The sequence below is a fragment of the Aegilops tauschii genome, chromosome 7 (assembly GCF_002575655.3).
Source record: "Aegilops tauschii subsp. strangulata cultivar AL8/78 chromosome 7, Aet v6.0, whole genome shotgun sequence".
NCBI classification, from domain to species: Eukaryota; Viridiplantae; Streptophyta; class Magnoliopsida; order Poales; family Poaceae; genus Aegilops; species Aegilops tauschii.
In genome coordinates this window covers 99,686,776-99,758,864 of record NC_053041.3, presented here as the reverse complement: position 1 = coordinate 99,758,864, position 72,089 = coordinate 99,686,776, and the positions used below count along the sequence as shown (strand labels likewise).

The following is a 72,089-nucleotide window of genomic DNA, read 5'->3' as shown; positions in this document are numbered from 1 at the left end:
ACTACCACAATTCGTGAAACCGTGCCTACAAACTACCATTTTATAAATTTGTGCAAAAAACTATCATTTTTTCATTAATCATTGACTAAAAACTACCATGTATGAAAAGTGCCCGATTCGACTCGTTTAAACTCGTTTCTGACTAGTTGGGCCCACACATAAGCGGGCTAAAAATGCAATTAGGTCCCTAGTTTTTTTAAAAGCAATACACTCTAAACCACGTCTATACACATCCTTATGTAGTTTATATTGAAATCCCTAGAAAAACTTATATTTAGAAACGGAGGGAGTAGTAGTTTAAATGTATCTATTCAAAGCTCAAGGTTAACTACAAGGTAGCCAAACTTCCAGGGGATACATGGTTAGTAGTTTAACTGTAACTTGCATACTTATTTCAGGAGTAAAAACACGTTTATGTAAATAGCTTATGTTCCAGCAAGATCGAACTAGCATATATAAGCACACACATTCCTGGCTCGGTAGCTATTTCATACCATAAATCATAATAGAGCACTGCTATAGGGACACACTAGTAGAAAAAGGGCCTTTAGTCCCGGTTCGTGTAAGAACCGGGACTAAAGGGGGAGGCTTTAGTAACGACCCTTTAGTCCCGGTTTCAAAACCGGGACTAAAGACCCTCCACGTGGCCGCTGCCTGGAGGTCCACCTTTAGTCCCGGTTGGTGAAATTTTATGATTTTTTTTTCTGAAATTTTTTTAATTTTTTTTTGATTTTCAAATTTCTGAATTATTTTAACCTCTAATCTCTAATCACCCCTCATCACTGCTCAATTAAACCTCTAATCTCTAATCACCCCTCATCATTCCAAATCATCTAACTTTCCGGACGGTCACCCATCCTCTCACTTATACCTGGCCATACCTCGGGCCGGGCCGGGCTTCGGGCCGGGCCTAGCTTCGGGCCGGGCCTAGCCAAGCCCGACGAAAAAAACCCAGGCCTGAGCCCGGCCCGGCCCGGTCATCGGGCCTGTTTCCTGGGCCCGAGCCCGGCCCGAACACGTAAAAGCCCGTCGGGCTTCGGGCCGGCCCGGCCCGACCTTCAGAGAAATGCAAAAATGACGGGCCCAGGCCCGGCCCGGCCTTCGGGCTCAAGATCTAGGCCCGAGCCCGGCCCGGGGGCAGCGTCGGGCCGGGCCGGCCGGCCGGGCTTCCCATGGCCAGGTATACTCTCACTACTCCAGCCTGAGCACACTTAACTTCCGGGTTCTATTCTCCCTCGTTTCTAGGTCTGCACTTGTTGTTTTCCTGACAATAGTAAGATGTCAATCCTATTAACCCTCAGGAATTTAGCTTGAGCATGAAGTCACACATTTCACTGTTTGAGTTTGAAACTATTGTTCTAAAAAACAATAATTATTTAGTAACACTAATATTTCTTGAATAAGTAGTTTGCGCATAGTTTGACCACAGTTTGACCAGATTTGACCAAAATTCAAAAAAACTAAAATAATTATTTAGTAACACTAATATTTCTTGAATAATTAGTTTGACCATTGTTTGACCACAGTTTGACCAGATTTGACCAAAATTCAAAAAAACTGAAATAATTATTTAGTAACACTAATATTCTTGAATAATTATTTAGTAACATTAATACTTCTTGAATAAGTAGTTTGACCAGATTAAACAAAAATTCAAAAAAACTGAAATTTGAGCATAACTTTTTTTCTTTTAGAATTTGAGGATTCTAAAAATTTGCAAACAGGCCGTAGGCTGTCAAAATCGGATGCGGATTTTCGTGCTGAACATTGTGATATATTATACGTTTTTTTCTGACATCGTATGCAAAAGTTATAGCCCTTTTACATTTTCCCTACACTTTTTGCAAAACATGTCCAAATTTAAGTTTTTAAATTTTCCTAACTAGTACATGTTGCAACATAACTACATCTGGAAGGATTTTAATTTTTGAAGTTTTGATCATTTTCTTTTGCTTTTTACAAAACTAAAAAGGCGATCCACAGGGGGGTGCAGAGTTTGAAGATGGGACCTTTAGTACCGGTTCGTGCCATGAACCGGTAATAATGCCTCAAACCCCATTAGTACCGGTTGGTGGCTCGAACCGGGACTAAAGGTCTAACCTTTAGTACCGGTTGGTGCCACAAACCTGTACTAATGGGCATCGCACCCTTTAGTCCCGGTTCGTGGCACCAACCGGGACTAAAGGTCCCATTTGAACCGGGACTAATGCATGTACGATGCCCTAGCCGCTCGAACCGGGACTAATGCTCACATTAGTCCCGGTTCGTAATGCAACCGGGATTAATGCTCTTTTCTGGCCGAACCAAAGCCCTGTTTTCTACTAGTGACAGCAACCTTTTGCCCGATCTCGCACGATGGGTGGAATATTGAAATCACCCATTAGATTGCATCATTTTGCTAATCCCCGTCATTCAAATTAGGCATCGTGTCTGAATCATCCGTGGACGATCATTTGCAAAGCACTTTCAATCATAATATAGGAAGCATTTTGCTTGGCAAGGGAAGTTGGAGGGACCAGTCCGACAGGCTAACAAAATGACTGAACGAACAAGAACTTGGCTATCCTACGGCCATATCTTAACCAAGTTACTGAAAGTTCAGTGTGATACGCCACAGAGAAAATATGTTTGGGTAACCAACTTAGAACTGACGCTTAACAAGATTATACCAAAGCGAAGACTCTCATATATTCATAGCAAACATAGGACAAGACTCTCATAGCAAACATAAGTGAAGATAACAAGACTCTCATATCAGAGTAGGATAACACTCCGAATAAGAAGAAGCACCAAAAGATGAAATTAAACTCCCATGCTTCACTGCCTTGCCAGGGATTAATTCAGACTTCGGCTTTTTAAACACCTCCTCCCTCACCAGCTCTTTGGTCGTCCACAACACCAGCCAGTGCTAAACGAAGCAAAGAATGCCAATCAGTAGTGTACTCAGTAAAATTTCTTGGCACCGCTTAAGCGATCTTGTTAAGGCAAACTTAGCATGTGTTGGTGAACTGAACACATCAAACAATTGTACACATGGGAATCATATATGAAGTGTCAAGGTAAACATACCTGGTATGGTGTTGAAGCTCGTGTAGAGAAAGATGTGCTCAACTAAATCCCAACCATATATGTACTTCTTACTCGAAAGCTTCTTAAACTTCAGGGACTTGCCATCAAATGTGAAGACACCAAGATCAGTGACGATAATGCTCACGTCAGTGCCCTCCAAAGATCCAGCCAACACTGGCGGATGTGAGCTCATCGGATGGCCAATGGGGCGAAGCATATTGAGGTCAATTGCTCTGCTATAGAGCCAACAATACTCACCATCAATGCTCCACCTCGAGTACACGACGCATAAGCCGTGCTGGTCCTGGTGGACGACCCCCAGCCTACCGCCGGGCCCCGAAATAAGGAGAGGGTTGTGCTCAACCAGCTTTTCTGGCAGATCATAACTGACAGGCGATGCCGACTCAAGTCATACCGGAGAATGCCCAAACCATGATCAAGGAGGAAGTAGAGTTGTTTTCCGATAAGGAGACTAGGCCTTCCCATGAAGCAGTTGTCCGATACAAATCCTATGTGAATACAGGCCGGAAAAGTGCACTTCTGGGTGTATGATGAGTACACAGACGCCCGCAGGAGAGAATGTTCGTCATCATCCACACATCCCTCGTCCTCGATACAAGCCACAGAAAAACGGGCCCGATTTGCAGGCTGCATGGTCGCAGCCGTCCACGGAGCAGAGCACCGCGGCTGTGCAGAAGTAGTCAGACTCTCGCAGTTCGGTCCGCCTCCCGGACACGGGATCCCAGACGACAGCTTCATCACGCTGTTCCGAGCATCCAAGAAGAACGTGGCCATGGCGTCAGTCGAGCACGAAAGTGCTTTCCCGTTTGGGAATGGGACTGCGGGGGCAGAACTATTTTGTGGGGACGAAGCGCTCGGGGTCGCCGGCCACCCAGCTCTGCAGGAAGCCCAGGACCGGAGCTGTTCCATGCAAGGCGAGGTAGCGGCTTCGGAACGCGTTGCCGGAGAGGAGGCGGCACCAAGGTTTGCAGGCGAGGGAGGCGCGGATGAGGATCTCCGGCTCCTCCGGCGGAATGCTGAGCAGGATCTTTTCCACGAGCTCCTCCACCATGCTCCGTACTAGTGGACGGTGCGGATCCGGATTTTCGTGCTGAACATTTTGATATATTATACGTTTTCATTCTGACATCGTATGCAAAAGTTATAGTCGTTTTACATTTTCCCTACACTTTTTGCAAAACATGTCCAAATTTAAGTTTTTAAATTTTCCTAACTAGTACATGTAGTAACAAAACTACATCTGGAAGGATTTTAATTTTTGAAGTTTTTATCATTTTCTTTTGCTTTTTACAAAACTGAAAAGGCGATCCAAGGGGGGGTGTAGAGTTTGAAAATGGGACCTTTAGTACCGGTTCGTGCCATGAACCGGTACTAATGCCTCAAACCCCATTAGTACCGGTTGGTGGCTCGAACCGGGACTAAAGGTCTAACCTTTAGTACCGGTTGGTGCCACGAACCGGTACTAATGGGCATCGCACCCTTTAGTCCCGGTTCGTGGCACCAACCGGGACTAAAGGTCCCATTTGAACCGGGACTAATGCATGTACGGTGCCCTAGCCGCTCGAACCGGGACTAGAGCTCACATTAGTCCCGGTTCGTAATGCAACCGGGATTAACGCTCTTTTCTGGCCGAACCAAAGCCCTATTTTCTACTAGTGACAACAACCTTTTGCCCGATCTCGCACGATGGGTGGAATACTGAAATCACCCATTAGATTGCATCATTTGCTAATCCCCGTCATTCAAATTAGGCATCGTGTCTGGATGATCCATGGACGATCGTTTGCAGAGATCTTTCAATCATAATATAGGAAGCATTTTGCTTGGCAAGGGAAGTTGGAGGGACCAGTCCGACAAGCTAACAAAATGACTGAAGGAACAAGAACTTGGCTATCCTACGGCCATATCTTAACCAAGTTACTGAAAGTTCAGTATGATACGCCACAGAGAAAATATGTCTGGGTAACCAACTTAGAACTGACGCTTAACAAGATTATACCAAAGCGAAGACTCTCATATATTCATAGCAAACATAGGACAAGACTCTCATAGCAAACATAAGTGAAGATAACAAGACTCTCATATCAGAGTAGGATAACACTCCGAATAAGAAGAAGCACCAAAAGATGAAATTAAACTCCCATGCTTCACTGCCTTGCCAGGGATTAATTCAGACTTCGGCATGATAAACACCTCCTCCCTCACCAGCTCTTTGGTCGTCCACAACAGCAGCCAGTGCTAAACGAAGCAAAGAGTGCCAATCAGTAGTGTACTCAGTAAAATTTCTTGGCACCGCTTAAGCGATTTTGTTAAGGCAAACTTAGCATGTGTTGGTGAACTAAACACATCAAACAATCGTACACATGGGAATCATATATGAAGTGTCAAGGTAAACATACCTGGTATGGTGTTGAAGCTCGTGTAGAGAAAGATGTGCTCAGCTAAATCCCAACCATATATGTACTTCTTACTCGAAAGCTTCTTAAACTTCAGGGACTTGCGATCAAATGTGAAGACACCAAGATCTGTGACGACAATGCTCACGTCGGTGCCCTCCAAAGATCCGAACACTGGCGGATGTGAACTCATCGGATGGCCAATGGGGCGAAGCATATTGAGGTCAATTGCTCTCCTATAGAGCCAACGATACTCACCATCAATGCTCCACCTGGAGTACACGACGCATAAGCCGTGCTGGTCCTGGTGGACGACCCCCAGCCTACCGCCGGGCCCCGAAATAAGGAGAGGGTTGTGCTCAACCAGCTTTTCTGGCAGATCATAACTGACAGGCGATGCCGACTCAAGTCATACCGGAGAATGCCCAAAACATGATCAAGGAGGAAGTAGAGTTGTTTTCCAATGAGGAGACTAGGCCTTCCCATGAAGCAGTTGTCCGATACAAATCCTATGTGAATACAGGCCGGAGAAGTCCACTTCTGGGTGTATGATGAGTACACAGACGCCCGCAGGGGAGAATGTTCGTCATCATCCACACATCCCTCATCCTCGATACAAGCCACGAAAAACGGGCCCGAGTTGCAGGCTGCATGGTCGCAGCCGTCCACGGAGCAGAGCACCGCGGCTGCGCAGAAGTAGTCAGACTCTCGCAGTTCGGTCCGCCTCCCGGACACGGGATCCCAGACGACAGCTTCATCACGCTGTTCCGAGCACCCAAGAAGAACGCGGCCATGGCGTCAGTCGAGCACGAAAGTGCTTTCCCGTTTGGGAATGGGACTGCGGGGGCAGAACTTTTTTGTGGGGACGAAGCGCTCGGGGTCACCGGCCACCCAGCTCTGAAGGAAGCCCAGGACCGGAGCTGTTCCATGCAAGGCGAGGTAGCGGCTTCGGAACGCGTTGCCGGAGAGGAGGCGGCACCAAGGTTTGTAGGCGAGGGAGGCGCGGATGAGGATCTCCGGCTCCTCCGGCGGAATGCTGAGCAGGATCTTTTCCACGAGCTCCTCCACCATGCTCCGTGCTAGTGGACGGTGCGGATGCGGATTTTCGTGCTGAACATTTTGATATATTATACGTTTTTTTTTTCTGACATCGTATGCAAAAGTTATAGTCGTTTTACATTTTCCCTACACTTTTTGCAAAACATGTCCAAATTTATGTTTTTAAATTTTCCTAACTAGTACATGTAGTAACATAACTACATCTGGAAGGATTTTAATTTTTCAAGTTTTTATCATTTTCTTTTGCTTTTTACAAAACAGAAAAGGCGATCCAAGGGGTGGGGGTGTAGTGTTTGAAAATGGGACCTTTAGTACCAGTTCGTGCCATGAACCGGTACTAATGCCTCAAACCCCATTAGTACAGGTTGGTGGCTCGAACCGGGACTAAAGGTCTAACCTTTAGTACCGGTTGGTGCCACGAACCGGTACTAATGGGCATCGCACCCTTTAGTCCCGGTTCGTGGCACCAACTGGGACTAAATGTCCCATTTGAACCGGGACTAATGCAAGTACGGTGCCCTAGCCGCTCGAACCGGGACTAATGCTCACATTAGTCCCGGTTCGTAATGCAACCGGGATTAACGCTCTTTTCTGGCCGAACCAAAGCCCTGTTTTCTACCAGTGACAGCAACCTTTTGCCCGATCTCGCACGATGGGTGGAATACTGAAATCACCCATTAGATTGCATCATTTTGCTAATCCCCGTTATTCAAATTAGGCATCGTGTCTGAATCATCCGTGGACGATCGTTTGCAGAGCACTTTCAATCATAATGTAGGAAGCATTTTGCTTGGCAAGGGAAGTTGGAGGGACTAGTCCTACAGGCTAACAAAATGACTGAAGGAACAAGAACTTGGCTATCCTACGGCCATATCTTAACCAAGTTACTGAAAGTTCAGTGTGATACGCAACAGAGAAAATATGTTTGGGTAACCAACTTAGAACTGACGCTTAACAAGAATATACCAATGCAAAGACTCTCATATATTCATAGCAAACATAGGACAAGACTCTCATAGCAAACATAAGTGAAGATAACAAGACTCTCATATCAGAGTAGGATAACACTCCAAATAAGAAGAAGCACCAAAAGATGAAATTAAACCCCCATGATTCACTGCCTTGCCAGGGATTAATTCAGACTTCGGCATGATAAACACCTCCTCCCTCACCAGCTCTTTGGTCGTCCACAACACCAGCCAGTGCTAAACGAAGCAAAGAACGCCAATCAGTAGTGTACTCAGTAAAATTTCTTGGCACCGCTTAAGCGATTTTGTTAAGGCAAACTTAGCATGTGTTGGTGAACTGAACACATCAAACAATCGTACACATGGGAATCTTATATGAAGTGTCAAGGTAAACATACCTGGTATGGTGTTGAAGCTCGTGTATAGAAAGATGTGCTCAGCTAAATCCCAACCATGTATGTACTTCTTACTCGAAAGCTTCTTAAACTTCAGGGACTTGCGATCAAATGTGAAGACACAATATCTGTGACGACAATGCTCACGTTGGTGCCCTCCAAAGATCCGGCCAACACTGGTGGATGTGAGCTCATCGGATGGCCAATGAGGCTAAGCATATTGAGGTCAATTGCTCTGCTATAGAGCCAACGATACTCACCATCAATGCTCCACCTCGAGTACACGACACATAAGCCGTGCTGGTCCTGGTGGACGACCCCCAGCCTACCGCCGGGCCCCGAAATAAGGAGAGGGTTGTGCTCAACCAGCTTTTCTGGCAGATCATAACTGACAGGAGATGCCGACTCAAGTCATACCGGAGAATGCCCAAACCATGATCAAGGAGGAAGTAGAGTTGTTTTCCGATGAGGAGACTAGGCCTTCCCATGAAGCAGTTGTCCGATACAAATCCTATGTGAATACATTCGGAGAAGTCCACTTCTGGGTGTATGATGAGTACACAGACGCCCGCTAGAGAGAATGTTCGTCATCATCCACACATCCCTCGTCCTCGATACAAGCCACGGAAAACGGGCCTGAGTTGCAGGCTGCATGGTCGCAGCCGTCCACGGAGCAGAGCACCGCGACTGCGCAGAAGTAGTCAGACTCTTGCAGTTCGGTCCGCTTCCCGGACACGGGATCCCAGACGACAGCTTCATCAAGCTGTTCCGAGCACCCAAGAAGAACGCGGCCATGGCGTCAGTCGAGCACGAAAATGCTTTCCCGTTTGGGAATGGGACTGCAGGGGCAGAACTTTTTTGTGGGGACGAAGCGCTCGGGGTCGCCGGCCACCCAGCTCTGCAGGAAGTCCAGGACCGGAGCTGTTCCATGCAAGGCGAGGTAGCGGCTTCGGAATGCATTGCCGGAGAGGAGGCGGCACCAAGGTTTGCGGGCGAGGGAGGCGCGGACAAGGATCTCCGGCTCCTCCGGCGGAATGCTGAGCAGGATCTTTTCCACGAGCTCCTCCACCATGCTCCGTGCTAGTGGACGGTGCGGATGCGGATTTTCGTGCTGAACATTTTGATATATTATACATTTTTTTCTGACATCGTATGCAAAAGTTATAGCCGTTTTACATTTTCCCTACACTTTTTGCAAAACATGCCAAATTTAAGTTTTTAAATTTTCCTAACTAGTACATGTTGCAACATAACTACATCTAGAAGGATTTTAATTTTTGAAGTTTTTATCATTTTCTTTTGCTTTTTACAAAACTGAAAAGGCGATCCACAGGGGGGTGCAGAGTTTGAAGATGGGACCTTTAGTACCGGTTCGTGCCATGAACCGGTAATAATGCCTCAAACCCCATTAGTACCGGTTGGTGGCTCGAACCGGGACTAAAGGTCTAACCTTTAGTACCGGTTGGTGCCACAAACCTGTACTAATGGGCATCGCACCCTTTAGTCCCGGTTCGTGGCACCAACCGGGACTAAAGGTCCCATTTGAACCGGGACTAATGCATGTACGATGCCCTAGCCGCTCGAACCGGGACTAATGCTCACATTAGTCCCGGTTCGTAATGCAACCGGGATTAATGCTCTTTTCTGGCCGAACCAAAGCCCTGTTTTCTACTAGTGACAGCAACCTTTTGCCCGATCTCGCACGATGGGTGGAATATTGAAATCACCCATTAGATTGCATCATTTTGCTAATCCCCGTCACTCAAATTAGGCATCGTGTCTGAATCATCCGTGGACGATCATTTGCAAAGCACTTGCAATCATAATATAGGAAGCATTTTGCTTGGTAAGGGAAGTTGGAGGGACCAGTCCGACAGGCTAACAAAATGACTGAAGGAACAAGAACTTGGCTATCCTACGACCATATCTTAACCAAGTTACTGAAAGTTCAGTGTGATACGCCACAGAGAAAATATGTTTGGGTAACCAACTTAGAACTGACGCTTAACAAGATTATACCAAAGCGAAGACTCTGATATATTCATAGCAAACATAGGACAAGACTCTCATAGAAAACATAAGTGAAGATAACAAGACTCTCATATCAGAGTAGATAACACTCCGAATAAGAAGAAGCTCCAAAAGATGAAATTAAACTCCCATTCTTCACTGCCTTGCCAGGGATTAATTCAGACTTCGGCATGATAAACACCTCCTCCCTCACCAGCTCTTTGGTCGTGCACAACACCAGCCAGTGCTAAACGAAGCAAAGAACGCCAATCAGTAGTGTACTCAGTAAAATTTCTTGGCACCGCTTAAGCGATTTTGTTAAGGCAAACTTAGCATGTGTTGGTGAACTGAACACATCAAACAATCGTACACATGGGAATCATATATGAAGTGTCAAGGTAAACATACCTGGTATGGTGTTGAAGCTCGTGTAGAGAAAGATGTGCTCAGCTAAATCCCAACCATATATGTACTTCTTACTCGGAAGCTTCTTAAACTTCAGGAACTTGCGATCAAATGTGAAGACACCAAGATCTGTGACGACAATGCTCACGTCGGTGCCCTCCAAAGATCCAGCCAACACTTGCGGATGTGAGCTCATCGGATGGCCAATGGGGCGAAGCATATTGAGGTCGATTGCTCTGCTATAGAGCCAACGATACTCACCATCAATGCTCCACCTCGAGTACACAACGCATAAGCCGTGCTGGTCCTGGTGGACGACTCCCAGCCTACCGCCGGGCCCCGAAATAAGGAGAGGGTTGTGCTCAACCAGCTTTTCTGGCAGATCATAACTGGCAGGCGATGCCGACTCAAGTCATACCGGAGAATGCCCAAACCATGATCAAGGAGGAAGTAGAGTTGTTTTCCGATGAGGAGACTAGGCCTTCCCATGAAGCAGTTGTCCGATACAAATCCTATGTGAATACAGGCCGGAGAAGTCCACTTCTGGGTGTATGATGAGTACACGTACGCCCGCAGGAGAGAATGTTCGTCATCATCCACACATCCCTCGTCCTTGATACAAGCCATGGAAAACGGGCCCGAGTTGCAGGCTGCATGGTCGCAGCCGTCCACGGAGCAGAGCACCGCGGCTGTGCAGAAGTAGCCAGACTCTCGCAGTTCGGTCCGCCTCCCAGACACGGGATCCCAGACGACAGCTTCATCACCCTGTTCCGAGCACCCAAGAAGAATGCGGGCATGGCGTCAGTCGAGCACGAAAGTGCTTTCCCGTTTGGGAATGGGACTGCGGGGGCAGAACTTTTTTGTGGGGACGAAGCGCTCGGGGTCGCCGGCCACCCAGCTCTGCAGGAAGCCCAGGACCGGAGCTGTTCCATGCAAGGCGAGGCAGCGGCTTCGGAACGCGTTGCCGGAGAGGAGGCGGCACCAAGGTTTGCAGGAGAGGGAGGCGCGGACGAGGATCTCCGGCTCCTCCGGCAGAATGCTGAGCAGGATCTTTTCCACGAGCTCCTCCACCATGCTCCGTGCTAGTGGACGGTGCGGATGCGGATTTTCGTGCAGAACATTTTGATATATTATACGTTTTTCTGACATCGTGTGCAAATGTTATAGCCGTTTTACATTTCCCCTACACTTTTTGCAAAACATGTCCAAATTTAAGTTTTTAAATTTTCCTAAGTAGTACATGTAGTAACATAACTACATCTGGAAGGATTTTAATTTTTGAAGTTTTTATCATTTTCTTTTGCTTTTTACAAAAATGAAAAGGCGATCCTAGGGGGAGTGTAGAGTTTGAAAATGGGACCTTTAGTACCGGTTCGTGCCATGAACTGGTACTAATGCCTCAAACCCCATTAGTACCGGTTGGTGGCTCGAACCGGGACTAAAGGTCTAACCTTTAGTACCGGTTGGTGCCACGAACCGGTACTAATGGGCATCGCACCCTTTAGTCCCGGTTCGTGGCACCAACCGGGACTAAAGGTCCCATTTCAACCGGGACTAATGCATGTACGGTGCCCTAGCCGCTCGAACCGGGACTAATGCTCACATTAGTCCCGGTTCGTAATGCAACCGGGATTAATGCTCTTTTCTAGCCGAACCAAAGCCCTGTTTTCTACTAGTGACAGCAACCTTTTGGCCGATCTCGCACGATGGGTGGAATACTGAAATCACCCATTAGATTGCATCATTTTGCTCATCCCCGTCATTCAAATTAGGCATCGTCTCTGAATCATCCATGGACGATCGTTTGCAGAGCACTTTCAATCATAATATAGGAAGCATTTTGCTTGGCAAGGGTAGTTGGAGGGACCAGTCCGACAGGCTAACAAAATGACTGAAGGAACAAGAACTTGGCTATCCTACGGCCATATCTTAACCAAGTTACTGAAAGTTCAGTGTGATACGCCACAGAGACAATATGTTTGGGTAACCAACTTAGAACTGACGCTTAACAAGATTATACCAAAGCGAAGACTCTCATATATTCATAGCAAACATAGGACAAGACTCTCATAGCAAACATAAGTGAAGATAACAAGACTCTCATATCAGAGTAGGATAACACTCCGAATAAGAAGAAGCGCCAAAAGATGAAATTAAACTCCCATGCTTCACTGCCTTTCCAGGGATTAATTCAGACTTCGGCATTTTAAACACCTCCTCCCTCACCAGCTCTTTGGTCGTCCACAACACCAGCCAGTGCTAAACGAAGCAAAGAATGCCAATCAGTAGTGTACTCAGTAAAATTTCTTGGCACCGCTTAAGCGATTTTGTTAAGGCAAACTTAGCATGTGTTGGTGAACTGAACACATCAAACAATCATACACATGGGAATCATATATGAAGTGTCAAGGTAAACATACCTGGTATGGTGTTGAAGCTCGTGTAGAGAAAGATGTGCTCAGCTAAATCCCAAACATATATGTACTTCTTACTTGAAAGGTTCTTACACTTCAGGGACTTGCGATCAAATGTGAAGACACCAAGATCTGTGACGACAATGCTCACGTCGGTGCCCTCCAAAGATCCAGCCAACACTGGCGGATGTGAGCTCATCGGATGGCCAATGGGACGAAGCATATTGAGGTTAATTGCTCTGCTATAGAGCCAACGATACTCACCATCAATGCTCCACCTCGAGTACACAACACATAAGCCGTGCTGGTCCTGGTGGACGACCCCCAGCCTACCGCCGGGCCCCGAAATAAGGAGAGGGTTGTGCTCAACCAGCTTTTCTGGCAGATCATAACTGACAGGCGATGCCGACTCAAGTCATACCGGAGGATGCCCAAACCATGATCAAGGAGGAAGTAGAGTTGTTTTCCAATGAGGAGACTAGGCCTTCCCATGAAGCAGTTGTCCGATACAAATCCTATGTGAATACCGGCCGGAGAAGTCCACTTCTGGGTGTATGATGAGTACACAAACGCCCGCAGGAGAGAATGTTCGTCATCATCCACACATCCCTCGTCCTCGATACAAGCCACGGAAAACGGGCCCGAGTTGCAGGCTGCATGGTCGCAGCCGTCCATGGAGCAGAGCACCGCGGCTGCGCAGATGTAGTCAGACTCTCGCAGGTCGGTCCGCCTCCCGGACACGGGATCCCAGACGACAGCTTCATCACACTGTTCCGAGCACCCAAGAAGAACGTGGCCCTGGCGTCAGTCGAGCACGAAAGTGCTTTCCCGTTTGGGAATGGGACTGCGGGGAAGAAATTTTTTGTGGGGATGAAGTGCTCGGGGCCGCCGTCCACCCAGCTCTGCAGGAAGCCCAGGACCGGAGCTGTTCCATGCAAGGCGAGGTAGCGGCTTCGGAACGGATTGCCGGAGAGGAGGCGGCACCAAGGTGTGCAGGCGAGGGAGGCGCGGACGAGGATCTCTGGCTCCTCCAGCGGAATGCTGAGCAGGATCTTTTCCACGAGCTCCTCCACCATGCTCCGTGCTAGTGGACGGTGCAGATGCGGATTTTCGTGCTGAACATTTTGATATATTATACATTTTTTCTGACATCGTATGCAAAAGTTATGGCCGTTTTACATTTTCCCTACACTTTTTGCAAAACATGTCCAAATTTAAGTTTTTAAATTTTCCTAACTAATACATGTAGTAACATAACTACATCTGGAAGGATTTTAATTTTTGAACTTTTTATCATTTTCTTTTGCTTTTTACAAAACCGAAAAGGCGATCCACAGGGGGAGGTGGTGTAGAGTTTGAAAATGGGACCTTTAGTACCGGTTCGTGCCATGAACCGGTACTAATGCCTCAAACCCCATTAGTACCGGTTGGTGGCTCGAACCGGGACTAAAGGTCTAACCTTTAGTACCGGTTGGTGCCACGAACCAATACTAATGGGCATCGCAGCCTTTAGTCCCGGTTCGTGGCACCAACCGGGACTAAAGGTCCCATTTGAACCGGGACTAATGCATGTACGGTGCCCTAGCCGCTCGAACCGGGACTAATGCTCACATTAGTCCCGGTTCGTAATGCAACCGGGATTAATGCTCTTTTCTCGCCGAACCAAAGCCCTGTTTTCTACTAGTGACAACAACCTTTTGCCCGATCTCGCACGATGGGTGGCATACTGAAATCACCCATTAGATTGCATCATTTTGCTAATCCTCGTCATTCAAATTAGGCATCGTGTCTGGATCATCCGTGGACGATCGTTTGCAGAGCACTTTCAATCATAATATAGGAAGCATTTTGCTTGGCAAGGGTAGTTGGAGGGACCAGTCCGACAGGCTAACAAAATGACTAAAGGAACAAGAACTTGGCTATGCTACGGCCATATCTTAACCAAGTTACTGAAAGTTCAGTGTGATACGCCACAAAGAAAATATGTTTGGGTAACCAACTTAGAACTGACGCTTAACAAGATTATACCAAAGCGAAGACTCTCATATATTCATAGCAAACATAGGACAAGACCCTCATAGCAAACATAAGTGAAGATAACAAGACTCTCATATCAGAGTAGGATAACACTCCGAATAAGAAGAAGCACCAAAAGATGAAATTAAACTCCCATGCTTCACTGCCTTGCCAGGGATTAATTCAGACTTCGGCATGATAAACACCTCCTCCCTCACCAGCTCTTTGGTCGTCGACAACACCAGCCGGTGCTAAACAAAGCAAAGAACGCCAATCAATAGTGTACTCAGTAAAATTTCCTGGCACCGCTTAAGCGATTTTGTTAAGGCAAACTTAGCATGTGTTTGTGAACTGAACACATCAAACAATCGTATGGAATCATATATGAAGTGTCAAGGTAAACATACCTGGTATGGTGTTGAAGCTCGTGTAGAGAAAGATGTGCTCAGCTAAATCCCAACCATATATGTACTTCTTACTCGAAAGCTTCTTACACTTCAGGGACTTGCGATCAAATGTGAAGACACCAAGATCTGTGACGACAATGCTGACGTCGGTGCCCTCCAAAGATCCAGCGAACACTGGCGGATGTGAGCTCATCGGATGGCCAATGGGGTGAAGCATATTGAGGTCAATTGCTCTGCTATAGAGCCAACGATACTCACCATCAATGCTCCACCTCGAGTACACGACGCATAAGCCGTGCTGATCCTGGTGGACGTCCCCCAGCCTACTGCCGGGCCCCGAAATAAGGAGAGGGTTTTGCTCAACCAGCTTTTCTGGCAGATCATAACTGACAGGCGATGCCGACTCAAGTCATACCGGAGAATGCCCAAACCATGATCAAGGAGGAAGTAGAGTTGTTTTCCGATGTGGAGACTAGGCCTTCCCATGAAGCAGTTGTCCGATACAAATCCTATGTGAATACAGGCCGGAGAAGTCCACTTCTGGGTGTATGATGAGTACACAGATGCCCGCAGGAGAGAATGTTCGTCATCATCCACACATCCCTCGTCCTCGATACAAGCCACGGAAAATGGGTCCGAGTTGCAGGCTGCGTGGTCGCAGCCGTCCACGGAGCAAAGCACTGCGGCTGTGCAGAAGTAGTCAGACTCTCGCAGTTTGGTCCGCCTCCTGGACATGGGATCCCAGACGACAGCTTCATCACGCTGTTCCGAGCACCCAAGAAGAACATGGCCATGGCGTTAGTAGAGCACGAAAGTGCTTTCCTGTTTGGGAATGGGACTGCGGCGGCAGAACTTTTTTGTGGGGACGAAGTGCTCGGGGTCGGTGGCCACCCAGCTCTGCAGGAAGCCCAGGACCGGAGCTGTTCCATGCAAGGCGAGGTAGCGGCTTCGGAACGCGTTGCCGGAGAGGAGGCGGCACCAAGGTTTGCAGGCGAGGTAGGCGCGGATGAGGATCTCCGGCTCCTCCGGCGGAATGCTGAGCAGGATCTTTTCCACGAGCTCCTCCACCATGCTCCGTGCTAGTGGACGGTGCGGATGCGGATTTTCGTGCTGAACATTTTGATATATTATACGTTTTTTCTGACATCGTATGCAAAAGTTATAGCCGTTTTGCATTTTCCCTAAACTTTTTGCAAAACATGTCCAAATTTAAGTTTTTAAATTTTCCTAACTAGTACATGTAGTAACATAACTACATCCGGAAGGATTTTAATTTTTGAAGTTTTTATCATTTTCTTTTGCTTTTTACAAAACTGAAAAGGCGATCCACAGGGGGGGTGTAGAGTTTGAAAATGGGACCTTTAGTACCGGTTTGTGCCATGAACCGGTACTAATGCCTCAAACCCCATTAGTACCGGTTGGTGGCTCGAACCGGGACTAAAGGTCTAACCTTTAGTACCGGTTGGTGCCATGAACCAGTACTAATGGGCATCGCACCCTTTAGTCCCGGTTCGTGGCACCAACCGGGACTAAAGGTCCCATTTGAACCGGGACTAATGCATGTAGGGTGCCCTAGCCACTCGAACCGGGACTAATGCTCACATTAGTCCCGGTTCGTAATGCAACCGGGATTAATGCTCTTTTCTGGCCGAACCAAAGCCCTGTTTTCTACTAGTGACAGCAACCTTTCGCCCGATCTCGCACGATGGGTGGAATACTGAAATCACCCATTAGATTGCATCATTTTGCTAATCCCCATCATTTAAATTAGGCATCGTGTCTGAATGATCCGTGGACGATCGTTTGCAGAGCACTTTCAATCATAATGTAGGAAGCATTTTGCTTGGCAAGGGAAGTTGGAGGGACTAGTCCTACAGGCTAACAAAATGACTGAAAGAACAAGAACTTGGCTATCCTACGGCCATATCTTAACCAAGTTACTGAAAGTTCAGTGTGATACGCCACAGAGAAAATATGTTTGGGTAACCAACTTAGAACTGACGCTTAACAAGATTATACCAATGCAAAGACTCTCATATATTCATAGCAAACATAGGACAAGACTCTCATAGCAAACATAAGTGAAGATAACAAGACTCTCATATCAGAGTAGGATAACACTCCGAATAAGAAGCACCAAAAGATGAAATTAAACTCCCATGCTTCACTGCCTTGCCAGGGATTAATTCAGACTTCGGCATGATAAACACCTCCTCCCTCACCAGCTCTTTGGTCGTCCACAACACCAGCCAGTGCTAAACGGAGCAAAGAACACCAATCAGTAGTGTACCCAGTAAAATTTCTTGGCACCGCTTAAGCGATTTTGTTAAGGCAAACTTAGCATGTGTTGGTGAACTGAACACATCAAACAATCGTACACATGGGAATCATATATGAAGTGTCCAGGTAAACATAGCTGGTATGGTGTTGAAGCTCGTGTAGAGAAAGATGTGCTCAGCTAAATCCCAACCATATATGTACTTCTTACTCGAAAGCTTCTTAAACTTCAGGGACTTGCGATCAAATGTGAAGACACCAAGATCTGTGACGACAATGCTCATGTCGGTGCCCTCCAAAGATCCAGCCAACACTGGCGGATGTGAGCTCATCGGATGGCTAATGGGGCGAAGCATATTCAGGTCAGTTGCTCTGCTATAGAGCCAACGATACTCACCATCAATGCTCCACCTCGAGTACACGACGCATAAGCCATGCTGATCCTGGTGGACGACCCCCAGCCTATCGCCGGGCCCCGAAATAAGGAGAGGGTTGTGAAGGAAATATGCCCTAGAGGCAATAATAAAGTTATTATTTTTTTTCTTATATCATCATAAATGTTTATTATTCATGCTAGAATTGTATTAACCAGAAACATAATACATGTGTGAATACATAGACAAACAGAGTGTCCCTAGTATGCCTCTACTTGACTAGCTCGTTAATCAAAGATGGTTATGTTTCCTAGCCATAGACATAAGTTGTCATTTGATTAACGAGATCACCTCATTAGGAGAATGCCGTGATTGACTTGACCCATTCCGTTAGCTTAGCACTCGATCGTTTAGTATGTTGCTATTGCTTTCTTCATGACTTATACATGTTCCTATGACTATGAGATTATGCAACTCCCGTTTACCGGAGGAACACTTTGTGTGCTACCAAACGTCACAACGTAAATGGGTGATTATAAAGGTGCTCTACAGGTGTCTCCAAAGGTACTTGTTGGGTTGGTGTATTTCGAGATTAGGATTTGTCACTCCGATTGTCGGAGAGGTATCTCTGGGCCCACTCGGTAATGCACATCACTATAAGCCTTGCAAGCATTGTGACTAATGAGTTAGTTGCGGGATGATGTGTTACGGAACGAGTAAAGAGACTTGCCGGTAACGAGATTTTACTAGGTATCGAGATACCGACGATCAAATCTCGGGCAAGTAACATACCGGTGACAAAGGGAACAACGTATGTTGTTATGCGGTCTGACCGATAAAGATCTTCGTAGAATATGTGGGAGCCAATCTGGGCATCCAGGTCCCGCTATTGGTTATTGACCGGAGACGTGTCTCGGTCATGTCTACATAGTTCTCGAACCCGTAGGGTCCGCACGCTTAAAGTTACGATGACAGTTTTATTATGAGTTTATGTATGTTGATGTACCGAAGGAGTTCGGAGTCCCGGATGAGATCGGGGACATGACGAGGAGTCTCGAAATGGTCGAGACGTAAAGATCGATATATTGGACGACTATATTCGGACTTCGGAAAGGTTCCGAGTAATTCGGGTATTTTTCGGAGTACCGGAGAGTTACGGGAATACGTATTGGGCCTTATTGGGCCATACGGGAAAGAAGAAAAAGGGCCTCAAGGGTTGCCGCACCCCTCCCCTTGGTTTGGTCCGAATTGGACTAGGGAAGGGTTGCGCCCCCTTCCTTCCTTCTGTTTTCCCCTTCCTCTTTTCCTATTCCATATGGGAGGTGGAATCCTACTAGGACTAGGGAGTCCTAGTAGGACTCCACACTTGGTGCGCCCCCTCCTAGGGCCGGCCTCCTCCTCCCTTGCTCCTTTATATACGGGGGCAGGGGGGCACCCCAGAGACACAACAATAGATCCTTGAGATCTCTTAGCCGTGTGCGGTGCCCCCCTCCACCAAATTACACCTCGATAATACCGTTGCGGAGCTTAGGCGAAGCCCTGCGTCGGTGGAACATCATCATCGTCACCACGCCGTCGTGCTGACGAAACTCTCCCTCAACACTCGGCTGGATCGGAGTTCGAGGGACGTCATTGAGCTGAACGTGTGTAGAACTCGGAGGTGCCGTGCGTTCGGTACTTGATCAGTCGGATCGTGAAGACGTTCGACTACATCAACCGCGTTGTGATAACGCTTCCGCTGTCGGTCTACGAGGGTACGTGGACAACACTCTCCCCTCTCGTTGCTATGCATCACCATGATCTTGCGTGTGCGTAGGAATTTTTTTGAAATTACTACGTTCCCCAACAGCGGCATCCGAGCCAGGTTTTATGCGTTGATGCTATGCACGCGTAGAACACAAGTGAGTTGTGGGCGATATAAGTAATACTGCTTACCAGCATGTCATACTTTGGTTCAGCGGTATTGTGAGATGAAGCGGCCCGGACCGACATTACGCGTACGCTTACGCGAGACTGGTTTCACCGTTCGGAGCACTCGTTGCTTAAAGGTGACTGGCGGGTGTCTGTCTCTCTCACTTTAGTTGAACCGAGTGTGGCTACGCCCGGTCCTTGCAAAGGTTTAAACAGCACCAACTTGACAAACTATCGTTGTGGTTTTGATGCGTAGGTAAGAACGGTTCTTGCTAAGCCCGTAGCAGCCATGTAAAACTTGCAACAACAAAGTAGAGGACGTCTAACTTGTTTTTGCAGGGCATGTTGTGATGTGATATGGTCAAGACATGATGTGATATAATGTGTTGTATGAGATGATCATGTTTTGTAACTGAGTTATCGGCAACTGGCAGGAGCCATATGGTTGTCGCTTTATTGTTTGAGATGCAATCGCCATGTAATAGTTTTACTTTATCACTAAGCGGTAGCGATAGTCGTAAAAGCAATAAGTTGGCGAGACGACAACGATGCTACGATGGAGATCAAGGTGTCGCGCCGGTGACGATGGTGATGATGACGGTGCTTCGGAGATGGAGATCGCAAGCACAAGATGATGATGGCCATATCATATCACTTATATTGATTGCATGTGATGTTAATCCTTTATGCATCTTATCTTGCTTTGATTGACGGTAGCATTATAAGATGATCTCTCACTAAAATTTCAAGATAAAAGTGTTCTCCCTGAGTATGCGCCGTTGCAAAAGTTCTTCGTGCTGAGACACCACGTGTTAATCGGGTGTGATAGGCTCTACGTTCAAATACAACGGGTGCAAAACAGTTGCACACGCGGAATACTCAGGTTAAACTTGACGAGCCTAGCATATACAGATATGGCCTCGGAACACAGAGACCGAAAGGTCGAGCGTGAATCATATAGTAGATATGATCAACATAGTGATGTTCACCATTGAAACTACTCCATCTCACGTGTTAATCGGACATGGTTTAGTTGCTTTGGATCATGTAATCACTTAGATGATTAGAGGGATGTCTATCTAAGTGGGAGTTCTTAAGTAATATGATTAATTGAACTTAAATTTATCATGAACTTAGTCCTGATAGTATTTTGCAAATTATGTTGTAGATCAATAGCTCGCGTTGTTGCTTCCCTGTGTTTATTTTTGATATGTTCCTAGAGAAAAATTATGTTGAAAGATGTTAGTAGCAAAGATGCGGATTGGATCCGTGATCTGAGGATTATCCTCATTGCTGCACAGAAGAATTATGTCCTTAATGCACCGCTAGGTGACAGACCTATTGCAGGAGCAGATGCAGACGTTATGAACGTTTGGCTAGCTCAATATGATGACTACTTGATAGTTTAGTGCACCATGCTTAACGGCTTAGAATCGGGACTTCAAAGACGTTTTGAACGTCATGGACCATATGAGATGTTCCAGGAGTTGAAGTTAATATTTCAAGCAAATACCCGAGTTGAGAGATATGAAATCTCCAACAAGTTCTATAGCTAAAAGATGGAGGAGAATCGCTCAACTAGTGAGCATGTGCTCAGATTGTCTGGGTACTACAATCGCTTGAATCAAGTGGGAGTTTATCTTCCAGATAAAATAGTGATTGACAGAATTCTCTAGTCACCAGCACCAAGTTAGTAGAACTTCGTGATGAACTATAGTATGCAAGGGATGACGAAAGTAATTCCTGAGCTCTTCGTGATGCTGAAATCGACGAAGGTAGAAATCAAGAAAAACATCAAGTGTTGATAGTTGACGAGACCACTAGTTTGAAGAAAAGGGCAAAGGGAAGAAGGGGAACTTCAAAAAGAACGGCAAGCAAGTTGCTGCTCAAGTGAAGAAGCCTAAGTCTGGTCCTAAGCCTGAGACTAAGTGCTTCTACTGCAAAAGGACTGGTCACTGGAAGCGGAACTACCCCAACTATTTGGTGGATAAGAAGGATGGCAAAGTGAATAAAGGTATATTTGATATACAGATTATTGATGTGTACTTTACTAGTGTTTATAGCAACCCCTCAGTAATTGATACTGGTTCAGTTGCTAAGAGTAGTAACTCGAAACGGGAGTTGCAGAATAAACAGAGACTAGTAAAAGTGAACAAAGGTATATTTGATATACAGATTATTGATGTGTACTTTACTAGTGTTTATAGCAACCCCTCGGTAATTGATACTGGTTCAGTTGCTAAAGAGTAGTAACTCGAAAACGGGAGTTGCAGAATAAACAGAGACTAGTAAAAGGCGAGGTGACGATGTGTGTTGGAAGTAGTTCCAAGATTGATATGATCATCATCGCACACTCCCTGTACTTTCGGGATTAGTGTTGAAACTAAATAAGTGTTATTTGGTGTTTGCGTTGAGCATGAATATGATTTGATCATGTTTATTGCAATACAATTATTCATTTAAATTAGAGAACAATTGTTGTTCTGTTTACATGAATAAAACCTTCTATGGTCATACACACCAACGAAAATGGTTTGTTGGATCTCGATCGTAGTGATACACATATTCATAATATTGAAGCCAAAAGATGCAAAGTTAATAATGATAGTGCAACTTATTTGTGGCACTGCCGTTTAGGTCATATTGGTGTAAAGCGCATGAAGAAACTCCATACTGATGGGATTTTGGAATCACTTGATACTTGCGAACCGTGCCTCATGGGCAAGATGACTAAAATGCCGTTCTCCGGAACTATGGAGAGAGCAACAGATTTGTTGGAAATCATACATACAGATGTATGTGGTCCGATGAATATTGAGGCTCGTAGCAGGTATCATTATTTTCTGACCTTCACAGATGATTTGAGCAGATATGGGTATATCTACTTAATGAAACAAGAGTCTGAAACATTTGAAAACTTCATAATTTCAGAGTGAAGCAGAAAATCATCGTAACAAGAAAATAAAGTTTCTACGATCTGATCGTGGAGAAGAGTATTTAAGTTACGAGTTTTGCCTTCAGTTAAAACAATGTGGAATAGTTTCACAAATTCATGCCACCTGGAACACCACAGCATAATGGTGTGTCCGAACGTCATAACCGTACTTTATTGGATATAGTGCAATCTATGATGTCTCTTACCAATTTACCACTAATCGTTTTGGGGGTTATGCATTAGAGATAGCTGCATTCATGTTAAATAGGGCACCATCAAAATCCGTTGAGACGACGCCTTATGAACTGTGGTTTGGCAAGAAACCAAAGTTGTCGTTTCTTAAAATTTTGGGGTTGCGATGCTTATGTGAAAAAGTTTCATCCTGATAAGCTCAAACCCAAATCGGAGAAATGTGTCTTCATAGGATACCCAAAGGAGACAGTTGGGTACACCTTCTATCACAGATCCGAAGGCAAGACATTCGTTGCTAAGTATGGATCCTTTCTAGAGAAGGAGTTTCTCTCGAAAGATGTGAGTGGGAGGAAAGTAGAACTTGATGAGGTAACTGTACCTGCTCCCTTATTGGATCACAGAAATCTGTTCCTGTGACTTCTACACCAATTAGTGAGGAAGTTAATGATGTTAATCATGTAACTTCAGATCAAGTTACTACCAAACCTCGTAGATAAACCAGAGTAAGATCCGCACTAGAGTGGTGCGGTAATCCTGTTCTGGAGGTTATGTTACTAGACCATGACGAACCTACGAACTATGAAGAAGCGATGGTGAGCCCAGATTCCGCAAAATGGCTTGAGGCCATGAAATCTGAGATGAGATTCATGTATGAGAACAAAGTATGGACTTTGGTTGACTTGCCCGATGATCGGCAAGCCATAGAAAATAAATGGATCTTCAAGAGGAAGACGGACGCTGATAGTAGTGTTACTATCTACAAAGCTAGACTTGTCGGAAAAAGGTTTTTGACAAAGTTCAAGGTGTTGACTACGATGAGATTTTCTCACTCGCAGCGATGCTTAAAGTCTGTCCGAACCATGTTAGCATTTGTCGCATTTTATGAAATCTGGCAAATGGATAAACAAAACTGCATTCCTTAATGGATTTATTAAAGAAGAGTTGTATATGATGCAACCAGAAGGTTTTTGTCAATCCTAAAGGTGCTAACAAAATATGCAAGCTCCAGCGATCCATCTATGGACTGGTGCAAGCATCTCGGAGTAGGAATATACGCTTTGATAAGTTGATCAAAGGATATAGTTTTATACAGACTTGCGGTGAAGCCTGTATTTACAAGAAAGTGAGTGGGAGCACTACAACATTTCTGATAAGTATATGTGAATGACATATTGTTGATCGGAAATAATGTAGAATTATTCTGCAAAGCATAAAGGAGTTTTTCAAAGAAAGACCTCAGTGAAGCTGCTTACATATTGAGCATCAAGATCTATAGAGATAGATCAAGACGCTTGATAAGTTTTTTCAATAAGTACATACCTTAACAAGATTTTGAAGTGGTTCAAAATGGAACAGTCAAAGAAAGAGTTTCTTGACTGTGTTACAAGGTGTGAAATTGAGTAAGACTCAAAACCCGACCACGGCAGAAGATAGAAAAAGAATGAAAGTCATTCCCTATGCCTCGGCCATAGGTTCTATAAAGTATGCCATGCTGTGTACTAGATCTATTGTATACCCTACACTGATTTTGGCTCAAGGGAGTACAATAGTGATCTAGGAGTAGATCACTGGACAGCGGTCCAAATTATCCTTACTGGAATAAGGATATGTTTCTCGATTATGGAAGTGACAAAAGGCTTGTCGTAAAAGGTTACATCGATGCAAGTTTTGACACTAATCTAGATGACTCTAAGTCTCGGTCTAGATACATATTGAAAGTGCGAGCAATTAGCTAGAGTAGCTCAATGCAGAGCATTGTAGACATAGAAATTTGCAAAATACTTACGGATCTGAATGTGACAGACCCGTTGACTAAAATTATCTCACAAGCAAAACATGATCACACCTTAGTACTCTTTGAGTGTTAATCACATAGCGATGTGAACTAGATTACTGACTCTAGTAAACCCTTTGGGTGATGGTCACATGACGATGTGAACCATGGGTGTTAATCACATGGTGATGTGAACTATTCATGTTAAATCACATTGCGATGTGAACTAGATTATTGACTCTAGTGCAAGTGGGAGACTGGAGGAAATATGCCCTAGAGGCAATAATAAAGTTATTATTTATTTCCTTATATCATGATAAATGTTTATTATTCATGCTAGAATTGTATTAACCGGAAACATAATACATGTGTGAATACATAGACAAACAGAGTGTCACTAGTATGCCTCTACTTGACTAGCTCGTTAATCAAAGATGGTTATGTTTCCTAGCCATAGACATAAGTTGTCATTTGATTAACGAGATCACCTCATTAGGAGAATGACGTGATTGACTTGACCCATTCCGTTAGCTTAGCACTCGATCGTTTAGTATGTTGCTATTGCTTTCTTCATGACTTATACATGTTCCTATGACTATGAGATTATGCAACTCCCGTTTACCGGAGGAACACTTTGTGTGCTACCAAACGTCACAACGTAAATGGGTGATTATAAAGGTGCTCTATAGGTGTCTCCAAAGGTACTTGTTGGGTTGACGTATTTCGAGATTAGGATTTGTCACTCCGATTGTCGGAGAGGTATCTCTGGGCCCACTCGGGAATGCACATCACTATAAGCCTTGCAAGCATTGTGACTAATGAGTTAGTTGCGGGATGATGTGTTACGGAACGAGTAAAGAGACTTGCCGGTAACGAGATTGAACTAGGTATCGAGGTACCGACGATCAAATCTCGGGCAAGTAACATACCGGTGACAAAGGGAACAACGAATGTTGTTATGCGGTCTGACCGATAAAGATCTTCGTAGAATATGTGGGAGCCAATATGGGCATCCAGGTCCCGCTATTGGTTATTGACCGGAGACGTGTCTCGGTCATGTCTACATAGTTCTCGAACCCGTAGGGTCCGCACGCTTAAAGTTACGATGACAGTTTTATTATGAGTTTATGTATGTTGATGTACCGAAGGAGTTCGGAGTTCCGGATGAGATCAGGGACATGACGAGGAGTCTCGAAATGGTCGAGACGTAAAGATCAATATATTGGACGACTATATTCGGACTTCGGAAAAGTTCCGAGTGATTCGGGTATTTTTCGGAGTACCGGAGAGTTACGGAAATACGTATTGGGCCTTATTGGGCCATACGGGAAAGAAGAAAAAGGGCCTCAAGGGTGGCCGCACCCCTCCCCTTGGACTGGTCCGAATTGGACTAGGGAATGGGGGCGCCCCCTTCCTTCCTTCTCTTTTCCCCTTCCTCTTTTCCTATTCCATATGGGAGGTGGAATCCTACTAGGACTAGGGAGTCCTAGTAGGACTCCACACTTGGTGCGCCCCCTCCTAGGGCCGGCCTCCTCCTCCCTTGCTCCTTTATATACGGGGGCAGGGGGGCACCCCAGAGACACAACAATAGATCCTTGAGATCTCTTAGCCGTGTGCGGTGCCCCCCTCCACCAAATTACACCTCGATAATACCGTTGCGGAGCTTAGGCGAAGCCCTGCGTCGGTGGAACATCATCATCGTCACCATGCCGTCGTGCTGACGAAACTCTCCCTCAACACTCGGCTGGATCGGAGTTCGAAGGATGTCATCGAGCTGAACGTGTGTAGAACTCGGAGGTGCCGTGCGTTGGGTACTTGATCGGTCGGATCGTGAAGACGTTCGACTACATCAACCGCGTTGTGATAACGCTTCCGCTGTCGGTCTATGAGGGTACGTGGACAACACTCTCCCCTCTCGTTGCTATGCATCACCATGATCTTGCGTGTGCGTAGGAAATTTTTTGAAATTACTACGTTCCCCAACAGGTTGTGCTCAACCAGCTTTTCTGGCAGATCATAACTGATAGGCGATGCCGACTCAAGTCATACCGGAGAATGCCCAAACCATGATCAAGGAGGAAGTAGAGTTATTTTCCGATGAGGAGACTAGGCCTTCCCATGAAGTAGTTGTCCGATACAAATCCTATGTGACTACAGGCCGGAGAAGTCCACTTCTGGGAGTATGATGAGTACACAGACGCCCGCAGGAGAGAATGTTCGTCATCATCCACACATCCCTCGTCCTTGATACAAGCCACGGAAAATGGGCCCGAGTTGCAGGCTGCATGGTCGCAGCCGTCCACGGAGCAGAGCACCGCGGCTGCACAGAAGTAGTCAGACTCTCGCAGTTCGTTCCGCCTCCTGGACACGGGATCCCAGACGACAGCTTCATCACGCTGTTCCGAGCACTCAAGAAGAACGCGGCCATGGCGTCAGTCGAGCACGAGAGTGCTTTCCCGTTTGGGAATGGGACTGCGGGGGCAGAACTTTTTTGTGGGGATGAAGCTCTCGGGGTCGCCGGCCACCCAGCTCTGCAAGAAGGCCAGGACCAGAGCTGTTCCATGCAAGGCGAGGTAGCGGCTTCGGAACGCGTTGCCGGAGAGGAGGCAGCACCAAGGTTTGCAGGCGAGGGAGGCGCGGACGAGGATCTCCAGCTCCTCTGGCGGAATGCTGAGCAGGATCTTTTCCACGAGCTCCTCCACCATGCTCCGTGCTAGTGGACGGTGCGGATGCGGATTTTCGTGCTGAACATTTTGATATACTATATGTTTTTTCTGACATCGTATGCAAAAGTTATAGCCGTTTTACATTTTCCATACACTTTTTGCAAAACATGTCCAAATTTAAGTTTTTAAATTTTCCTAACTAGTACATGTAGTAACATAACTACATCTGGAAGGATTTTAATTTTTGAAGTTTTTATCATTTTCTTTTCCTTTTCACAAAACTGAAAAGGCGATCCACAGGGGGGGGGGGTGTAGAGTTTGAAAATGGGACCTTTAGTACCGGTTTGTGCCATGAACTGGTACTAATGCCTCAAACCGCATTAGTACCGGTTGGTGGCTCGAACCGGGAGTAAAGGTCTAACCTCTAGTACCGGTTGGTGCCACGAACCGGTACTAATGGGCATCGCACCCTTTAGTCCCGGTTCGTGGCACCAACCGGGACTAAAGGTCCCATTTGAACCGGGACTAATGCATGTACGGTGCCCTAGCCGCTCGAACTGGGACTAATGCTCACATTAGTCCCGGTTCGTAATGCAACCGGGATTAACGCTCTTTTCTGGCCGAACCAAAGCCCTGTTTTCTACTAGTGACAGCAACCTTTTGCCCGATCTCGCACGATGGGTGGCATACTGAAATCACCCTGTCATTAAAATTAGGCATCGTGTCTGAATGATCCGTGGACGATCGTTTGTAGAGCACTTTCAATCATAATGTAGGAAGCATTTTGCTTGGCAAGGAAAGTTGGAGGGACTAGTCTGACAGGCTAGCAAAATGACTGAAGGAACAAGAACTTGGCTATCCTACGGCCATATCTTAACCAAGTTACTGAAAGTTCAGTGTGATACGCCACAGAGAAAATATGTTTGGGTAACCAACTTAGAACTGACGCTTAACAAGATTATACCAAAGCGAAGACTCTCATATATTCATAGCAAACATAGGACAAGACTCTCATAGCAAACATAAGTGAAGATAACAAGACTCTCATATCAGAGTAGGATAACACTCCGAATAAGAAGAAGCACCAAAAGATGAAATTAAACTCCCATGCTTCACTGCCTTGCCAGGGATTAATTCAGACTTCGGCATGATAACACCTCCTCCCTCACCAGCTCTTTGGTCGTCCACAACACCAGCCAGTGCTAAATGATGCAAAGAACGCCAATCAGTAGTGTACTCAGTAAAATTTCTTGGCACCGCATAAGAGATTTTGTTAAGGCAAACTTAGCATGTGTTGGTGAACTGAACACATCAAACAATCGTACACATGGGAATCATATATGAAGTGTCAAGGTAACCAGACCTGGTATGGTGTTGAAGCTCGTGTAGAGCAAGATGTGCTCAGCTAAATCCCAACCATATATGTACTTCTTACTCGAAAGCTTCTTAAACTTCAGGGACTTGCGATCAAATGTGAAGACACCAAGATCTGTGACGACAATGGTCACGTCGGTGCCCTCCAAAGATCCAGCCAGCACTGGCGGATGTGTGCTCATCGGATGGCCAATGGGGCGAAGCATATTGAGGTCAATTGCTCTACAATAGAGCCAACGATACTCACCATCAATGCTCCACCTCGAGTACACGACGCATAAGCCGTGCTGGTCCTGGTGGACGACCCCCAGCCTACCGCCGGGCCCCGAAATAAGGAGAGGGTTGTGCTCAACCAGCTTTTCTGGCAGATCATAACTGACAGGCGATGCCGATTCAAGTCATACCGGAGAATGCCCAAACCATGATCAAGGAGGAAGTAGAGTTGTTTTCCGATGAGGAGACTAGGCCTTCCCATGAAGTAGTTGTCCGATACAAATCCTATGTGAATACAGGCCGGAGAAGTCCACTTCTGGGTGTATGATGAGTACACAAACGCCCGCAGGAGAGAATGTTCGTCATCATCCACACATCCCTCGTCCTCGATACAAGCCATGGAAAACGGGCCTGAGTTGCAGGCTGCATGGTCGCAGCCGTCCACGGAGCAGAGCACCGCGGCTGCGCAGAACTAGTCAGACTCTCGCAGTTCGGTCCGCCTCCTGGACACGGGATCCCAGACGACAGCTTCATCACACTGTTCCGAGCACCCAAGAAGAATGCGGCCATGGCGTCAGTCGAGCATGAAAGTGCTTTCCCGTTTGGGAATGGGACTGCGGGGGCAGAACTTTTTTGTGGGGACGAAGCGCTCGGGGTCGCCGGCCACCCAGCTCTGCAGGAAGCCCAGGACCGGAGCTGTTCCATGCAAGGCGAGGTAGCGGCTTCGGAACGCGTTGCCAGAGAGGAGGCGGCACCAAGGTTTACAGGCGAGGGAGGCGCGGACGAGGATCTCCGGCTCCTCCGGCGGAATGCTGAGCAGGATCTTTTCCACGACCTCCTCCACCATGCTCCGTGCTAGTGGATGGTGCGGACGCGGATTTTCGTGCTGAACATTTTGATATATTATACGTTTTTTTCTGACTTCGTATGCAAAAGTTATAGCCGTTTTACATTTTCCCTACACTTTTTGCAAAACATGTCCAAATTTAAGTTTTTAAATTTTCCTAACTAGTACATGTAGTAACATAACTACATCTGGAAGGATTTTAATTTTTGAAGTTTTTATCATTTTCTTTTGCCTTTTACAAAACTGAAAAGGCGATCCACAGGGGGGGTGTAGAGTTTGAAAATGGGACCTTTAGTACCGGTTCGTGCCATGAACCGGTACTAATGCCTCAAACCCCATTAGTACCGGTTGGTGGCTCAAACCGGGACTAAAGGTCTAACCTTTAGTACCGGTTGGTGCCACGAACCGGTACTAATGGGCATCGCACCCTTTAGTCCCGGTTCGTGGCACCAACCGGGACTAAAGGTCCCATTTGAATCGGGACTAATGCATGTACGGTGCCCTTGCCGCTCGAACCGGGACTAATGCTCACATTAGTCCCGGTTCGTAATGCAACCGGGATTAATGCTCTTTTCTGGCCGAACCAAAGCCATGTTTTCTACTAGTGCCAGCAACCTTTTGCCCGATCTCGCACGATGGGTGGAATACTGAAATCACCCATTAGATTGCATCATTTTGCTAATCCCCGTCATTCAAATTAGGCATCATATCTGAATCGTCCGTGGACGATCGTTTGCAGAGCACTTTCAATCATAATATAGGAAGCATTTTGCTTGGCAAGGGAAGTTGGAGGGACCAGTCCGACAGGCTAACAAAATGACTGAAGGAACAAGAACTTGGCTATCCTCCGGCCATATCTTAACCAAGTTACTGAAAGTTCAGTGTGATACGCCACAGAGAAAATATGTTTGGGTAACCAACTTAGAACTGACGCTTAACAAGATTATACCAAAGCGAAGACTCTCATATATTCATAGCAAACATAGGACAAGACTCTCATAGCAAACATAAGTGAAGATAACAAGACTCTCATATCAGAGTAGGATAACACTCCGAATAAGAAGAAGCACCAAAACATGAAATTAAACTCCCATGCTTCATTGCCTTGCCAGGGATTAATTCAGACTTCGGCATGATAAACACCTCCTCCTTCAGCAGCTCTTTGGTCGTCCACAACACCAGCCAGTGCTAAACGAAGCAAAGAACGCCAATCAGTAGTGTACTCAGTAAAATTTCTTGGCACCGCTTAAGCGATTTTGTTAAGGCAAACTTAGCATGTGTTGGTGAACTGAACACATCAAACAATCGTACACATGGGAATCATATATGAAGTGTCAAGGTAAACATACCTGGTATGGTGTTGAAGCTCGTGTAGAGAAAGATGTGCTCAGCTAAATCCCAACCATATATGTACTTCTTACTCGAAAGCTTCTTATAATTCAGGGACTTGCGATCAAATGTGAAGACACCAAGATCTATGACGACAATGCTCACGTTGGTGCCCTCCAAAGATCCAGCCAACACTGGCGGATGTGAGCTCATCGGATGGCCAATGGGGCGAAGCATATTGAGGTCAATTGCTCTGCTATAGAGCCAACGATACTCACCATCAATGCTCCACCTCGAGTACACGACGCATAAGCCGTGCTGGTCCTGGTGGACGACCCACAGCCTACCGCCGGGCCCCGAGATAAGGAGAGGGTTATGCTCAACCAGCTTTTCTGGCAGATCATAACTGACAGGCGATGCCGACTCAAGTCATACCGGAGAATGCCCAAACCATGATCAAGGAGGAAGTAGAGTTGTTTTCCGATGAGGAGACTAGGCCTTCCCATGAAGCAGTTGTCCGATAGAAATCCTATGTGAATACAGGCTGGAGAAGTCCACTTCTGGGTGTATGATGAGTACACAGACGCCCGCAGGAGAGAATGTTCGTCATCATCCACACATCCCTCATCCTCGATACAAGCCACGGAAAACGGGCCCGAGTTGCAGGCTGCATGGTCGCAGCCGTCCACGGAGCAGAGCACCGCGGCTGCGTAGAAGTAGTCAGACTCTCACAGTTCGGTCCGCCTCCTGGACACGGGATCCCAGACGACAGCTTCATCACGCTGTTCCGAGCACCCAAGGAGAACGCGGCCATGGCGTCAGTCGAGCACGAAAGTGCTTTCCCGTTTGGGAATGGGACTGCGGGGGCAGAACTTTTTTGTGGGGACGAAGCGCTCGGGGTCGCCGGCCACCCAGCTCTGCAGGAAGCCCAGGACTGGAGTTGTTCCATGCAAGGCGAGGTAGCGGCTTCGGAACGCGTTGCCAGAGAGGAGGCGGCACCAAAGTTTGCAGGCGAGGGAGGCGCGAACGAGGATCTCCGGCTCCTCCGGCGGAATGCTGAGCAGGATCTTTTCCACGAGCTCCTCCACCATGCTCCGTGCTAGTGGACGGTGCGGATGCGGATTTTCGTGCTGAGCATTTTGATATATTATACGTTTTTTTTTCTGACATCGTATGCAAAAGTTATAGCCGTTTTACATTTTCCCTACACTTTTTGCAAAACATGTCCAAATTTAAGATTTTAATTTTCCTAACTAGTACATGTAGTAACATAACTACATCTGGAAGGATTTTAATTTTTGAAGTTTTTATCATTTTCATTTGCTTTTTACAAAACCGAAAAGGCGATCCACAAGGGGGGAGGTGGTGTAGAGTTTGAAAATGGGACCTTTAGTACCGGTTCGTGCCATGAACCGGTACTAATGCCTCAAACCCCATTAGTATCGGTTGGTGGCTCAAACCGGGACTAAAGGTCTAACCTTTAGTACCGGTTGGTGCCACGAACCGGTACTAATGGGCATCACACCCTTTAGTCCCGGTTCGTGGCACCAACTGGGACTAAAGGTCCCATTTGAACCGGGACTAATGCATGTACGGTGCCCTAGCCGCTCGAACCGGGACTAATGATCACATTAGTCCCGGTTCATAATGCAACCGGGATTAATGCTCTTTTCTGGCCGAACCAAAGCCCTGTTTTCTACTAGTGACAGCAACCTTTTGCCCGATCTCGCACGATGGGTGGAATACTGAAATCATCCATTAGATTGCATCATTTTGCTAATCCCCGTCATTCAAATTAGGCATCGTGTCTGAATCATCCGTGGACGATCGTTTGCATAGCACTTTCAATCATAATATAGGAAGCATTTTGCTTGGCAAGGGAAGTTGGAGGGACCAGTCCGACAGGCTAACAAAATGACTGAAGGAACAAGAACGTGGCTATCCTACGGCCATATGTTAACCAAGTTACTGAAAGTTCAGTGTGATACGCCACAGAGAAAATATGTTTGGTAACCAACTTAGAACTGACGCTTAACAAGATTATACCAAAGCAAAGACTCTCATATATTCATAGCAAACATAGGACAAGACACTCATAGGAAACATAAGTGAAGATAACAAGACTCTCATATCAGAGTAGGATAACACTCCGAATAAGAAGAAGCACCAAAAGATGAAATTAAACTCCCATGCTTCACTGCCTTGCCAGGGATTAATTCAGACTTCGGCATGATAAACACCTCCTCCCTCACCAGCTCTTTGGTCGTCCACAACACCAGCCAGTGCTAAACGAAGCAAAGAATGCCAATCAGCAGTGTACTCCGTAAAATTTCTTGGCACCGCTTAAGCGATTTTGTTAAGGCAAACTTAGCATGTGTTGGTGAACTGAACACATCAAACAATCGTACAAATGGGAATCATATATGAAGTGTCAAGGTAAACATACCTGGTATAGTGTTGCAGCTCGTGTAGAGAAAGATGTGCTCAGCTAAATCCCAACCATATATGTACTTCTTACTCGAAAGCTTCTTAAACTTCAGGGACATGCGATCAAATGTGAAGACACCAAGATCTGTGACGACAATGCTCACGTCGGTGCCCTCCAAAGATCCAGCCAACACTGGCGGATGTGAGCTCATCGGATGGCCAATGGGGCGAAGCATATTGAGGTCAATTGCTCTGCTATAGAGCCAACGATACTCACCATCAATGCTCCACCTCGAGTACATGACGCATAAGCCGTGCTGGTCCTGGTCGACGAACCCCAGCCTACCGCCGGGCCCCGAAATAAGGAGAGGGTTATGCTCAACCAGCTTTTCTGGCAGATCATAACTGACAGGCGATGCCGACTCAAGTCATACCGGAGAATGCCCAAACCATGATCAAGGAGGAAGTAGAGTTGTTTTCCAATGAGGAGACTAGGCCTTCCCATGAAGCAGTTGTCCGATACAAATCCTATGTGAATACAGGCCGGAGAAGTCCACTTCTGGGTGTATGATGAGTACACAGACGCCCGCAGGAGAGAATGTTCGTCATCATCCACACATCCCTCATCCTCGATACAAGCCACGAAAAACGGGCCCGAGTTGCAGGCTGCATGGTCGCAGCCGTCCACGGAGCAGAGCACCGCGGCTGCGCAGAAGTAGTCAGACTCTCGCAGTTCGGTCCGCCTCCCGGACACGGGATCCCAGACGACAGCTTCATCACGCTGTTCCGAGCACCCAAGAAGAACGCGGCCATGGCGTCAGTCGAGCACGAAAGTGCTTTCCCGTTTGGGAATGGGACTGCGGGGGCAGAACTTTTTTGTGGGGACGAAGCGCTCGGGGTCGCCGGCCACCCAGCTCTGCAGGAAGCCCAGGACCGGAGTTGTTCCATGCAAGGCGAGGTAGCGGCTTTGGAACGCGTTGCCAGAGAGGAGGCGGCACCAAGGTTTGCAGGCGAGGGAGGCATGGACGAGGATCTCCGGCTCCTCCGGCGGAATGCTGAGCAGGATCTTTTCCACGAGCTCCTCCACCATGCTTCGTGCTAGTGGACGGTGCGGATGCGGATTTTCGTGCTGAACATTTTGATATATTATACGTTTTTTTTCTGACACCGTATGCAAAAGTTATAGCCGTTTTACATTTTCCCTACACTTTTTGCAAAACATGTCCAAATTTAAGATTTTAAATTTTCCTAACTAGTACATGTAGTAACATAACTACATCTGGAAGGATTTTAATTTTTGAAGTTTTTATCATTTTCTTTTGCTTTTTACAAAACCGAAAAGGCGATCCACAGGGGGAGGTGGTGTAGAGTTTGAAAATGGGACCTTTAGTACCGGTTCGTGCCATGAACCGGTACTAATGCCTCAAACCCCATTAGTACCGGTTGGTGGCTCGAACCGGGACTAAAGGTCTAACCTTTAGTACCGGTTGGTGCCACGAACCGGTACTAATGGGCATCGCACCCTTTAGTCCCGGTTCGTGGCACCAACCGGGACTGAAGGTCCCATTTGAACCGGGACTAATGCATGTACGGTGCCCTAGCCGCTCGAACCGGGACTAATGCTCACATTAGTCCCGGTTCGTAATGCAACCGGGATTAATGCTCTTTTTTGGCCGAACCAAAGCCATGTTTTCTACTAGTGACAACAACCTTTTGCCCGATCTCGCACGATGGGTGGAATACTGAAATCACCCATTAGATTGCATCATTTTGCTAATCCCCGTCATTCAAATTAGGCATCATGTCTGAATCGTCCGTGGACGATCGTTTGCAGAGCACTTTCAATCATAACATAGGAAGCATGTTGCTTGGCAAGGGAAGTTGGAGGGACCAGTCCGACAGGCTAACGAAATGATTGAAGGAACAAGAACTTGGCTATCCTACGGCCATATCTTAACCAAGTTACTGAAAGTTTAGTGTGATACGCCACAGAGAAAATATGTTTGGGTAACCAACTTAGAACTGACGCTTAACAAGATTATACCAAAGCGAAGACTCTCATATATTCATAGCAAACATAGGACAAGACTCTCATAGCAAACATAAGTGAAGATAACAAGACTCTCATATCAGAGTAGGATAACACTCCGAATAAGAAGAAGCACCAAAAGATGAAATTAAACTCCCATGCTTCATTGCCTTGCCAGGGATTAATTCAGACTTTGGCATGATAAACACCTCCTCCTTCAGCAGCTCTTTGGTCGTCCACAACACCAGCCAGTGCTAAACGAAGCAAAGAACGCCAATCAGTAGTGTACTCAGTAAAATTTCTTGGCACCGCTTAAGCGATTTTGTTAAGGCAAACTTAGCATGTGTTGGTGAACTGAACACATCAAACAATCGTACACATGGGAATCATATATGAAGTGTCAAGGTAAACATACCTGGTATGGTATTGAAGCTCGTGTAGAGAAAGATGTGCTCAGCTAAATCCCAACCATATATGTACTTCTAACTCGAAAGCTTCTTATAATTCAGGGACTTGCGATCAAATGTGAAGACACCAAGATCTGTGACGACAATGCTCACGTCGGTGCCCTCCAAAGATCCAGCCAACACTGGCGGATGTGAGCTCATCGGATGGCCAATGGGGCGAAGCATATTGAGGTCAATTGCTCTGCTATAGAGCCAACGATACTCACCATCAATGCTCCACCTCGAGTACACGACGCATAAGCCGTGCTGGTCCTGGTGGACGACCCCCAGCCTACCGCCGGGCCCCGAAAGAAGGAGAGGGTTATGCTCAACCAGCTTTTCTGGCAGATCATAACTGACAGGCGATGCCGACTCAAGTCATATCGAGAATGCCCAAATCATGATCAAGGAGGAAGTAGAGTTGTTTTTCGATGAGGAGACTAGGCCTTCCCATGAAGCAGTTGTCCGATACATATCCTATGTGAATACAGGCCGAAGAAGTCCACTTCTGGGTGTATGATGAGTACACAGACGCCCGCAGGAGAGAATGTTCGTCATCATCCACACATCCCTCGTCCTCGATACAAGCCATGGAAAACGGGCCCGAGTTGCAGGCTGCATGGTCGCAACCGTCCACGAAGCAGAGCACCGCGGCTGCACAGAAGTAGTCAGACTGTCACAGTTCGGTCCGCCTCCCGGACACGGGATCCCAGACGACAGCTTCATCACGCTGTTCCGAGCACCAAAGGAGAACGCGGCCATGGCGTCAGTCGAGCACGAAAGTGCTTTCCCGTTTGGGAATGGGACTGCGGGGGCAGAACTTGTTTGTGGGGACGAAGCGCTCGGGGTCGCCGGCCACCCAGCTCTGCAGGAAGCCCAGGACCGGAGTTGTTCCATGCAAGGCGAGGTAGCGGCTTCGGAACGCGTTGCCAGAGAGGAGGCGGCACCAAGGTTTGCAGGCGAGGGAGGCGCGAACGAGGATCTCCGGCTCCTCCGGCGGAATGCTGAGCAGGATCTTTTCCACGAGTCCTCCACCATGCTCCGTGCTAGTGGACGGTGCGGATGCGGATTTTCGTGCAGAACATTTTGATATATTATACGTTTTTTTTCTGACATCGTATGCAAAAGTTATAGCCGTTTTACATTTTCCCTACACTTTTTGCAAAACATGTCCAAATTTAAGATTTTAAATTTCCTAACTAGTACATGTAGTAACATAACTACATCTGGAAGGATTTTAATTTTTGAAGTTTTTATCATTTTCTTTTGCTTTTTACAAAACCGAAAAGGCGATCCACAAGGAGGGAGGTGGTGTAGAGTTTGAAAATGGGACCTTTAGTACCGGTTCGTGCCATGAACCGGTACTAATGCCTCAAACCCCATTAGTACCGGTTGGTGGCTCGAACCGGGACTAAAGGTCTAACCTTTAGTACCGGTTGGTGCCACGAACCGGTACTAATAGGCATCACACCCTTTAGTCCCGGTTCGTGGCACCAACTGGGACAAAAGGTCCCATTTGAACCGGGACTAATGCATGTACGGTGCGCTAGCCGCTCGAACCGAGACTAATGCTCACATTAGTCCCGGTTCGTAATGCAACCGGGATTAATGCTCTTTTCTGGCCGAACCAAAGCCCTGTTTTCTACTAGTGACAGCAACCTTTTGCCCGATCTCGCACGATGGGTGGAATACTGAAATCACCCATTAGATTGCATCATTTTGCTAATCCCCGTCATTCAAATTAGGCATCGTGTCTGAATCATCCGTGGACGATCGTTTGCATAGCACTTTCAATCATAATATAGGAAGCATTTTGCTTGGCAAGGGAAGTTGGAGGGACCAGTCCGACAGGCTAACAAAATGACTGAAGGAACAAGAACGTGGCTATCCTACGGCCATATCTTAACCAAGTTACTGAAAGTTGAGTGTGATACACCACAGAGAAAATATGTTTGGGTAACCAACTTAGAACTGACGCTTAACAAGATTATACCAAAGCAAAGACTCTCATATATTCATAGCAAACATAGGACAAGACTCTCATAGCAAACATAAGTGAAGATAACAAGACTCTCATATCAGAGTAGGATAACACTCCGAATAAGAAGAAGCACCAAAAGATGAAATTAAACTCCCATGCTTCACTGCCTTGCCAGGGATTAATTCAGACTTCGGCATGATAAACACCTCCTCCCTCACCAGCTCTTTGGTCGTCCACAACACCAGCCAGTGCTAAACGAAGCAAAGAACGCCAATCAGTAGTGTTCTCCGTAAAATTTCTTGGCACCGCTTAAGCGATTTTGTTAAGGCAAACTTAGCATGTGTTGGTGAACTGAACACATCAAACAATCGTACAAATGGGAATCATATATGAAGTGTCAAGGTAAACATACCTGGTATAGTGTTGCAGCTCGTGTAGAGAAAGATGTGCTCAGCTAAATCCCAACCATATATGTACTTCTTACTCGAAAGCTTCTTAAACTTCAGGGACTTGCGATCAAATGTGAAGACACCAAGATCTGTGACGACAATGCTCACGTCGGTGCCCTCCAAAGATCCAGCCAACACTGGCGGATGTGAGCTCATCGGATGGCCAATGGGGCGAAGCATATTGAGGTCAATTGCTCTGCTATAGAGCCAACGATACTCACCATCAATGCTCCACCTCGAGTACACGACGCATAAGCCGTGCTGGTCCTGGTGGACGACCCCCAGCCTACCGCCGAGCCCCGAATAAGGAGAGGGTTATGCTCAACCAGCTTTTCTGGCAGATCATAACTGACAGTTGATGCCGACTCAAGTCATACCGGAGAATGCCCAAAATATGATCAAGGAGGAAGTAGAGTTGTTTTCCGATGAGGAGACTAGGCCTTCCCATGAAGCAGTTGTCCGATACAAATCCTATGTGAATACAGGCCGGAGAAGTCCACTTCTGGGTGTATGATGAGTACACAGACGCCCGCAGGAGAGAATGTTCGTCATCATCCACACATCCCTCGTCCTCGATACAAGCCACGGAAAACGGGCCCGAGTTGCAGGCTGCATGGTCGCAGCCGTCCATGGAGCAGAGCACCGCGGCTGCACAGAAGTAGTCAGACTCCCACAGTTCGGTCCGCCTCCCGGACACGGGATCCCAGACGACAGCTTCATCACGCTGTTCTGAGAACCCAAGGAGAACGCGGCCATGGCGTCAGTCGAGCACGAAAGTGCTTTCCCGTTTGGGAATGGGACTGCGGGGGCAGAAATTTTTTGTGGGGACGAAGCGCTCGGGGTCGCCGGCCACCCAGCTCTGCAGGAAGCCCAGGACCGGAGTTGTTCCATGCAAGGCGAGGTAGCGGCTTCGGAACGCATTGCCAGAGAGGAGGCGGCACCAAGGTTTGCAGGCGAGGGAGGTGCGGACGAGGATCTGCGTCTCCTCCGGCGGAATGCTGAGCAGGATCTTTTCCACGAGCTCCTCCACCATGCTCCGTGCTAGTGGACGGTGCGGATGCGGATTTTCGTGCTGAACATTTTGATATGTTATACGTTTTTTTTCTGACATCGTATGCAAAAGTTATAGCCGTTTTACATTTTCCCGACACTTTTTGCAAAACATGTCCAAATTTAAGATTTTAAATTTTCCTAACTAGTACATGTAGTAACATAACTACATCTGGAAGGATTTTAATTTTTGAAGTTTTTATCATTTTCTTTTGCTTTTTACAAAACCGAAAAGGCGATCCACAGGGGGGGAGGTGGTGTAGAGTTTGAAAATGGGACCTTTAGTACCGGTTCGTGCCATGAACCGGTACTAATGCCTCAAACCCCATTAGTACCGGTTGGTGGCTCGAACCGGGACTAAAGGTCTAACCTTTAGTACCGGTTGGTGCCACGAACCGGTACTAATGGGCATCGCACCCTTTAGTCCCGGTTCGTGGCACCAACTGGGACTAAAGGTCCCATTTGAACAGGGACTAGTGCATGTACGGTGCCCTAGCCACTCGAACCGGGACTAATGCTCACATTAGTCCCAGTTCGTAATGCAACCGGGATTAATGCTCTTTTCTGGCCGAACCAAAGCCCTGTTTTCTACTAGTGACAGCAACCTTTTGCCCGATCTCGCACGATGGGTGGAATACTGAAATAAATATTAGATTGCATCATTTTGCTAATCCCCGTCATTCAAATTAGGCATCGTGTCTGAATCATCCGTGGATGATCGTTTGCATAGCACTTTCAATCATAATATAGGAAGCATTTTGCTTGGCAAGGGAAGTTGGAGGGACCAGTCCGACAGGCTAACAAAATGACTGAAGGAACAAGAACGTGGCTATCCTACGGCCATATCTTAACCAAGTTACTGAAAGTTCAGTGTGATACGCCACAGAGAAAATATGTTTGGGTAACCAACTTAGAACTGACGCTTAACAAGATTATACCAAAGCGAAGACTCTCATATATTCATAGCAAACATAGGACAAGACTCTCATAGGAAACATAAGTGAAGATAACAAGACTCTCATATCAGAGTAGGATAACACTCCGAATAAGAAGAAGCACCAAAAGATGAAATTAAACTCCCATGCTTCACTGCCTTGCCAGGGATTAATTCAGACTTCGGCATGATAAACACCTCCTCCCTCACCAGCTCTTTGGTCGTCCAGAACACCAGCCAGTGCTAAACGAAGCAAAGAACGCCAATCAGTAATGTACTCCGTAAAATTTCTTGGCACCGCTTAAGCGATTTTGTTAAGGCAAACTTAGCATGTGTTGGTGAACTGAACACATCAAACAATCGTACAAATGGGAATCATATATGAAGTGTCAAGGTAAACAAACCTGGTATAGTGTTGCAGCTCGTGTAGAGAAAGATGTGCTCAGCTAAATCCCAACCATATATGTACTTCTTACTCGAAAGCTTCTTAAACTTCAGGGACTTGCGATCAAATGTGAGGAAACCAAGATCTGTGACGACAATGCTCACGTCGGTGCCCTCCAAAGATCCAGCCACCACTGGTGGATGTGAGCTCATCAGATGGCCAATGGGGCGAAGCATATTGATGTCAATTGCTCTGCTATAGAGCCAACGATACTCACCATCAATGCTCCACCTCGAGTACACGACACACAAGCCGTGCTGGTCCTGGTGGACGACCCCCAGCCTACCGCCGGGCCCCGAAATAAGGAGAGGGTTGTGCTCAACCAGCTTTTCTGGCAGATCATAACTGACAGGCGATGCCGACTCAAGTCATACCGGAGAATGCCCAAACCATGATCAAGGAGGAAGTAGAGTTGTTTTCCGATGAGGAGACTAGGCCTTCCCATGAAGCAGTTGTCCGATACAAATCCTATGTGAATACAGGCCGGAGAAGTCCACTTCTGGGTGTATGATGAGTACACAGACGCCCGCAGGAGAGAATGTTCGTCATCATCCACACATCCCTCGTCCTCAATACAAGCCACGGAAAACGGGCCCGAGTTGCAGGCTGCATGGTCGCAGCCGTCCACGGAGCAGAGCACCGCGGCTGCGCAGAAGTAGTCAGACTCTCGTAGTTCGGTCTGCCTCCCGGACACGGGATCCCAGACGATAGCTTCATCACGTTGTTACGAGCATCCAAGAAGAACGCGGCCATGGCGTCAGTCGAGCACGAAAGTGCTTTCCCGTTTTGGAATGGGACTGCGGGGGCAGAACTTTTTTGTGGGGACAAAGTGCTCGGGGTCGCCGGCCACCAAGCTCTGCAGGAAGCCCAGGACCGGAGCTGTTCCATGCAAGGCGAGGTAGCGGCTTCGGAACGCGTTGCCGGAGAGGTGGCGGCACCAAGGTTTACAGGCGAGGGAGGCGCGGGCGAGGATCTCCGGCTCCTCCGGCGGAATGCTGAGCAGGATCTTTTCCACGAGGTCCTCCACCATGCTCCGTGCTAGTGGACGGTGCGGGTGCGGCAAAGAATTTGGATGGAGTGGTACGGTCTCCGAATCATAGTTTTAAATAGCCGGCTATAGCCCCGCTATCGCTGTTTGAGGGTGTTGTCGCTAAATGACTTCATGTACAATTTGCCGCTATAGCCCAGCTATAGCTGTTTTTAAGGGTCGCCGCTAAATGCCATAGCCCGCTATTTAAAACATTGCTCCGAATACGATTATTTAGCCATTACCCTAGCTTTGCATCAGCTTATATAGAAGTTCGGAGATACGATGCGGTTACAAAATGCGGAGTAGTAAATTCTGCCTCGGGCAGTGATCGAGCACGCCTGCTCAGCTTCCAATAATCTTCATCAATGCACGCACGCATGCTGAACCGTCACCTACTTGTAGCATGCTTTCTGGCCATTTGTCCCAGTTCTTAAGGGCCTTTTGTCCCGGTTGTTGAACCGGGACTAAAGTGTCGTTACTAATGCCCTGGGCCTTTAGTCCCGGTTCTTACATGAACCGGGACAGATGGGCCTCCACGTGGCCCGTGCGGGGAGCCCAGGCAGGAGGCCCTTTGGTCCCGGTTGGTGGCACAAACCGGGACCAATAGGCATCCACGCGTCAGCAGCTGGCAGGAGCTGAGGTTTTTGTTTTTTTAAGGGGGTGGTTTAGGGGTTTGGGGGGGGGTTAATTTAGGTGTTTCATATATTGTGTTATCTACCTAATTAATAGAGAGAAGTGTTTTCTCTTATCTCCGTGCTTGGTCGACGTACGCTACGTATTATATATGCGTATAGAGAGGACTCGACACGCTAGCTAGTAAGCAAATGAAGGAAACAGAAGATCGTCATGAACATATGCATACAGAGCGAAGTAATATCGACCACCTCTCCTTCTCCGGGAGATTGGTCGAATAACAAGTTCTCGTATATCTATCCGACGCTACTGGCTACATATATACAGTATAATTATCTCTTACAATATAATCTCCTAATTATATATGAACTCAGGGTCCACATGGTATTCTTCGTCTTTAGCGATCACGTGGTCAAGGAAGAATGCCGCCAATTCCTCTTGAATTGCTCGCATACGATCTGGTGGTAGGAGTTTATCCCACATCCGAAAGATCTAATTTGAAGAAGGGGGTCAATACATATATATATGAATAAATGAAACTCAACACAAATGATGGTAATAAAATAAAATTGTGAATATTATTGCTTACGCACTTCATATTGTTCGTCAGAGTAGCCCTGCTCACAGGTCGTGTGGCGGATGGACTCGCAAATGTAGTATCCACAGTAATTATTCATGGCTTCCTGCCACAACCACTTTACAAAAAATAGAGGTCAATCAAACTGATAAGCAAGCATGCTATAAATGGTATTGATGAAACTAGCGCTTGAATCACTAGGAGGTGCGCGGAACATGCTAGTAGTACTTACTTTCGGGTGTCTAAATTGCAGCTTCTTTGGCAGTCCCGGAGCTTTTTTGGTGAACTTTGTCCAAACCCTGCTAGACAAAGAAAACAATTACTTGATATCAGGAAATGAACAAAGTTGCTGATATGGTGCGATAATGATCGATTTAACTTACTTCTCGAGCATTTCAGTCATGTCCGCATACTCCTTAGGATCTTTTCGTCTCGAGTCTAAGACGGTTACTAGTCCCTGCTCAAGCTTAATCTCTAGGAGAATATAGTGGAACCTGCGCACACATGCATAACTCATCAATTACATTACTATAACCTGGACTAATAAGGGAAACCGAATATGCACAAGACAGTAACACTCACTTGAAGTTGTAAGGAAAGAGTATTATATCTTTGTTTTCATTTATTACCAACGATCGTAGCAAGTTGGCCTCGGTATCTTTGGCATGAAATTTAACCTCATTTGCATCTATGAGATTTGTGTTAATGAACCCAATATCACCGATTTGTCTTTTCTTCAATTCAGCGATCTTCAATCTGCATATATAATATAGTGAGGATAATTATAAATACATGCAATGAAAGAGCTGACCTATATATAGATACTTAATGACAGAAATAGTACTACTTACAGACAGTAGCAAGTGACCGTTAATTTATCGAGGGCCATTTGATTGAAAAACTGGAAGAACTCCTCAAATGCAACATGCAACAGATCAATTCCAACGAGGTCATGCTCCTCTTTAACGAACAGCGTCAAAGTATTCGTCCCCCCAGATTCTCTGCAGGTTTTCATGTACCAATCATGGAATCTTCGCATCATCGTTGTTAGAGATTTTTCATCTTTGACGAGAGGCTTCCCGTACTCGTATCTATGTTCGTCCACCTCCAAGAAATCATAATGTACATCGTCGGGCAGGTAATCTCCAAGATTGCTATAACCGGGCACCATCCTCGGATCATTAGCGACGATGTCGCTAGACACCTTGAGCGGGGGGGGGGGCACGATTGGTCCGCTTGTTCACCGAGCTGGGCAATTTTTTTCCCAGCTGCTCGTCGTTCTTTTAACCTTTCATCACTTCTAGTACTTCCCGACCGCTTCGCTTTGAGAAATGACTTTTCAATAATGCGGTCATATTTGGCTTTCGGCGGAGACTTTGGTGGTTTCTTCAGGGCATCCAGAGTGCGCTTCGCTTTCACGGGATGTATCTTCTCCTCCGGAGGTGGATGTTTCTTTTCTTTCGCCCCTTCAAAGAATTTCGTCACTTCGGTCCGCATGATATTCGCGTTTTCCTCCACGGTCCTCTCGTATGGTAACTTCTCTGAAGTCTTCAGAGAAGGACCAAATCTGTATTGCCTCCCGCCTCTGGCAGTACTGCTAGACGCCGGAGCAGACGGAGTGGCTGCGGCTGTCTTCTTTCGTGCTTGCTTACGAGGCGGAGGAGAAGGACTATGACGCTCCGGAGCAGCCGGAGCAGCGGCGGGTCTCTTTCACCCTTGCTGGCGAGGCGGAGAAGGAGGAGGCTGGCTGCTCGGGCGCACCGGCGCAGGCGGAGTGCCGCCACGCGCTGGAGAAGGAGGCTGAGTGCCCTGATCATGTTGGAAATATGCCCTAGAGGCAATAATAAATTGGTTATTATTATATTTCCTTGTTCATGATAATCGTTTATTATCCATGCTAGAATTGTATTGATAGGAAACTCAGATACATGTGTGGATACATAGACAACACCATGTCCCTAGTAAGCCTCTAGTTGACTAGCTCGTTGATCAATAGATGGTTACGGTTTCCTGTCCATGGACATTGGATGTCGTTGATAACGAGATCACATCATTAGGAGAATGATGTGATGGACAAGACCCAATCCTAAGCCTAGAACAAGATCATGTAGTTCGTTTGCTAAGAGCTTTTCTAATGTCAAGTATCATTTCCTTAGACCATGAGATTGTGCAATTCCCGGATACCGTAGGAATGCTTTGGGTGTACCAAACGTCACAACGTAACTGGGTGGCTATAAAGGTGCACTACAGGTATCTCCGAAAGTGTCTGTTGGGTTGGCACGAATCGAGACTGGGATTTGTCAATCCGTGTAAACGGAGAGGTATCTCTGGGCCCACTCGGTAGGACATCATCATAATGTGCACAATGTGACCAAGGAGTTGATCACGGGATGATGTGTTACGGAACGAGTAAAGAGACTTGCCGGTAACGAGATTGAACAAGGTATCGGGATACCGACGATCGAATCTCGGGCAAGTACTATACCGGTAGACAAAAGGAATTGTATACGGGATTGATTGAATCCTCGACATCGTGGTTCATCCGATGAGATCATCGAGGAGCATGTGGGAGCCAACATGGGTATCCAGATCCCGCTGTTGGTTATTGACCGGAGAGTCGTCTCGGTCATGTCTGCGTGTCTCCCGAACCCGTAGGGTCTACACACTTAAGGTTCGGTGACGCTAGGGTTATAGAGATATTAGTATGCGGTAACCCGAAAGTTGTTCGGAGTCCCGGATGAGATACCAGACGTCACGAGGAGTTCCGGAATGGTCCGGAGGTAAAGATTTATATATGGGAAGTCTTATTTTGGTCGCCGGAAAAGTTTCGCGCATTATCGGTATTGTACCGGGAGTGCCGAAAGGGGTCCGGGGGTCCACCAAGGGGTCTACTTGCCCCGGGGGGCCACATGGGCTGTGGGGTGTGCGCCTTGGCCTATATGGGCCAAGGGCACCAGCCCCAAGAGGCCCATGCGCCAAGAGATAAGGGAAAGGAAGAGTCCTAAAGGGGGAAGGCACCTTCGAGGTGCCTTGGGGAGGATGGACTCCTCCCTGGCCGCACCCTTCCTTGGAGGAAGGGCCAAGGCTGCGCCCCCCTCTCCCTTGGCCCTATATATTGTGGGGGGAGGGAGGGCAGCAATACCTAAGCCCTGGCGCCTCCCTCTCCCTCCCGTGACACATCTCCCTCCTCGCGCAGCGCTTGGCGAAGCCCTGTTGGAATCCCGCTACTTCCACCACCACGCCGTCGTGCTGCTGGATCTCCATAAACCTCTCCTCCCCCCTTGCTGGATCAAGAAGGAGGAGACGTCGCTGCTCTGTACGTGTGTTGAACGTGGACGTGCCGTTCGTTTGGCGCTAGGATCATCGGTGATTTGGATCACGACGAGTACGACTCCATCAACCCCGTTCTCTTGAACGCTTCCGCTCGCGATCTACAAGGGTATGTAGATGCACTCCTTCCCTCTCGTTGCTAGTAAACTCCATAGATTGATCTTGGTGATGCGTAGAAAATTTTGAATTTCTGCTACGTTCCCCTACAGTGGCATCATGAGCCAGGTCTATGCGTAGTTTCTATGCACGAGTAGAACACAAAGTAGTTGTGGGCGTCGATTTTGTCAATTTACTTGCCGTTACTAGTCTTATCTTGATTCGGCGGCATCGTGGGATGAAGCGGCCCGGACCGACCTTACACGTACTCTTACGTGAGACAGGTTCCACCGACTGACATGCACTAGTTGCATAAGGTGGCTAGAGGGTGTCTGTCTCTCCCACTTTAGTCGGATCGGATTCGATGAAAAGGGTCAATAGAAATTGGCATATCACGTTGTGGCTTTTGCGTAGGTAAGAAACGTTCTTGCTAGAATCCCATAGCAGCCACGTAAAATATGCAACAACAATTAGAGGACGTCTAACTTGTTTTTGCAGGGTTTGCTATGTGATGTGATATGGCCAAAAGGATGTGATGAATGATATATGTGATGTATGAGATTGATCATGTTCTTGTAATAGGAATCACGACTTGCATGTCGATGAGTATGACAGCCGGCAGGAGCCATAGGAGTTGTCTTAATTTATTGTATGACCTGTGTGTCAATGAAAACGCCATGTAATTACTTTACTTTATTGCTAACCGTTAGCCATAGTAGTAGAAGTAATAGTTGGCGAGACAACTTCATGAAGACACGATGATGGAGATCATGATGATGGAGATCATGGTGTCATGCCAGTGACGAAGGTGATCATGCCGCGCCTCGAAGATGGAGATCAGAGGCGCAAGATGATATTGGCCATATCACGTCACTTTATGATTTGCATGCGATGTTTATCATGTTTACATCTTATTTGCTTAGAACGACGGTAGCATAAATAATATGATCCCTCACTAAAATTTCAAGAGACGTGTTCCCCCTAACTGTGCACCGTTGCGAAGGTTCGTTGTTTCGAAGCACCACGTGATGATCGGGTGTGATAGATTCTAACGTTCGCATACAACGGGTGTTGACGAGCCTAGCATGTACAGACATGGCCTCGGAACACATGCGAAACACTTAGGTTGACTTGACGAGCCTAGCATGTACAAACATGGCCTCGGAACACAAGATATCGAAAGGTCCAACATGAGTCGTATAGTAGATACGATCAACATGGAGATGTTCACCGATGATGACTAGTCTGTCTCACGTGATGATCGGACACGGCCTAGTTTGACTCAGATCATGTATCACTTAGATGACTAGAGGGATGTCTATCTGAGTGGGAGTTCAGTAAATGATCAGATGAACTTAATTATCATGAACATAGTCAAAAGATCTTTGCAAATTATGTCATAGCTTACGCTTTAGTTCTACTGTTTAAGATATGCTCCTAGAGAAAAATTTAGTTGAAAGTTGATAGTAGCAATTATGCGGACTAGGTCCGTAAACTGAGGATTGTCCTCATTGCTGCACAGAAGGCTTATGTCCTTAATGCACTGCTCGGCGTGCTGAACCTCAGCATCGTCTGTAGATGTTGCGAAACATCTGACATACACGTTTTGATGACTACGTGATAGTTCAGTGCGTAATGCTAACGGTTTAGAATTGTGGCACCAAAGACGTTTTTGAAACGTCGCAGAACATATGAGATTTCCGAAGACTGAAATTGAGATTTCAGACTAGTGCCCACGTCAAGAGGTATGAGACCTCTGACAAGTTTCTTAAGCCTGCAGACTAAGGGAGAAAAGCTCAATCGTTGAGCATGTGCTCAGATTGTCTGAGTACCACAATCGCTTGAATCGAGTGGGAGTTAATCTTCCAGATGAGATAGTGATGGTTCTCCATAGTCAGTGCCACCAAGCTATTAGAGCTTCGTGATGAACTATAACATATCAGGGATAGACATAATGATCCTTGAGCAACTCGCGATGTTTGACACCGCGAAAGTAGAAATCAAGAAGGAGCATCAATTGTTGATGGTTAGTAAAACCACTAGTTTCTAGAAGGGCAAGGGCAAAAGGGATACTTCATGAAACAGCAAATCATTTGCTGCTCTAGTGGAGAATCCCAAGGTTGAACCCAAACCCGAGACTAAGTGCTTCTGTAATGAGGGAAACGGTCACTGAAGCAAAACTGCCCTAGATGCTTGGTAGATGAGAAGGCAGGCAAGGTCGACAGAAGTATATTGGATATACATTATATGAATGTGTACTTTACTAGTACTCCTAGAAGCACCAGGGTATTAGATACCGGTTCGGTTGCTAAGTGTTAGTAACTCGAAATAAAAGCTGCGGAATAAACGGAGACTAGCTAAAGGTGAGATGACGATATGTGTTGGAAGTGTTTCCAAGGTTGATGTGATCAAGCATCGCATGCTCCCTCTACCATCGAGATTGGTGTTTGCGTTGAGCATAAACATGATTGGATTATGTTTATCGCAATACGGTCATTCATTTAAGGAGAATAATGGTTACTCTGTTTACTTGAATAATACCTTCAATGGTCTTGCACCTAAAATGAATCTCGATCGCAGTGATACACATGTTCGTGCCAAAAGACATAAAATAGTAATGATAGTACCACATACTTGTGGCACTGCCATTTGAGTCATATTGGTATAGAACGCATGAAGAAGCTCCATGTAGATGGATCTTTGGATTCACTCATTTTTGAAAAGATTGAGACATGCGAACCATGTCTATTGGTATATATGCATGAAGAAACTCCATGCAGATGGATCGTTTGGACTCACTTGATTTCGAATCACTTGAGACATGCAAATCATACTACATGGGCAAGATGACTGAAAGGCCTCGTTTTCAGTAAGATGGAACAAGAGAGCAGCTTGTTGGAAGTAATACATTTGATGTGTGCAGTCCAATGAGTGCTGAGGCATGCAGTGGATATCGATATGTTCTTACTTCACGGATGATTTGAGTAGATGCTGAGAATATTTACTTGATGAAACACAAGTCTGAATTATTGAAAGGTTCATGTAATTTCAGAGTGAAGTTGAAGATCGTCGTGACAAGAGGATAAAATGTCTATGATATGATCATAGAGATATCTGAGTTATGAGTCTGGCACACAATTAAGACATTGTGGAAAGTGTTTCACAATTAATACCGCCTGAAACACCACAGTGTGATGGTGTGTCCGAACATCATAACTGCACCCTATTGGATATGGTGCATACCATGATGTCTCTTATCGAATTACAACTATCGTTTATGGGTTAGGCTTTAGAGACAACCACATTCACTTTAAATAGGGCACCACGCAATTCCGTTGAGACGACACCGTTTGGAGAAACCTAAGTTGTCGTTTCTTAAAAGTTTGGGGCTGCGATGCTTATGTGAAAAAGTTTCAGGCTAATAAGCTCGAACCCAAAGCGGATAAATGCATCTTCGTAGAATACCCAAAACAGTTGGGTATACCTCCTATTTCAGATCTGGAAGCAAAAGTAATTGCTTCTAGAAACGAGTCCTTTCTCGAGGAAAAGTTTCTCTCGAAAGAATTGAGTGGGAGGATGGTGGAGACTTGATAAGGTTATTGAACCGTCACTTCAACTAGTGTGTAGCAGGGCACAGGAAGTTGTTCCTGTGGCACCTACACCAATTGAAGTGGAAGCTTATGATAGAGATCATGAAACTTCGGATCAAGTCACTACCAAACCTCGTAGGACGACGAGGATGCGTGCTACTTCAGAGTGGTACGTGATCCTGTCTTAGATATCATGTTGTTAGACAATACTGAACCTACGAGCTATGGAGAAGCGATGGTGGGCCCATATTCCGACAAATGGTTAGAAGCCATGAAATCCGAGATAGGATCCATGTATCAGAACAAAGCATGGACTTTGGTGAACTTGCCCGATGATCAGCAAGCCATTGAGATAAATGGATCTTTAAGAAGAAGACGGACGTGGACGGTAATGTTACCGTCTATGAAGCTCGACTTGTGGCAAAGAGTATTTTCACAAGTTCAAGGAGTTGACTACGATGAGATTTTCTCATCCGTAGCGATGCTTAAGTCCGTCGGAATCATGTTAGCATTAGCTGCATTTATGAAATCTGGCAGATGGATGTCAAAAACAAGTTTCCTTACCAGTTTTCATAAGGAAAGGTTGTATGTGATACAATCAGAAAGGTTTTGTCGATCCTAAGGATGCTAAAAGGTATGCTAGCTCCAGCGATCCTTCCATGGACTAGAGCAAGCATCTCGGAGTCAGAATATACGCTTTGATGGAGTGATCAAAGTTTTTGGGTTTATACAAAGTTTGTTAGAAACTTGTATTTACAATAAAGTGAGTGGGAGCGCTACAACATTTCTGATAAGTATATGTGAATGACATATTGTTGATCCGAAATGATGTAAAATTTCTGGAAAGCATAAAGGGTTGTTTGAAAGGAGTTTTTCAAAGGAAGACCTGGATAAAGCTGCTTACATATTGGGCATCAAGATCTATAGAGATAGATCAAGACGCCTGATGATACTTTCAAAGAACGCACACCTTGACATGATTTTGAAAGAGTTCAAAATAGATCAGCAAAGAAGGAGTTCTTGGCTGTGTTACAAGGTGTGAGTATTGAGTAAGACTCAAGACCTGACCACGGCAGAAGAGAGAGAAAGGACGAAGGTCGTCCCCTATGCTTTAGACGTAGGCTCTATAGTATGCTATGTTGTGTACCGCACATGAAGTGTGCCTTGCCATGAGTTGGTCAAGGGGTACAATAGTGACCCGGGAATGGATCACATGACAGCGGTCGAACTTATCCTTAGTATCTAGTGGACTAAGGAATTTTCTCGATTATGGAGGTGAAAAGGAGTTCGTCGTAAAGGGTTACGTCGATGGAGACTTTGACACTAATCCGGATGACTCTGAGTAGTAAACCGAATTCGTATAGTAGAGCAGTTATTTGAAATGGCTCCAAGTAGCGCGTGGTAGCATCCACAAGATGACATAGATATTCGTAAAGCACACACAGATCTGAAAGGTTCAGACCCGTTGACTAATAACCTCTCTCACAAGCATAACATGATCAAACCAGAACTCATTGAGTGTTAATCACATAGTGATGTGAACTAGATTGTTGACTCTAGTAAACTCTTTGGATGTTGGTCACATGGTGATGTGACCTGTGAGTGTTAATCACATGGTGATGTGAACTAGATTATTGACTCTAGTGCAAGTGGGAGACTGTTGGAAATATGCCCTAGAGGCAATAATAAATTGGTTATTATTATATTTCCTTGTGCATGATAATCGTTTATTATCCATGCTAGAATTGTATTGATAGGAAACTCAGATACATGTGTGGATACATAGACAACACCATGTCCCTAGTAAGCCTCTAGTTGACTAGCTCGTTGATCAATAGATGGTTACGGTTTCCTGACCATGGACATTGGATGTCGTTGATAACGAGATCACATCATTAGGAGAATGATGTGATGGACAAGACCCAATCCTAAGCCTAGCACAAGATCGTGTAGTTCGTTTGCTAAGAGCTTTTCTAATGTCAAGTATCATTTCCGTAGACCATGAGATTGTGCAACTCCCGGATACCGTAGGAATGCTTTGGGTGTACCAAATGTCACAACGTGACTGGGTGGCTATAAAGGTGCACTACAGGTATCTCCGAAGGTGTCTGTTGGGTTGGCACGAATCGAGACTGGGATTTGTCACTCCGTGTAAACGGAGAGGTATCTCTGGGCCCACTCGATAGGACATCATCATAATGTGCACAATGTGACCAAGGAGTTGATCACGGGATGATGTGTTACGGAATGAGTAAAGAGACTTGCCGCTAACGAGATTGAACAAGGTATCGGGATACCGACGATCGAATCTCGGGCAAGTACTATACCGGTAGACAAAAGGAATTGTATACGGGATTGATTGAATCCTTGACATCGTGGTTCATCCGATGAGATTATCGAGGAGCATGTGGGAGCCAACATGGGTATCCAGATCCCGCTGTTGGTTATTGACCGGAGAGTCGTCTCGGTCATGTCTGCGTGTCTCCCGAACCCGTAGGGTCTACACACTTAAGGTTCGGTGACGCTAGGGTTATAGAGATATTAGTATGTGGTAACCCGAAAGTTGTTCGGAGTCCCGTATGAGATACCGGACGTCACGAGGAGTTCCGGAATGGTCCGGAGGTAAAGATTTATATATGGGAAGTCTTATTTTGGTCGCCGGAAAAGTTTCGCGCATTATCGGTATTGTACCGGGAGTGCCGAAAGGGGTCCGGGGGTCCACCAAGGGGTCTACTTGCCCCGGGGGGCCACATGGGCTGTGGGGTGTGCGCCTTGGCCTATATGGGCCAAGGGCATCAGCCCCAAGAGGCCCATGCGCCAAGAGATAAGGGAAAGGAAGACTCCTAAAGGGGGAAGGCACCTCCGAGGTGCCTTGGGGAGGATGGACTCCTCCCTGGCCGCACCCTTCCTTGGAGGAAGGGCCAAGGTTGCGCCCCCCCTCTCCCTTGGCCCTATATATATGGGGGGGGGGGAGGGCAGCAATACCTAAGCCCTGGCGCCTCCCTCTCCCTCCCGTGACACATCTCCCTCCTCCCGCGGCGCTTGGCGAAGCCCTGTTGGAATCCCGCTACTTCCACCACCACGCCGTCGTGCTGCTGGATCTCCATAAACCTCTCCTCCCCCCTTGCTGGATCAAGAAGGAGGAGACGTTGCTGCTCCGTACGTGTGTTGAACGCGGAGGTGCCGTCCGTTTGGCGCTAGGATCATCGGTGATTTGGATCACGACGAGTACGACTCCATCAACCCCGTTCTCTTGAACGCTTCCGCTCGCGATCTACAAGGGTATGTAGATGCACTCCTTCCCTCTCGTTGCTAGTAAACTCCATAGATTGATCTTGGTGATGCATAGAAAATTTTGAATTTCTGCTACGTTCCCCTACAGATCACTCGCCGGAGAAGGAGGCGTAGTGCCCTGACTCACCGGAGGAGGAGGAGGAGGCGGAGGCGTCCAGTTCGGCAGGTTGATGAGCTCCTTCCGCCATAGGCATGGAGTCTTCAGAGAAGAACCCAGCCGAGTCTCCCCTTCACCCGTAGGGTGGTCAAGCTAGAGGTCCTCAAATCCGTCCGTTATTTGATCCACCATCACCCTAGCATATCCTTCTGGAATCAGCCGGCAGTGGTAGGTTGCGCCAGGTTCAGTAGGTAAAACAGAGCCAACAGCCGCCTTGACTTTGAATGTCATCCATTGCGTCATAAGGTGGCAATGTTGAGACTCCGTGATAGCATCCACGGGGTAGCTAGCAGGAGCCATGAAGACAGGCTCCTGCTGAAGCTGCTCGGTGGAAGCCACGCTACTTCTCCGCTAAGATGGCGGGGTAGCTTCGGGGGAAGCTTTGGCAGGTCGCTTGCTGCGATTTGCTTCTCGTTCCTCTATCACTAATACCCTTGCATGCAGCGCCTGCAGTTGGGTATGCTCCACTTTCTTCCTCCTCTCCTGGCATTTGTAACCGCCTGCGTCCGGAAACCCAACCTTCCACGGAACGGAGCCTGGCGTGCCTCGTGTCCGTCCAGGGTGCTCAGGATTCCCTAGGGCCATTGTGAGCTCGTCGTTCTCTCTGTCTGGAACGAACGTCCCTTGCTGGGCTGCCTCGATATACTCCTGAATCCTCGTGACTGGTATTCTCAGTTGCTCGTCCGTCCAAACGCACTTCCCTGATACAGGGTCTAAGGTTCCGCCAGCCCCGAAGAACCAAGTCCGGCAACGGTCTGGTCACCTGAATGTCTCTGGTTCGACCCCTTTATCAAGCAGGTCATTCTCAGCCTTGGCCCACAACGGCCGGGCTTTGAGGTAGCCACCTGACCCCGTGCGATGGTGAAGCTTCTTCTTCGCAACATTCTTCTTGTTTGCCACTGACATCTTCTTACTCTTGTCCGATGTCTTGTGGGACACAAATGCGGGCCAGTGATCTCTGATCTTCTCATACCGGCCGATGAATTCTGGTGTCTCTTCTTTGTCGACAAATCTTTTCAGCTCATTCTTCCACCTCTTGAATAGTTCTGCCATCTTCTTAAGAGCATGAGACTTGATCAGTTGCTCTTTAACTGGCTTCTCCGGATCCTCCTCTGGCGGTAGGGTGAAATTTTCCTTCAGCGCGGTCCAAAGATCTTCTTTCTGCATATCGGAGACATAAGACACCTCAGGGTCTAATTTAGCCGGCTTTAACCATTGGTGGATGCTGATCGGGATCTTGTCCCTAACAAGAACCCCGCACTGAGCAGCAAATGCTTCCTTTGTCCGGATGGGTTCACTCGGCATGCCATCGCGCGCAACTTCTATGATTTCAAACCTTTTATCCAAGCGCAACTTTTTTCTTCGGGCCTCGTCTCTTTACCGAAGTTGTGCTCGATCCGGAGGGTTAGAAAAAAGAAGAAAGACGAGAGTTCATTAATATATGTGTACATACCAAAAACAATTAATGCATCAATTAGCTAGCTATAGTCAGCACATGCTTAATTAATATATATACCTGGCCAGACTCCGTTCGGTCACCAGAGCCGTCATCACGGTGTCCTTCTTGCACAGGCATTGGGTCACCGGAGCCATCATGATCATGTCCTTCCTCCTCCATTGTTCGATCACCGTAGTCTGCTTCTTCACCCTCTCCTTCCAGACCATCGGTGTCGTTGAGAAACGACAAGATGGCCTCACTTCCGTGTGCGATTATGTCCCCCAACATCGCTTCTTTTGCTTCATCTCGGGGCCGGGGTCCATAGTTTCTGCAAATTTTTACAACATGGCAATTATTATTCAAACATGACAGATGGATATATTACTGGCAAACGTAGAACTAGCTAGCTAATCACAATAAAGAATCATATTAATTAGTGGCCTCGACGCTGCTTCTCTAGGGTTTGGGGTGGCCTCGATCGGCAACGCTTCAAGGGTTTGGGGTGGCCTCGACAACGCTTCAAGGGTTTGGGGTGGCCTCGAAGACAACGCTCTTTTAACTTGGTAAATTTGGGTGGCCTCGAGAGAGTTTGTCGGGTAGAGGCGCGGCGGGAGGGGGTAGGAGACCGACATCGTTTTTTTCTATGGTTTGGGTGTCCTCGAGAGTTTTGGTCGAGCGAGAGGGCCGGGGGGTGCTCCCGTGGTATAAGTTATCATGGTCAAGAGGGGGTATATATATCGACCGCCCATCATGTCGAAGTTATTTTGGAACGGAGTTCCCGATAAAAATTAAGAAGAGGAAGTAGAAGATAAAAAAAGAGGAGAAGAAGAAAAAAAAGGAGAAGAAGAAGGAATAGAGGAGAAGAAGAAAAAATAGACTCTATTTTTTCTTCTTCTCCTCTATTCCTTCTTCTTCTCCTCTTATTTTTCTTCTTCTTTCTCTTTTTAGTTCATTCCTTCTTCCTTTCTTCCTAGCTAGATATATAAAACTTTTCTAAAAAATGTTATCGGGGAGGGGGTATATCGACCTCCCCTCATGTTGAAATTATCGGGGAGGGGGCATATCGACCCCCACCCCCCTCATCATGCATATATAGCTACCACATACATATATACATTGAAAAAAATTACATATATGCAACAAAAACATTAATACACATATGAACAAAAAAATACATATATGAACAAAAACATGCTGTGAACAAAAAAATTAATGTAGTAAATCTAATAAGAAATTAATCTAATAAAAAACATGCTCTGAACTTACATATAGCCACATACATACAAATATACATTTTATATATATGAACAAAAAATTAATCTAATACAAAATAAAAATAGAGCCAGACCGGCGTGGCGGCTCACAGCGGGGGCGTCTGGCAATGGCGACAGCGGGGGAGGCGAGGGCGCCGGCGCGCGGGGGCAGGCCGCGGGGCAGGGCCGGCGTGGCGATGGCGTGGTCGGGGGCAGGGGCGGCGCGGCGACGGAGTCGAAGGCAGGGCTGGCGCGGCGACGGCGTCAGAGGCAGGGGCGGTGCGGCGACGGCGTCGGAGGCAGGGGCGGCACGGCGACGGCGTCGGAGGCAGGGGCGATGACGGCTGATACGTCTCCGTCGTATCTATATTTTTTATTGTTCCATGCCAATATTATTCAACTTTCATATACTTTTGGCAACTTTTTATACTATTTTTGGGACTAACTTATTGATCCAGTGCCCAGTGCCAGTTCCTGTTTGTTGCATGTTTTATGTTTCGCGGAAACCCCATATCAAACGGAGTCCAAACGGGATAAAAACGGACAGAGAATTATTTTGGAATATTTGTGATTTTTGGGAAGTAAAATCAACGCGAGACGGTGCCCGAGGTGGCCACGAGGGTGGGGCCCACGCCCACTCCAGGCAGGCACGCCCCCCACCCTCGTGGGCCCCTCGTAAGGCGGTTGATGCTCTACTTTGGCCGCAAGAAAGCTAATTTTTGGAAAAAGAACTGGGCGAAGGTTTCAATCCAATCGGAGTTACGGATCTCCATATATACACGAAACGGTGAAAGGGCAGGAGGGAGGAACGCAGAAACAGAGAGAGACAAAGAGACAGATCCAATTTCAGAGGGGCTCTCGCCCCTCCCACGCCATGGAGGCCAAGGACCAGAGGGGAAACCCTTCTCCCATCTAGGGAGGAGGTCAAGGAAGAAGAAGACGAAGGGCCCCCCTCTCCCCTTCTCTTCCGGTGGCGCTGGAACGCCGCCGTGGCCATCATCATCACCGCAATTTTCACCAACAACTTCACCGCCATCATCACCAACTCTTCCCCCCTCTATGCAGCGGTGTAACCTCTCTCTTACCCGCTGTAATCTCTACTTAAACATGGTGCTCAATGCTATATATTATTTCCCAATGATGTATGGCTATCCTATGATGTTTGAGTAGATCCGTTTTGTCCTATGGGTTATTTGATGATCAAGATTGGTTTGAGTTGCATGTTTTATTATTGGTGCTGTCCTATGGTGCTCTCCGTGTCACGCAAGCGTGAGGGATTCCCGCTGTAGGGTTTGCAATATGTTCATGCTTTGCTTATGGTGGGTGGCGTGAGTGACAGAAGCACAGACCCGAGTAAGTAGGTTGTTTGCATATGGGATAAAGAGGACTTGATGCTTTAATGCTATGGTTGGGTTTTACCTTAATGATCTTTAGTAGTTGCGGATGCTTGCTAGAGTTCCAATCACAAGTGCATATGATCCAAGTAGAGAAAGTATGTTAGCTTATGCCTCTCCCTCAAATAAAATTACAATAATGATTACCGGTCTAGTTATCGATTGCCTAGGGACAAATAACTTTCTCGTGACAAAAAGCTCTCTACTAAAACTAATTTAGTTGTGTCTTTATCAAAACAACCCCTACTTTTTATTTACGCGCTCTTTATTATCTTGAAAACCTATCCAACAACACCTACAAAGTACTTCTAGTTTCCTACTTGTTTTAGGTAAAGCGAACGTTAAGCGTGCGTAGAGTTGTATCGGTGGTTGATAGAACTTGAGGGAATATTTGTTCTACCTTTAGCTCCTCGTTGGGTTCGACACTCTTATTTATCGAAAGAGGCTACAATTGATCCCCTATACTTGTGGGTTATCAACAGCGACGGCGACGAGGAGCAGCGCTGGGGCGTCGGGCACGAACTAACTGTGAAGTTGTGAAATTTTCACAAGTCTAGCTTAAATACAAAGAGCATTGGTACCGGTTCGTGGCAGCAACCGGGACGAATGCTACCTTTAGTCCCGGTTGGTGCCACCAACCGTGACCAAAGGTCAGTTTTCGGCAGCCCAAAGGGCGGGAAGCGGCGGCCTTTGGTATCGGTTGGTGGCACCAACCGGGACTAAAGGGTGGGCATTGGTACCGGTTGGCGCCACCAACCGGGACCAAAGGCCCCGTGCCGCTGCGCCCGCGTCGAAAGTTTAGTCCCACCTCGCTAGTTGAGAGGGGCGCGCAGTGATTTATAAGCCCCACTGCCGCACCCCTCTCGAACTCCTCTCCATTGCAGGCTTACGGGCCTAATTGTCACTGCTATGCCCGATGGGCCTACTGGGCCTTCTGCGGGCCTGAATCCTGGCCCATCGTTGGGTTTCTAGTTGTATTCAGGCCGTGGTGGCCCAGTAGGTGGCATATTTTTTTGCCTGTTTTTTGTTTTCTTTTTTGCTTTATTTATTTTGTTTTGTTTCTACTTACAACAAAAAACTTATTTATTTTATTTTATTTTGTTTCTAATTACTTATTTATTTTACTTTATGATAATTTTTTGCTATTAAAGTTTCTAACAAAAAAGTTCTTTATGAAAATTCTTTTTGCTTTTAATGATTTTGAACAGAAAATACTTCGATAATTTTAGTTGCATCAATTTTATATAATTTTAGTTTCAATAATACTAGAGGTTGCTTATAATGTTTTGAAGAGAAAATACTTTGATAATTTTAGTTTCATAAATTTTATTAATGTTATTAAAGTTTATTTTATTTTGTTTCCACTTATATATTTTATTAAAGTTTATATTATTTTGTTTCTAGTTACTTATTTATTTTATTTGTTATTTTTCATGCACCATTTTTCATGCATTTACTGATTATTTTGAGCTATAAGACCCTGAAATTGAAAAGCATTTCAAATGAACTCTGAAAAGGTTGAAAGTTGGCATGGTATCATCATTTGACCCACATAGCATGTGCAAGAAAGTAGAGAGGGTTACGGCAAAAAGTGGATGCACTTCGTGTACAAAACGGACAATCTCTTTCGTAGTATCAGGGTTTCATACAGAAACTCGTCTGTTACAAAGGGATTTCATTTTTTTAACTTATTTGAACTCCAGAGTTTTTCTGTGTTCAAAATTCACCATTCAAAGCCACATCATCAATTTCAACCCTTTCTGACTTCATTTGTTAATTTTTCATGCATTTACTGATTGTTTTGAGCTGTAAGACCCTGAAATTGAAAAGCATTTCAAATGAACTCTGAAAAGGTTGAAAGTTGGTATGGTATCATCATTTGACCCATATAGCATGTGCAAGAAAGTAGAGAGGGTTACGGCAAAAAATGGATGCACTTCGTGTACAAAACGGACAATCTCTTTCGAAGTATCAGGGTTTCATACGAAAACTCGTCTGTTACAAAGGGATTTCATTTTTTTAACTTATTTGAACTCCAGAGTTTTTCTATGTTCAAAATGCACCATTCAAAGCCACATCAACAATTTTCAACCCTTTCTGACTTCATTTGTTATTTTTCATGCATTTACTGATTATTTTGAGCTATAAGACCCTGAAATTGAAAAGCATTTCAAATGAACTCTGAAAAGGGTGAAAGTTGGCATGGTATCATCATTTGACCCACATAGAATGTGCAAGAAAGTAGAGAGGGTTACGGCAAAAAGTGGATGCACTTCGTGTACAAAACGGACAATCTCTTTCGAAGTATCAGGGTTTCATACGGAAACTCGTCTGTTACAAAGGGATTTCATTTTTTTAACTTATTTGAACTCCAGATTTTTTCTGTGTTCAAAATGCACCATTCAAAGCCACATCATCAATTTTCAACCCTTTCTGACTTCATTTGTTATTTTTCATGCATTTACTGGCTATTTTGAGCTATAAGACCCTGAAATTGATAAGTGACCAAATTAATAGAAGTTCATCATCACATTAAAACCAAAGTACATACATAGTTCTCATTGAACAACATATATAGCTCTACAGAGCATATAATTAAACCATACATTGAAATGATGTAAAACATTTCAATGCAACAAGAAATGCAATCATAATCGCAACCAAGGTAACAATTGATCCAACTGCATAATAATACCAAGCCTCGGTATGAATGACATATTTTCTAATCTTTCTAATCTTCAACCGCATTGCATCCATCTTGATCTTGTGATCATCGACGACATCCGCAACATGCAACTCCAATATCATCTTCTCCTCCTCAATTTTTTTTATTTTTTCCTTCAAGTAATTGTTTTCTTCTTCAACTAAATTTAACCTCTCGACAATAGGGTCGGTTGGAATTTCCGGTTCAACCACCTCCTAGATAAATAAAATATATGTCACATTGGTCGGCATAATTGTCATAAACAATAAATGAACCAAATAGTTATAAAAAGATAATATATATATACCACATCCGAATCATAGACAAGAGGAGGGATGATGGGGGTGGATACCAAAACCATCGCACTATATAATAACAAGGAATAATAAAAGTAAGAAAATTAGACAAGTATCTATCTGAAGTAAGAATTTTTTTTCTTTCAGAAAGAAGATAAGAACAAGAGAGGCTCACCACGGTGGTGCGGGCGATCGACGGCGGTGAAGATGGGGACGGGACGTGACGGACTGCTAAAACATGGACAAATCTCGGGGAAAATGGAGCTCGGAGGTCGAGTTTCTAGAGGAGAAAGATTAACTAGTGTGGCTCAGACATTTCATCGAACACCTCATGTGCATAGGAGGTGAACTAGAGCACCCAAATGCCCTCCCCTCACCGGCCAAAAAAAACAGAGCACTGTGGAGTGCTCTGCTGTGGCGATGGGGTATATATAGGCAGCTCCTTTGTCATGGTTCGTGGCTGAAACCGGGACTAAAGCCCAGCCATCTGTCCCGGTTCAAGCCAAGAACCGGGACCAATGGTTGTGGGCCAGGAGCGAGGCACATTGGTCCAGGTTCGGGCCTAGAACCGGGACAAATGGGTCCCCATGAACCAGGACCAATGCCCACGAGACCCCGGCCGCCCCCCTGGGCTAACGAACCAGGACGGCCCCCATGGGTCCCGGTTCGTGACTGAACCGGGACTAATGGGCTTGCCCTGCCCGAACCAAAGCCCTGTTTTCTACTAGTGCATGGATATAAATGAATGGATCCGACTTTCTGTAACACTAGTTCGGCTTACGCTGACTATTTTTCTCATTCAACGAAACCTGGCATGCCATCGTGACATGATACGGGCAAGGGTAATAACATAGCCGGCTGCTAGTTCTATCTTTGTGAAAAATCATCTAGTATATATAGCGAACCTAAATGTCCACTCATATAGTAGTTGCTTGCTCTATGGAAGCGGCGATTCGATGCCCAAGCGCAAATGCTCTCGAAATCGTCATCCCTGCACCCTATAGGATCATCGAATCCATAGCAATAAGCCTTGTTTGAAGAGGTTCGTATACGAAACGCCTGTAAATTCTACTTGAAGCAGGAGAATCAATTAAGCAAGATTCGAAAGCTACAATTTCGCCTCTCCCATCAATAGGTTTAGCTAGAGCATTTATAACACGACCCAAGTTATATACGCTCACGGGCATCTGAGCAATTCTTCCTGTTGCTTTTACAAAACTTCCCTCTCCGTTTTGTGACTTGGGATCCGAAATAATAGCGCTGACATGACTGATAGGAGGCGGGGTAAAAAACGCGGTTCACGATATACGGTAGTGGTTCGTTTCTGGGACCGTATCATAGTAGTGGCACGAAGGACGCGTGCTGCCTGTTTCAGTTGTTGCTTTATTTATAAAGCGGGGTGAAAGCCTGTTTCGAGAGGACGCGCGTGGCCGTCCTAGTGCGTGGACCAGGTCATGACGAAATATCCGAGCCGGGGATAAGATAAGGAGCTCCGAACGTTAGCGAGAATCTGAGCCGTTTTTTGGGACGTCGCTGTCCCACAGGCGAACATTTTAAGAAGTTCTTGAACTTTTTTTATTTTGCTAACAAATTTTGAAAACATGATTTTTTTGTAATTTGTGAACAAATTTTGAAAACAGGAATATGTTTTTAATTAATAAATAAAATTTTAAAATACAAGCATTTTTGAAAATTTTAAAATTCTAAACCTTTTGAATTTTCAAACATAAGCGAACAAATTTCAAAAAAATATATTTTTTGGAATTTCTGAAAATAATTCAAAACTGGAACGTTTAATGAAAAAATAAAAATGCGAACATGTTTAAGTTTCTGAATTGTTGAAAAATAAAATGGAAAATGAAAGAAAATAAAAAAAAACGGAAAAAGAATACGAGAAAACAAAAAAGAAACAGAAAAAAAGCTGTTTAAGAACCTTACATAAGGTTCCCAAAACCGTAAAAAAAACCGGCTTGGAACCTATAGAACATTCCTAAAACTGGAAACAGAAAGCTTTGCGTAAAGCTGCGAAACGGCCCGGCCCAATACCGGAATCAAAAAGGTTTGCATTGCGGCGAGAATTTGCCGGAACGTGTGGCAAATAGGAAATCCGTTTTTGCAGCTTTGGAGCCCGCGTGCTCTTGTTGGGTGTCCTTGTAATCTCTAGACTTTTTTTATGTGGCTGAACTACCTTTGTTTTTGAGTTTGCTTGCACTCTGCTGGTGTGGGCTTTATTAATTTAAATCCATACTTGTTTTGTGTCTTTATTCTAAAATGAAAATCATGATGACAAGTGTTAAGTCAGCACACGGTTGCCAATGTGCGAAGCTCATAATGTACATGTCTTTGTGTTATATATAATCACCAAAAACTGTATGTTAACAAAAATACCACTTATTAGTGTTCAATAATACAAAGTGTTGCAAATAAACGCTTCATGCCAATAAAAAGCAAATGTACAACAATGAATCCAATAATGGAAAATAAAAATAAAATAAAATGGTCTCATCTCAACCCCCTCTCGGTCCGTTGTAGATCATTAACAAAACCAGTGGTGTTTTCTTAGTGTTTAGTCAACTATATTATCTGAATGTGCAGTACTCCTTGTGTAACTAACCAATACGGAAACTACTTTAGGGCTGGGATGATGATCTGGCGGTAGAGTTGGCCAGCTCCTTGTCAGCATTATCCATTCTTGAGTCAAAGGCGTGCATCTCCTCGTATTGCCGGTCTTTCACCTACGCATCAAGCATAACAACAATTAATATTCTCATGAAATATATTGTGTTACCTTAATCAATTAGTACTATGTAATGTCAATATTTGTATAAAAAAATTAAATGTACATATCTGCATACCTTAGCCCTGCTTCCTTGCTTTTCTCCGTTACCCTGCATGCCAATCGAGGGAGTAACACAGAAAAATTAAAAGAGCGCATCTGAGAGCATGCCACGCACGCAAGATATGCTTCATATGTAAAATGTTCATGCTTTAAGTGGTTGTGGTGTAGTAAGTTGCTTAAACAATTTGTGATGTATGACTTTGTGCTTGATAAATATTATATCAGCACCTTTTAATTATCAGTGCTCAGTCAGGAAGACACAGCAGTACAATCCTTCCTACGCAGTGAAAATTCAATATATTTTGCTAAACATCTTTCCAAATGAACATGCTTTAAGCTCCATAATACAGTATCTTTCTTGCGGCCTCTTGATGCTCGTTGTGTTTTTATTCTCTTGATTCTCCATTTTAAGCCAAACAAATTCACCCTTTAAAAAAAAAACTTTCTTGCGGGAAAAAGGGATGCAACTCAATCAAAACGCGTGGATGGGTTCCTGGCCTCGTGGTAAGAGCGCCATGATGTCTCTCGGCCGACTCGAGTTTGAATCTGTGTAGGCAAGCACTTGGTAAAGTTACGTTACCTGATCTCTGAGTGTGGGAACTGCATGATGGACAACATACTGTGTGTCCACGATGCCAAATTGCTCTTCAGGGTCCTGCCAGTTAAAAACAGGAAAAAAAAGTGAGCCATGTCAGGTGTGCACAATTTTTCAAAGCGATTTTCTGGATAACTCAAGCGTTCTTCAGTGAATCTATAAAAATGCTGCATGTATCTCTGGTCAAGTAATTACGTACGTCGACACATCTCCAGAAGTTGAAGTCGAGACCCCATCCATGAACCAGATCATTCTGAAATAAATAAATAAATAATAAGTTCTTCATTTTAGTTTGAGACAAAATTAAAGGTGGTTCAAATAATAATCCAGAATTAACTATGAGCAACGAACAAAATCAACCTGGATCATATGCCACACGCATCTCCAAGCATCCCTTGAGAAGACTGGCGCCATCACCTCCACGAACCTGCCCATGCATGCATGCTTCTTCATCTTAGTAACTTATAAGATTTTCATACACCTGACACAAGGTGAAGAACTTGTGTTGATGATGATCGATTACCCGCTGCACGGCCGCTGGTGCACGTCGGGGCACTTCTCCCCCCCTGCATCCGTCCTGTGTCGTTCAAGCATGCATGCCAGATTAATTAATCATCATATGGAATGCAGAATCAGCGTGCATGCTTACTTGTGCACCTCGCCGGAGTTTCTCTTGACGGAGACGTCGTACGCCTTGTGCCCCTTGGTGGCGTCCAGCCCCGGCTGCGAGATCTCCAGCCCGTGCTTCTTCACGATGTCAATGTACCTGCAACCGCCCGCCCACAGTCTCTCAATGATCAAATTTCAGAGCTAGCTAGATTCAGAAAGCAGCCACACGAATGGACATGGATGATCGGCGATGATCCTACGCTTCGGCGGTGAAGTTGTCGACGCCGAGGTCCTCGTCCCACAGGAACACGTAGTCGTACGGCGCCACGATGCTCGGGTGAAGGAACCTCTTGGCGAACCACCTTCGTCAATCATCATTCAGACATTGCAGGTCAGAAATGTCTGAAGATTGCCGGGACTAATGACTGAAGAACGAAAATGTTGGAGACAGGCACGGTGCTCTCACCATTTGGTCTGCTTCCTGGCGCTGACATGAACGGCCTCCTTGGACCACTGGAACTCGTCGTCCCACTCCGTCGTGTGGCCGTCGTAGTGGAACAGCACCACGTCGAAGTTGTCCGAGAACTGCGTTATGTGCAGTCCAGTGTCATCTGACCGTTATTATGTAAAAGTCAAGTACTAGTATTGATCAAAGTTCAGAAACCACTTCTTGGTTCCTTCTTAATTACCTTTTGAACAGTTGCATTGACATTGGCCCTTTCCTTGTACCCTACCGCCATTGTCAGGAGGTACTTTCGAACCGGCGTGTCCTGCGCATCGCACACCGCAACAAGTTATTCAGAGTAAGCTTAGCTAGAATTGAGACACGAATTCAGGGTTCAGAGAAGGCGAGAAAGACCTTCGTAGGGGATCCCCATAGCCGGCGCAGGTGAAGATCGGACTCCGAGACCACGATGCCCGGCGGTAACCTCCCTGCGCCTTCAGGCTTCCTTGCAACATTCACAATCTGCAGAAATGCAGATTTGTTTAGATCATCTGCAAACATGTACTGTTAATTCTTCACAAAGTTCAAACTGGATTGTTTCTGAAAGTTCAGAACAGCAAGTATGCATGTAATGTACCCCTGAAGTGGCATTTGAGGTGCTACTGCTGTTTCTGAGTAATGGTGCCCACAGTCTCCCCAGGAAGCTGTCACTGGAGCTGGAGTTGGTGCTGCCACTCCAAGGCAGTACGCCGCACTGAAGCTGCATACATACATGACCAATCTTACTATCATGATGCCAAGTTAATTTGAAGCAAATATACCAAGATAAAAACATTTGCTGTTTCTTATCATACATTGGGCGTCATCGATGCCGGGAAAGAAAAGCCGAGGACGAACCCCAACAACACCATGGCTAACGCCGACAGAACCGGGACTAATCTCATCCTCACTGCATATATTACAGTCACCTCGGAAATTTTAAGAATGAACACGAATTTATATATGTAACAAGATTCTGGTTCTACAAGGCAGACACTTACAAGATCGATATCGATCGATGACGGCCTCTGCTTCGGGCGCGGGCAGGAAGGGCAGGAAGAACAGAGAAATTTCTTCTGGTGCGATTTATGCCATGATATTATTACGATCTACTGCCCGAGGACGACGACGACTCTGTAGCCAGCGCGTGTCTTTGATCCGAAGGAACATGGTGGAGTAGGGAGGAGGAAAAGATCGGTAGTCTGCCTTAGACGCGCATCCAGAGCATATGCGCAGTTGACTTCCCTCAAAAAGCAGTCCTGGTTGGATCATATGGAAGCAAAATGGAAGCTAATCTGGAGAAGATGAGCTCATATACGGCATGGTGTGGAGCCTGCCTGGTTTAGGAGCCGGTGATAGACCAATGACTCTGTAATTTACACATCGGCGACGATGATCGTGCCTCTGATTTGGGTAATGTGAGCAGCAGGCGGCGCCTGTTCCTTGGAGTGCCCGCATGATAGACATGGTGTGACGTATAAATACGTTTGTGGTTTCGGCAGCGTTAACGTGATGGTTACTTTTTTATTAGAGCATCTCCAACAGCCGCGTCAAAAGATGCGCACGCGGTAAATTGACTTTTTAGCGCGCGCGGGACGTTTTCGCGCGCTCCAGCGGTGGCGGGAAACTAGCGCGCGGGAAAAGATTGCGCGCGCTACATTTGGCGCTCCACGTTCAGCGCGCCTATAAATTGCAGCGCCCTCTAGCGCTCTCTTCATCTCTCAATCGCCCTCTGCCGCCCTCTGCCGCCGACACGCCACCACCGCGCCACCATGCCGCCTCGCCGGCGTGGAGGTACGGGCTACCGCGGCGTCCGCGTGCGTCCGTCCGGCACCTACTCCGCCGAGATTCGGTCGGGCCGGCGGCATGCGGCTCCGTCTCGGAACCTTCGACACCGCCCAGGAGGGCGCCCGCGCGTACAACGCTGCGGCGTGGCGCTTCCTGCGGTCCCGTCAGGACATGAACTTCGCCGACGTGGCGACGCGGGAGCGGGCACAGGAGTTGGCGCCTTTCTCGCGGCTTCTCACCGACGAGGATCGTCGCAAGCACCGGAGGCGGGAGCATCGTCTCAGGCTGGCCGAGATGGACGAGCAAGCCATGGCGCTGTGGAGCCATCGCTTCCCGGAAGACACCAACGAGGAACAATTCTTCGCCCAGAGGAGGGCGAAGAGGGCGAAGAGGAGGGAGGAGCGAGCCGACTATCGCGAGGAGAAGCGAACGCGGAAGGCGGCCGCTAAATACAACGAAGCGCTAGGAGATGCGTCCTCCTAGAACTCCGGCGACGAGCGGTTCCTTGACGCCTACGCTCCGACGTCGGAGGAGGATATCACCGAGACAGAGTTTGAGTCGGACAAGTAGTAGTAGTAAGAGAACTATCTACGAAACCAAATATGTATCGAATCGTAGTAGGAAAAAACTGATGAAATATAGCGCGCCTGCTGGAGCGGCGTGGGCGCGCTTTAATTTGCGGCGGCCGCTGGAGCCAGCGCACCGCCATGCGCAAAAGCTGGCTAACCCGGCGTTGTATTCTGACTTTTAGCGCGCGGCGCGTTGCGCGGCTGTTGGAGATGCTCTTAGAGCATATAGAACCGGAGCTCTCATGGTTAGGGCATCTCTAACTTGGACCTTTAAACCAGCCATGATTGTCCGGACATAGCGGTCCGGATGTGTTGCACCATCTAACCCGGACCTGCATCGCTCCGTCGACGGGTCCGGATGCATTTTTTCCCGCAAATCCGAGACAAACTGGGGCTTTGTGGGCATCCTGACCGCTCTGACGACTGTGGCCCACCCAAAAAATCTCAGCCGTCTCTTCTGCACTTTTCACCGTACGCATGCGGCGCTTGCCACACTGCATTCAGGCTGACACGAGAGCATGCAGCGGCCGACATTGATGCTGCTTGATGTGAATAGACATGAGGATGACGCTGACGAACATGACCTCTCGGGCGTTGCCGCTTCAATGCGGACGCTGCGTCCTGCGAAACCAACACTAACGGTTGCACCGCATTGAAGCGGGCTAACCGGCGCTTCGACTTGCCTGGCCACGGCTATTTAAGCCGTGCGCCGGTGTTGCCCATCCGCACTTCGTCCTATCCGAGCCCCTCCTCCTCTCCACCCCTCATCCTCTCTGAGCCCCGCCAACCCCAGCGGTGATGCCGAAGTCATGGTTCTTCGCATCGGTAGGCGATGGCAGTGGGAGCTCTTCATCAAGTAGTTCTTGGCGCTGCCACCCTCGCTCTCTGGGCCACTCGACAACCACGGCGGCCGGCTCCTCCGGCAAGGAGGAGATCATCATCTTATCCACGACGAGGAGGACCAGCAACCGCAGACCGGCCCTGTCTCCTCGCGGAGGCCGCTCCGACAAACGAAGAATTCGTCTGTCAAATGGAGATCATGACGGAGTGACCACTCCGTCAGATGGGCTCGTCTCCACCATCGTCAGCGCACGTCAAGGAGGAGCCACCATCCCCGCTACATGTCCGCGTGAGGTGGGAGTCGGCATCCCCACTTCGGCATGTCAACGAGGCAGGTACGCCCGGATTGAGGGGCCCGCCTTGCCGCAATTGCCGCCCCGTCAAGGAGGAGCTGCCACCCGTGATCACGAAGGCGCGGGGCCGCATCCTCTACAACCTCGCAGGAGGCGGTTACGGCGGTCCCTCGGACTCGAGGGTCGTCGTCTCCGAGGAGTAGCACGCAGCGAGGCAACATGCCCGGTACGACCGACCCAACGCCGCTCCGCGTTCGCAAAGTCCAATACGTCACCGAAATGGGTTCGTGATACGTCTCCGTCATATCTACTTTTCCAAACACTTTTGCCCTTGTTTTGGACACTAACTTGCATGATTTGAATGGAACTAACCCGGACTGATGCTGTTTTCAGCAGACTTTCCATGGTGTTATTTATGTGCAGAAGCAAAAGTTCTCGGAATGACCTGAAACTCCACGGAACGTCTATTTGGAAATAATAAAAAATCCTTGCAAAAGATGAAGACCAGGGGGCCCACACCCTACCACGAGGGTGGGGGGCGCGCCCCCTACCTCGTGGGCCCCCTGGAGCTCCTCCGACCTCAACTCCAACTCTATATATTTGCTTTCGGGGAGAAAAAAATCAGAGAGAAGAATTCATCGCGTTTTACGATACGGAGCCGCCCTCAAGCCCTAAAACCTCTCGGGAGGGCTGATCTAGAGTCCGTTCGGGGCTCCGGAGAGGGGAATCCGTCGCCGTCGTCATCATCAACCATCCTCCATCACCAATTTCATGATGCTCACCGCCGTGCGTGAGTAATTCCATCGTAGGCTTGCTGGACGGTGATGGGTTGGATGAGATCTATCATGTAATCGAGTTAGTTTTGTTAGGGTTTGATCCCTAGTATCCACTATGTTCTGAGATTGATGTTGCTATGACTTTGCTATGCTTAATGCTTCTCACTAGGGCCCGAGTGCCATGATTTCAGATCTGAACCTATTATGTTTTCATTTATATATGTGAGTTCTTGATCCTATCTTGAAAGTCTATAGTCACCTACTATGTGTTATGATCCGGCAACCCCGAAGTGACAATAATCGGGACCACTCCCGGTGATGACCATAGTTTGAGGAGTTCATGTATTCACTATGTGCTAATGCTTTGTTCCGGTACTCTATTAAAAGGAGGCGTTAATATCCCTTAGTTTCCGCTAGGACCCCGCTGCCATGGGAGGGTAGGACAAAAGATGTCATGCAAGTTCTTTTCCATAAGCACGTATGACTATATTCGGAATACATGCCTACATTACATTGATGAATTGGAGCTAGTTCTGTGTCACCCTATGTTATGACTGTTACATGATGAACCGCATCCGGCATAATTCTCCATCACCGATCCAATGCCTACGAGCTCTTTACATATTTTTCTTCGCTTATTTACTTTTCCGTTGTTACTGTTACCATCACTACAAAACACCAAAAACATTACTTTTGCTACCGTTACTTTTGTTACCGTTACCACTATTATCGTATTACTTTGCTACTAAATACTTTGCTGTAGATACTAAGTTATCCAGGTGTGGTTGAATTGACAACTCAACTGCTAATACTTGAGAATATTCTTTGGCTCCCCTTGTGTCGAATCAATAAATTTGGGTTGAATACTCTACCCTCGAAAACTGTTGCGATCCCCTATACTTGTGGGTTATCAAGACTATTTTCTGGCGCCGTTGCCGGGGAGCATAGCTCTATTCTTTGAGTCACTTGGGATTTATATCTGCTGGTCACTATGAAGAACTTGAAAGACGCTAAGACAACAATTTATCCCTCAACTACGAGGGGAGGTAAGGAACTGCCATCTAGCTCTGCACTTGATTCACCTTCTGTTTTGAGTAAGCTTGCGACACCTAAACCTGCTTCTGCTATTCGTTCTGATATGTCGCATGTTATTGATGATGCCACTTCTGCTATGCATGATACTTATGATGAGACTACTTCTATGCTTGTTACTACTATGCCACTTAGTGAATTTCTTGATGAACAAATTGCTAGGGCTAGAGAGAAAGAAATTATTGAAATTGATTATATTGATGAACGTGATGATGAAGACTTGCCTGTTATTCCAGAGGGTTATGTTTTTGATAAAGAAGCTTCTTTAGCTATTTTAGCTTGCAAAGATAGATATGAGCTCAAGAGGTTATTAGCTAAATGGAATCAGCAATCTCTTAATGCTAGAATGGAACCTGACCCTGCTTTTGCTACTTCACCTATCTGTGTTACCGATAAGGATTATGAATTCTTTGTTGATCCTGATATAATTACTTTGGTTGAATCTGATCCTTTTCATGGCTATGAATCTGAAACTGTTGTGGCACATCTTACTAAATTAAATGATATAGCCACCCTGTTCACTAATGATGAGAAATCTCGCTACCTATATATCCTTAAAATATTTCCGTTCTCATTAAAGGGTGATGCTAAGATATGGTTTAATTCTCTTGATCCTGGTTGTGTGCGTAGTCCCCAGGATATGATTTATTACTTCTCCGCTAAACATATCCCTGCTCATAAGAAACAAGCTGCTTTGAGGGAAATATACAACTTTGTGCAAATTGAAGAAGATAGTCTCCCACAAGCTTGGGGGAGGCTTCTCAAGTTACTTAATGCTTTGCCTGATCATCCTCTTAAGAAAAATGAAATACTTGAGATCTTTTATAATGGACTAACCGATGCTTCCAGAGATTACCTGGATAGTTGTGCTGGTTCTGTTTTCAGGGAAAGAACACCGAATGAAGCTGAAATTCTATTGAATAATATGTTGACAAATGAAAATAATTGGACACTTCCTGAGCCTATTCCTAAACCAACTCCGAAGAGAAGAGGTGTTCTATTTCTCAGTCCTGAAGATATGCAAGAGGCAAAGAAATCTATGAAAGAAAAAGGTATTAAAGCTGAAGATGTTAAGAATTTACCTCCTATTGAAGAAATACATGGTCTTAATTTACCGCCTGTTGAAGAAACATATGATCTTAATCCATTACCTACTGAAGAACCTCATGGTCTTGATAACCCTACACAGGTAGTAAAGGTAAATTCTCTCTATAGATTTGATAAAGCTGAAATCCCTCCTACTAAAATTGCTAGCCAATGCTTGGATGAGTTTGATAACTTTATGGTTAAGCAAGAAGATTTCAATTCTTATTTTGGTAGACAATTAAAACAAAATGCTTATATGATTGAACACTTGGGTGATTATATGGATAATGTTAGAGGTGAACTTAAACTCATTAGTAAACATGCTTCTATGGTTACCACTCAAGTAGAACAAGTACTTAAAGCTCAAAATGATTTGCTCAATGAAATGAATAGGAAGAAAAATGATTATGCTATTAGAGTGGCTACTAGAACTGGTAGAATGACTCAGGAACCTTTGTATCCTGAAGGCCACCCTAAGAGAATTGAACAAGATTCTCAGAGAAATAATATAGA

The 72,089-nt window shown here is 46.2% G+C and overlaps 2 protein-coding genes across 2 annotated transcripts; one reads left to right on the top strand and one right to left on the bottom strand.

Annotated features, from left to right (window-relative positions):
• Positions 1–62,489: 62,489 nt before the first annotated feature.
• Positions 62,490–66,286, bottom strand: LOC109764540 (uncharacterized). Its single transcript, XM_020323340.4, has 14 exons — positions 66,134–66,286; positions 65,948–66,042; positions 65,731–65,853; positions 65,508–65,615; positions 65,338–65,418; positions 65,115–65,233; positions 64,909–65,010; positions 64,689–64,805; positions 64,563–64,616; positions 64,400–64,466; positions 64,239–64,292; positions 64,025–64,099; positions 63,461–63,493; positions 62,490–63,340 (listed from the first exon to the last, which is right to left on the bottom strand). Exons 2-14 carry the CDS (start codon positions 66,035–66,037, stop codon positions 63,236–63,238), a joined length of 1,128 nt encoding a protein of 375 aa, XP_020178929.1. The 5' UTR covers positions 66,038–66,042; positions 66,134–66,286; the 3' UTR covers positions 62,490–63,235.
• Positions 66,287–66,998: 712 nt separating this feature from the next.
• Positions 66,999–67,403, top strand: LOC141026884 (uncharacterized). Its single transcript, XM_073503759.1, has one exon. It carries the CDS (start codon positions 66,999–67,001, stop codon positions 67,401–67,403), a length of 405 nt encoding a protein of 134 aa, XP_073359860.1.
• The last annotated feature ends 4,686 nt before the right edge of the window (positions 67,404–72,089 follow it).

What these genes read in the sequence shown, in the direction of transcription:
- LOC141026884 (XM_073503759.1), top strand. Translation starts at nt 66,999, where the DNA reads ATGCGGCTCCGTCTCGGAACCTTCGACACCGCCCAGGAGGGCGCCCGC.
- LOC109764540 (XM_020323340.4), bottom strand. Translation starts at nt 66,037, where the DNA reads ATGAGATTAGTCCCGGTTCTGTCGGCGTTAGCCATGGTGTTGTTGGGG. An exon ending in GCCAGGAAGCAGACCAAATG is followed by an intron (nt 65,011 to 65,114) that starts GTGAGAGCACCG and finishes TGATTGACGAAG; the next exon opens with GTGGTTCGCCAAGAGGTTCC. An exon ending in TTCCCACACTCAGAGATCAG is followed by an intron (nt 63,494 to 64,024) that starts GTAACGTAACTT and finishes ATTGGCATGCAG; the next exon opens with GGTAACGGAGAAAAGCAAGG.